The 70,860-nt window shown below is 44.4% G+C and overlaps 4 protein-coding genes across 8 annotated transcripts; 2 read left to right on the top strand and 2 right to left on the bottom strand.

The window, feature by feature from the left end:
- Positions 1-34,741: 34,741 nt before the first annotated feature.
- Positions 34,742-40,680, top strand: LOC124676060 (nucleobase-ascorbate transporter 11-like). The gene is made up of 10 exons (XM_047212140.1): positions 34,742-35,525; positions 37,227-37,324; positions 37,413-37,583; positions 38,511-38,611; positions 38,702-38,837; positions 39,013-39,063; positions 39,184-39,471; positions 39,567-39,801; positions 39,883-40,163; positions 40,261-40,680. The coding sequence occupies exons 1-10, from the start codon at positions 34,742-34,744 to the stop codon at positions 40,480-40,482; spliced, it is 2,367 nt and encodes a 788-aa protein (XP_047068096.1). The 3' UTR covers positions 40,483-40,680.
- Positions 40,681-40,937: 257 nt separating this feature from the next.
- Positions 40,938-43,869, bottom strand: LOC124676061 (ranBP2-type zinc finger protein At1g67325-like). 2 transcript variants are annotated; one of them, XM_047212142.1, is made up of 8 exons: positions 43,747-43,869; positions 43,593-43,638; positions 42,886-43,004; positions 42,250-42,475; positions 42,056-42,165; positions 41,876-41,948; positions 41,437-41,549; positions 40,938-41,319 (listed from the first exon to the last, which is right to left on the bottom strand). In XM_047212142.1, exons 1-8 carry the CDS (start codon positions 43,759-43,761, stop codon positions 41,170-41,172), a joined length of 852 nt encoding a protein of 283 aa, XP_047068098.1. In that variant the 5' UTR covers positions 43,762-43,869; the 3' UTR covers positions 40,938-41,169. The 2 variants fall into 2 exon arrangements, with proteins under 2 accessions (XP_047068098.1, XP_047068097.1); XM_047212141.1 differs by having other exon boundaries at positions 43,593-43,656; positions 43,747-43,863.
- A 1,184-nt stretch (positions 43,870-45,053) lies between these two features.
- Positions 45,054-48,718, top strand: LOC124677395 (vacuolar protein sorting-associated protein 32 homolog 1-like). 2 transcript variants are annotated; one of them, XM_047213383.1, is made up of 3 exons: positions 45,054-45,231; positions 46,697-46,919; positions 48,533-48,718. In XM_047213383.1, the coding sequence occupies exons 1-2, from the start codon at positions 45,169-45,171 to the stop codon at positions 46,916-46,918; spliced, it is 285 nt and encodes a 94-aa protein (XP_047069339.1). In that variant the 5' UTR covers positions 45,054-45,168; the 3' UTR covers position 46,919; positions 48,533-48,718. The 2 variants fall into 2 exon arrangements, with proteins under 2 accessions (XP_047069339.1, XP_047069340.1); XM_047213384.1 differs by lacking the exon at positions 48,533-48,718 and adding an exon at positions 47,961-48,526.
- A 3,656-nt stretch (positions 48,719-52,374) lies between these two features.
- On the bottom strand, positions 52,375-56,634 carry LOC124674051 (COP9 signalosome complex subunit 7-like). Of its 3 annotated transcripts, none has more exons than XM_047210086.1 (9): positions 56,367-56,634; positions 56,150-56,225; positions 55,458-55,546; positions 54,933-55,022; positions 54,138-54,182; positions 53,969-54,039; positions 53,338-53,470; positions 52,960-53,068; positions 52,375-52,662 (listed from the first exon to the last, which is right to left on the bottom strand). In XM_047210086.1, the coding sequence occupies exons 1-8, from the start codon at positions 56,532-56,534 to the stop codon at positions 52,994-52,996; spliced, it is 747 nt and encodes a 248-aa protein (XP_047066042.1). In that variant the 5' UTR covers positions 56,535-56,634; the 3' UTR covers positions 52,375-52,662; positions 52,960-52,993. The 3 variants fall into 3 exon arrangements, with proteins under 3 accessions (XP_047066042.1, XP_047066043.1, XP_047066041.1); XM_047210087.1 differs by having other exon boundaries at positions 52,960-53,065; XM_047210085.1 differs by having other exon boundaries at positions 52,960-53,048.
- Positions 56,635-70,860: the final 14,226 nt, after the last annotated feature.

Here is a 70,860-nt window from a genome sequence, read left to right as displayed (position 1 = left end):
GCGCGCGACCCAAACAGACACGCGGACGCGGGCCGCTGTCCAGATATCCGCGGCCGCCACCCTAACGGTCTAAAACGGACATCCGTTTAGATCGCCACGTTGGAGATACCCTAATGTCTTCAAGGTGCAGGTGTTCACTTTGTACACCGATCGATGTTCAATGTTTTCTTTCTACATGTTCGGTCTCTGCTTGGTCGTGTTCAATTTCCACTAGAGTATGATCAACTTTTAGTGTCCGTGCCATAGGGGCAAACCAGACCAAACGAACATGCTAAATACCGCTACCTCCGTTTTATTTTAATTTACCAGAACGGCTTATATTATGGAACAAAGTGATAATAGTCTTCCGTTTCATTTAGGTGGCAAAGAGCAGAGGATGGGAACATCTAGTGGATGGAAAATACTTCTGATGAGATCTTCATCCCACACACCCGTATGAGGGTCAATTAGCTCCTGTACTTTTGATAATAGGGTAGCTCATATAATATAAAATATATATGCGAAATCCAGGGATAACGTGAGCGGGAGATGAGGGCGATCGGCGATCTCGCAGTGGCCGGCGGCCTGGCCGCCTAGATCCTGCCCCCTTGGCAACGGTGAGCCCCTCTCCTTCTCCTCTAGCTCCATGGAGACTCCTCTTCGGTGGCCTGTGGTTTTTTCGACCCTGCTTTTATCCCGCCCTCTGATCCGCTCCTATGACGGATTCCTCTACCTCCGTCGCAATGCACGTCGTCTTGTGCTGATTGATGGGAAAGGATCGGCTGTGGACACCCGATTTCTGAAGGCTAATGAGATCATCAGATCTGGATCCACCATTTTCATGCCTTGTGATCGCATCTCTGTTGGTGATCGTGACTTGGATTTGCCAGAGTCCTCCAACGTTCGTCAGGCTCAGGTACCGTCCCAACCTGCTCCCAAATTGGATCTTTTCCCGGGATTGGATATTCAGCATAAAAATTGGAGGGAAATTCATTGCCCTATTGCGTTCTCCCCCACGGCCTCCTCCAAGGAATTCTTTCTGGTTGCATCTTTTGGTCGATCTACTCTTCGACTAGATCCTTTTCATGTGAGCCATATGCTTCAAGCTTGCCTTGGTGGCATAGCAGAGGATTTTAATGTGCTCTTTCTGCGAGATAGAACATACAGATTCTCAGTTCATAACCAGCAAGTGGGGTTTTTTTGTTCATAATCTGAGAAATTTTAAGTGTGCTGAGTTTGTAGTCTTTTTTGCTCTCTGGAGAAATGGTGGTCCAAACTTTGTTAGAGAGCTTCGTCGGTGGGAGGTGGAAGAATCCCGAGCATGGTCTGTGGTAGGTCAGAAATCTTATGCTGACATTGTAAGGCAGCCACTTTCGGGAGCAAACCTAGTGCCTCTTGGTCACCACATTTCAGAAAACCCAAGACCTTCGTTGGCGGCTGTGAAGGTCTCTTTCTTGAGTAAACTGTCTAATGAGGCAAAGGATGATCTCGAGGACATCATTGCTGTAGGTCACACCTATTCACAGGTTCTCCAATGCTTCAGATTTGACCATGAAGATCGAGTTGTCACTTCACCGCTGGACTCCCTATCTCCAGCCCACCTCCAGGAATTACGCGATCTCATTGCTTTGCATTTAACAGAGGATCAATTAGCAATTATTTTCAGAGGGAATCCAGAAGGAAATGCTCAACAGACAACTGTTCCGGTTTCTTTGGTGTTCAATAGGGTGACGCAGTCCCTTCCTTCAGCAAGCGGGAATCATGGCGTTCAAATAAATAGCTCGATGCCATCCAGGCCCCGTGTCTCGGCCTTTGACCGCCTTCAAGAGCCTCTGCTAGCCCAGGCCCCTGCTTCGGCCCAACCTCCTGGCCCCCGTGTGTCTGCCTTCCAACGGATCCAGTGGCCGCCAGCTAGGCCGCTCCAAGATGGACATCCTAGGCCCACTAATGGCCCAACTTGCCCACACTGTCTTTTACCAGGGCATATTCGTAGAATTTTTTTAAACAGAATAAAATGTCACACTTGTCGGAAAGAGGGGCATGTGAAGATTGATTGCCATCTTTTCAAGAATTTGTCAGTTAAGCCGCAATGGATTCCTAAGGAAGTTAATATACAGCCAAAGGAAGGAACAGATATGCCTAACCCAAGGGAGCCTAGTAACCATCGAATTGCAACCCCAACGGCTGAGATTGCTTACCCCTTTCTTGATTTGACCCTTGGACCAAAGAATATTCCTCATAAAGACCATGCTCCTTTGGTAAATTTGGAGTTACCTCTTTTACCCTAGCAGGACCCTGTCATTGCCGTTCCGCCTCCCAGTCCATCCCCTCCCCCGAACCCTTGCTTGCACTGTAGCTTTGCCCCAGCATCGGCCTCATCGGAGAGAATCGTTGTCGCGGCCATGGCCAACTTTGTCGTTGACCCCTTGCCGTTCCTCCCTGGTGACTATGAGGTGCTGCATGTCGACGGTCGTCCTCAGCAATGTCGTTACCATGTCGCTGGTGCGATTACGCCGCGGCATGAGGACCTCGCCGTTGCCACGATTGCGCCGGATTTCCAAGGTGATCAACCTTTTGCTCTTACTAGAAACTTTCTGCGGCAGTTTATGGAGGAAGAGACCCCCTTTACGCTGCAAATATCTCAGCGTTGCCCGCTTGGCTCTGCCTATGTTCGTGTGGGGGCAGTGGCAGACAGAGACTGGTTAGTTGCCCATAGTCCTTTTCAGTTTATGGGCCGTCAGATTACTTTTGTTGAGCACAATAGGGGTCGTAATCACCGTGCTTTTTCCTATAACCGTGAATGCTGGTTGATGCTCCTGTCCTTTCCTGCTAATCTTTGGACGGATGAACACATTAGAGGTGCTGTCAAGGATTTTGGAGCTCTGATTACTTGGGATAAGGAATTAAGCTCTTATGCTGCTCTTTTGGTCAAAGTGCGTGTGGTGGATTTACAACACATCCCTCATAGATGTGTTGTTTCTAATGGGACAGATATGTATGCTGAATCCTGGTCAGTCCCCATCTTCATCCTTAGCCAGAGATTATTGGGAGCAGCTCCTGCTGATGAAGATGTGCCCCCAGCTGATGGTTCTACCCCACATCCACTTCCTGTTGCAGCTCCTCACCACCAGCAAGTTCCCCCTCAGGAGAATCAGGGCTGGGCACCATGGCAACATCATGTACCACCTCCTCAGCATCAAGATGTCCAACAGCCTCACCCCCTTGCTGGGCTACCAAATCATATTGGGCAGAATTTGAACTTCATCTTTGGACATGCAGCTGATGGCCTTAATTTGAATGAGCTGCCTGCACCTGGAGTGCCTGACCTAAATGGAATGTGTGACCTCAATGCTCTGCCCCACCATCTGAATCATGTTGATTTCCTTGAACTGAATGATTTTCTTAACCCTGTTCAGCAAGCTGCTGCCAATCTGCAGGATGTTGAGATGCAGGACTTGCAGGAATTGGTCAACCCCATTATCCAAAATGCTCCTATTAATGGCTTGCTGCTTGAGGATCAGGCTGCAGATGACCAAAGTGAACTGACTTTGACTATCAGTTCAAACCCTTCCTCTGCTTCAGGATCAGGTGCTGGTATTGTTAATCAGCCAGTCTATCATCAGAATCTGCATATAGGAATGTTTCTTATCCAAGATCAGATACAGCACAATGCACCCACAGAAATGGAGGGAAGTTTGGATGCTGCTGTGCAAGATTCCTTTCTTTTTTCAAAAGAAGGACCCAATGCTTGGGCCTCATTCTTCAAGCCCACCACTGTGGTGGCCCATAAGATCTCTGTCCCAGCACAGTGGGCTGATTTCTTTACAGCCAAGCTCCTATCACCTGAGGATTTTGATTGGGCCAAGAGTCTCATGCAGTCAAAGATTTGGCAGATCCTAAGTGAATTTGATAATCAACAGGATAATTCTTCTAGGGACTTTGTTCTCCCTCTCCACTGCCCTGCAACTGAACCTCCTCATTGTAGTCTGACCAAGGCTTGTGCAGATGTAACCCAAGGCTTCTCTACACCTCAGACTATCAAGCCTAAACTTCTTCTTGCTCCACCAGCATCCACTTCTGTTATTCATGCTAGGAAAAAGGCCAGAGCTACACCAATGTGTGTCTCAGAAGTGAGGAGGAGCCCCAGGTTATCTGCTTCTTCTAAAGGCTATAAGGCTAAAACCTGTTTTGACAAGAATTGCTTGGCATGTGCCTCTGTTGCCCCTCCCATCAAGAAAGCAGTTGTCAGAAATTTATGCACCAAGTTCAGTATTCCAACTTCAGATTCTGATGATGAATCACCAGCAGAGGGCTCCACTCCTAGGCAGACTAACTCTACCAAGGCAAAGAAGATTTCAACCAAGAATGAAGTCAATGATAAAGCAGGAAAAGGACAAGCAAAGAAGAAGTGAAAGGCTTAGTGCATCTGATGCATTCAGTTTTATACACTGCTTTTTCTCTTACTTCAGCCTTGGAGCTTTTGGCCTTTTGTCAGGAATTATTTCCTGTTATTCTTCTCTAGTATTCAGGAATGTAATATGACTTATTATCCTAGCTTATCCTTATGGACTATGTGCTTTTGGGTGAACTGTAATGTTGTGTTGCCTTGGTGGGTTCAGTCTATGATTGTTTCCCTTGAAGATGTGTGCCTCCCTATTTTATATGGATAAGTTATTTTGGAAAGTACTGAATTGGAATATTAGGGGTACTAATGACCCAGAGAAATGGCCACTCATTATGAACAAAATAAAAGAAAGTGGTTGTCATGTTATTTGTCTCCAGGAATCCAAAAGAGAACATGTGGATTTACCTTTCCTTAGAAACTTTTGCCCAATGAATTTTGATTCTTTTGCTTTTGTCCCCTCAGTGGGGAGATCTGGTGGTATCATTACAATCTGGGATAGCTCTGTTTTCAAAGGGAACTGTGTTTTTCACAATAATTATGCACTTTCTGTTGAATTGCAATCCACAAAATCAGATTTATTCTGGACCCTGACAAATATTTATGCCCCTTGTCAAGACAGCCAACAATTAGAATTTTTGCACTGGCTTAATAATATTACTATTACTGATGAGGAGAACTGGTTGCTTGTGGGTGATTTTAATTTGATCAGATCTCCCCAAGATAGGAACAGAGATGGAGGGAATATCAATGAAATGCTCTTATTCAATGAAGCAATTAGTAATTTGGGGCTGGTGGACATCCCCCCTCAAGGGAAGAAAGTTCACTTGGAGTAATATGCAGGATTCTCCTCTTCTGCAAAGGTTGGATTAGTTTTTTACTTCAGTTGCATGGTCTACAGCTTTCCCAAACACCATGGCACTACCACTTGCTATGACCACCTCAGATCATATACCCTGTGTTATTTCCATCAAGACATCCATCCCAAAATCGGTAATCTTTAGATTTGAGAATAGATGGTTGCAGCACCCAGACTTTATGGCTACTGTTGAGCACACTTGGAATCAGTCTATTTACTATGCTGATGCAGCAAAAAGGATTACTGCAAAGTTCAAGATCCTTAGAAAAGAGCTGAAGAAGTGGTCCATTTCCATCTCATCTATTAACCAGGATATCCAAGATTTAAATAGCCTTATCTCTTTGATGGATGCCATTGAAAATTTTAGAGATCTTTATCCTATGGAGAGAACTTTCAGACAATCTATGAAAATGCACCTAGCTGGTCTCCTCAAGCAATAGTTGGTCTATTGGAAACAGAGAGGAAAGATTAAATGGGTTACTCTGGGGGATGAGAACTCTAGATTTTTTCATGCCATGGCTTCCAACCAGAAAAGGAAGAATCATATTGCCTCTCTCTTAAACACAAATGGAGATACAGTGACTGAGCATTCTGCTAAAGCTAATATTCTACTTCAGTCTTATAAGGAAAGATTGGGTCAGACTGAAGATGTTTCTGGTTTGACAGACATTACCTCCCTGTTAAACAGACATCCAAATTTGGCTTTTCTTGAAGAACCTTTTACCCCCAAAGAAATTGATGATGTTGTGGCTGATTTCCCTCACAATAAATCTCCTGGCCCAGATGGTTTTAATGCTGAATTCCTACAGAAATGCTGGCCCATAGTCAAAAAAGATTTTTATGATCTCTGTAACCAGTTTCACCAAGGTTCCTTATGTCTTGAGAGCATTAATAGTTGTTTCATCACACTTGTGCCAAAAAGAGAAGATGCTTCCACTGTACATGATTTCAGGCCTATATCCCTTCTCAATTGTACTCTTAAGATGCTCACAAAACTCTTGGCAAATAGGCTGCAAACAGTTATTATGCAGCTCATACATGAAAATCAATATGGATTTATCAAATCTAGAACTATTCAAGATTGTCTAGCCTGGTCCTATGAATACATTCATCTTTGTCATAAATCCAAGAAGGAAACAGTTCTGCTTAAGCTTGATTTTGAGAAGGCATTTGAAAAATTGGATCATATATTTATACTTGAGGTTCTCCGAAGAAAGGGTTTTGGAGACAAATGGTGTGCTTGGATTCTGCAGATTCTTTCCTCAGCCACATCATCAGTTCTACTCAATGGAGTTCCAGGGTCTGTTTTTAAATGTAAAAGAGGAGTTAGACAGGGTGATCCTCTCTCTCCTCTTTTATTTGTGCTTGCTGCTGACACTTTGCAAACTTTGGTTAATCATGCTTTGCTTACTGGGCACCTACACAGACCTATTTCTCTAAATTGCTCTCCAGATTACCCAATTGTCCAATATGCAAATGATACTCTTGTCATCATGCCAGCTGATGTCCCACAGTTGATACATCTGAAGGAGTTGTTGCATACTTTTGGAGTAGCTACTGGTCTCAAGGTGAATTATGAGAAATCTAATCTTATTCCAATCAATATCCCAGATGACGCTGTAAGTCAGTACACGGCTGCTCTTAATTGTCAGCTAGGAAACCTACCTCTGCTCTACTTAGGGCTTCCCTTAAGTATTACCAAGCCTAGAAAAGAGTACTTTATGCCTCTTATCATGTGTATACAAAGAAGATTGCCTTCCTGTGCCATGTATCTGAACTATGGAAGCAAACTCAGATTGGTCAATTCAGTTCTCTCATATTTACCCATTTTTGCCATGAGTACTCTGAAATTATACCAATGGGTGTTGAACGAATGTGATAAATACAGAAGGCATTGTTTATGGAGGAATAAGGACTTGGATAGTAAAACGCCACCTCTAGCTTCTTGGGACCTTGTTTGTCGTCCAAAGGATCAGGGAGGGCTAGGAGTCTTGAATCTGTCAGTACAGGATGACTGTCTCTTACTGAAGCATTTACATAAGTTCTATAACAAGGCCACCATTCCTTGGGTGAGCCTTGCTTGGGAAGCTTATTATCAAACAGTTTTGCCACCCCTCCGAGCAAGAGATATATCCTTTTGGTGGCGTGACTGTCTCAAATCTTTGGATACTTACAAGAACTTGGCTTCATGCACTTTACAGAATGGTAGGTCCATTTTATTTTGGACTGATAAATGGGGACAAGTTATATTAGCGCATAAATGGCAGTTTCTTTTCACCTTTGTCAAGAATATTTCTCTTTCAGTCCGGGATGTTATCAATACTCCTCATACTGCTGAGTTATTTCACCTGCCCTTATCAGTACAAGCTATGCATGAATACAATGCTTTACTCCATTTGCTGCACACAACACAACTATCTCAGGACAAAGATAGCTGGCTAGTTGGTGATAGTGGGACCGGCTATAAAGTCTCTTCCACATACAAATCTTTGACTAGGCATGATCCTATTATTCCTGCTATAAAATGGCTATGGAAAAGTTGCTGCCAAGATAAACATAGAGTCTTCTTGTGGTTACTGACTCACAATCGTTTAAACACAAGAGCCCTCTTGCAAAGAAAGAATTTCTTTATGAATGACTACACATGCATCATGTGCAATCAAGCAGTCCTTGAGACTAGAGATCATTTATTTTTCACTTGTTCGTTTGCAATACAATGTTGGAAATACATGTGCCCTCTCTGGAATCTCTCTCAAGTGACTATGCCAAATGATATTCAGAGCTACATACAGAGTGTCAAAGTACATATTCAGCAGCCTTTATTCATGGAAATCATCATTCTTATTTGTTGGTCGATTTGGACGACACGTAATGATTTTATCTTCAAAGGATTGACCCCCCAGCCTATACAGAGCTCGGCGCAAATTGAAGGATGAACTGAGTCTCCTTATTCACAAGGCAAAGAGGAAATCTTATGCGGGCCTGCAGGTTTGGGTAGAAAATTTTGTTTGATTTTGTAGGATCCTTTCTTCTAGTTTCTTCTTTTGTTTTCTTCCCGTGCTTTTCTCTAGCACTGTTTGTACAGTTCTTTATACTTTCTTTTAATAAAATATAAAAATATGCAGTGAGGAAACTGTGGTGACCCTGCATACCACTGCATGTTGTAGTATGCCAGTCGTTGATATAACATTCGCGAAGTACCATTCCGCAAATATTACATCCCTCAGAGTAGTACAACAGAACATAGCAGGGTCCATAACTCATTCACATATTATTACAATCATCATACACAAGTCGTCTCGGAGCTCCTCTTGGGTTCTGAGAGGATAACTCCTGGGTTCGAGGCGAACCCAACTTAACTTACAATACCATTGTCTCATTAAACTAAACATTTATTTAAACGAGCAGCTAAATAGTAAGAGTTCGCGCTGCTCGGCTACTACTACTCCTCCTGATATCCTTAGGCTTGTTCTCCTCCGAAAGCCTCCCCGGATCCATAGACTATGATGTAGTCTACGCCTTCAACACCTCCTGAGAGGTCTGGTTCCTCGTAGCCGATGATCTCGGCTCCATCATTGCTGTCGTAGTCCTCCTCCTCCAGACGGTTCAGACAATCTAAGCATGGGGTTTAAGAGTGGTATGAGTACGAGCGTACTCAACAAGTTCATTATAGATAAGAGGTGTTTTATGCACTAGCTACGATATTAAACCGAGAAAGTCTAATACCAATGCAAATTTTGATAAACATTTCTTCAAGAGATTGCTTTTATTTCAAAGAGCTATGTCCGTCGGCCTTCACCGGTTTACTAGAACTTCATGGAGCTCCTTTCCGGCCGCGTTCGCAGTTCCTCAATCCCGGAACGAGGAGTGACAGGTCACAGTTCTTTACACTCTGCAGAGGTGTGTTGCTTTACCCATAAGAGATCTTAACCTTGGTGCCAACCGGGCAGCTTTCCCGTCCACACTTCCTTAGGTGTGAGGCCCGGTATAAGGTCTAGCCAATCATGTTCCTCCGCTACCTCGAACACCCACCCTTTGTTGCATACCCCGACCCCGGGTCCTCGTCGGTCCTCTTATACCACTTAAGGATGGACCCCGACCACGACAACGGTTTGGGATCGAACCAAACTCCTTCGCCGGTAGCTGCAACCCATCATAGACCGCAATACCGTGGGGACTTTAGGCTTCCCCAGCCCACCGCTTGCACTTCGAGCGACAAGTGTCTACGGACTATGCCGTGGGGACTTAAGGCTTCCCCAGCCCACCGCTTGCCCCGACGGATACAAGTGTCTACGGTAAAGCGCATCCGTTGATGAACGAGAGGTGGAAACACTTTTGACTACTCCGTCCCACTCCGGATCTTATGGTTAACACGGATATTACGGCACAAGAATCACTCGGCGACATTTGTTGTTTAATCCTAGATGGATATAAGCCCGTGCAATGGAACCTCCACCATATCAACACAATCCATGGTTCCATTGCCCACCACATAGTCATATTCATAGTTATGAAAGTAGTGGTTTTGATTTTTGTGCAATAGTGATAACCATAATACTTTGCAAGTAATTTGATAAAAATACTCAAATGACATGAGCAAGTGATGAACTTGCCTGAACACTGCAAAGTTCTGCAGTTGGAAGGTATGGACTGACCCTTGTCCTCTTGTTCTGAAAAATAGCATCATTGTCCGATAAGGGCAATGGTTAAAGAAGCAATTTATGCATGATTCCATTTTTAGGGTTTGTTTCCCCCTTCCGACATCGTTATTAATTAATGTAAGAGGTTGATACTAAGAATGATTTGGGAATACTTGATTTAGGGTAAAATGCAACCTTGAAATGTTGTCAAGGTGTTTTTGAAGTCCAAATGCATTAATGGACTTATTTTCATTATTGAAAATAATATGTGTGATTTAAATTATTATTTAAATCATCAAATTAAGATTCATTCTTAATTGTCTTCAAAAATTCTCTTTGACATTTTATTTAATTAGAGAATTTTATGCTGATCTATTTTCATATTTTTAATTATTTTTTTAGAGTTGTTAATAATTTGTTATGTATTTTCAAAGTTTCTGCCTTAATTGGAATTTGTGAAATTCCCAAAATGTCCCTGGACCCACCTGTCAGGGTGGCCCAGCGGTTTGGCTAAACCGACTCGGGTCCAACCGACCCGAGCGGTCGGTCGCTCACACCCGCTCCTCGCGCCGCTTCTCCAAACCCTAATCCTCTCCCGTGCTCTGGCGACCCGTGGTCGCCGCCGCCGTCGCCGAATTAATCCGGCCTACTCTGGCCACCGCCGGCGGTGAGATGGGTATCAATCGAACCGCCGTTCGACGGCGCTTCGATTGATCCGCGTCGATCTGCTCTTCCCCGCCGCCGCCGTTCTTCCTCAACGCACCGGTGACATGGCCGCGGGCGAATCGCCGCGCTCTCGTCGTTGCCGACGAGCTCGACGCCTTGGCGTGGCCGCGTGCCCCGCCGTGGTGCTGCTGGGGTCCCTGCGCCCCGACGACAGCCTGGCTTGGCCAGGGCCTGGCGCCGTCGTTCGCCCGACGCGTGCCGCCGTGGCCGCCATGGCTGCGCTGCTCTCCTCGACTCCGGTAAGTGCGCCTCCTTTCCTGCTCCCCTCCTGTGCCTGTCCTTCTTCCACCTCTAGACCTGCTGCTGTGGTGTGCTTGCCTACGCAAGCACTGCTGTGTTCTTCTGCAGCGCCATGTTTGCCTGCTCCTGCTATGCTATGCTGCTGCGCTATGCGTGTGCTACTGCGCAAGATTGCTAAGCTATGTGCCTGTGAAAGCTTGCTTCTGTGTTTCCTAGCTCTATCTGTTCATTTCCTTCTCTGGCTGTGGCCCTCCTGTGATTGCTCATGAGCATCCAGTGATGCTCATGGCCTGTTGACATGCTCCTATTCCTTTTTACTGTCACTAGGGCATACTGTATGTGCTTAATACTGTCTCTGACTTGATTGTGATGGTTAATCCTTGTATACTTGCAAGTACCAGTGCCTTTGAGCTAGTTCATTTAGTTCAGATTCATGATTATGCTCCATTGAGCTGTACTGTTAGCTTAGCAGTGTGATTCAGTGATGGATTGACATGTGCTTTTCTTGTATATTGTGATCCTTTGGTTCATCAAGCCTTTGATGTGCTTCTGGATACAATTATAAAGCCTGATGCTCTTATCTGTGATGCAATTGTTCAGTTAATTAATTATCTGTTCATGTGTTAATTGCTTGGAATGGATTCTAGCATGCTTGATCAAGTTCTGATGATCTTATGATCATCAGTTGCTTGGTGGATGGCTGCTGTTTCATTCTTGTGTCAAGCTGATGCCCTCCTGATGTCAGTGTAACACAGTGGCTTATGTTTGTACTCCTTGGTGTTTGCTTAAGCCCCTGCTACTATCTGCAATGATCCATTGGATCATCTCGCATGGCCTGGTGCATAGCTTACTTCTCTGTTTCATTTATCCGTGTAGCTTTGATTCATTAAGTAGATAAATGATGTGAAGCTGCTCTGCAGTGATGATCATATGAATGAATTAGTTAAGCTAGAGGGATGCCAATCATATATTGGGGACCCTAGCTTCATTTGAACCCGTCTGGGTAATGATATATGTGCTGGTTTGATGGTTTGATTGCTTAAGTGGTAGAGGTTGCCTCAACAGCCATTCTTGACTGTTCAGGAAGCTCCCACATCTTGTTGGCTTGCTGTGATTACTAGATGCTTACTGGTTGATCCAGATTTGGACTTCCAGTGGCTCTTTGCTGTTGACAAACTTAAATAGACACATATTGTCTATCAGTCTGATGGAATCAATAGCTATAGGTGTTGAGTATGTGGCCAGGCTAGCTGTGTCTTCATCTGCTGCTGGATTTCTTCAGTTATGCATTAATTTACATGGCTGTTGTTCCCTTTAGATGCTTAACCAGTGGCCTCTCTACTCTTGCTTGCACCATATGGCTTAGTAGCCAAATGATGACACAAACAGGGTACTCACACCCTTTTGCTTCGTGTGTTTGATGCACATGCTTATTTATGAACAAAACCATCTGGTTTGTTCATGTTGAGTTATATACCTCACTCCAGCTCCTAGATTTTGATGTTGGTGTAGAGGTTTTTCTTCAGTGTTGATCTGATGGTTGAGTTGCTTGCCCTGCTCCTCCTGGTGAGCTTGTGAAGCTTGGTTTATTTTCTGGTGATTGGGAATAGATGAAACAGCTCTAGCTGTTCATCTGTTCTTGGTGTTCTTGGCTGTTCTTGATGAACTTACCACTGCTGCTGTCGATGAATGAGCAAATGGCTAGGGTTTGAGCACTGAAAAGGTTATATATGGTGCTGCTAAGCTCTCCCTGGTCGACAGCTTGGGTCTGGTCACTTTGGTGACTCACTGAGGCTGTGTATGTGTTGTGCCACATGCACAACCAGTGCCTGGGTGTTGAGCATGCACACCTGATGTGTGTGCTGCTTGGGTGTCTGTGTGAACCAGATCCTGTGAACTTGGCTTTGGAAAGGATCAGCTCGGCAGACTTGATATTATCCTCTATTTCCATTCTTCTTTTAACCTGCCAAGTGGCTTTGCCACTTGGCATAACTTGTTCTTCTTTGTGATCTTGTGCAGGGATCATCCATTGAGCAAAATGGACAAAGACTTCATCAAATACAAGATCAAATGAGGATGACCTTGTAGAATTTAGACTAGGACTATTAACTTGTAATTTTTCTTTATTTTCCTTTCTTCTATTCTGCCCATTTGTGTAATGTGTTGTATTATTCTTTTATTTCACTTATGAATATTGTAATGACATTGTAATGTGTGTGATGATCAATAAAGCTCAAAGTTTTCTCTAATGAGCTTTACTTTAATGTAATTGTTCATCTTATTTATTATTGATCATTTACTTAATGAATTTCCTCAATTGAATTATTTAAGTAATTATTTAATGTTTGAATTTGAAATTCAAATTCAACCTTGGTTTGAATTCAACCATGTCATATCATTTGGAATTCAATCAAGCAAACTCTCCTCTCTCTTCTCAAAACCCTAACTAGTGAAGTGAGAAACAAGTTTGTCGCACTCTCAAAACCCTAACCCTGTAAGGTGTCGAGAGAGAAACTTGTCCCCTTTCGATGCAGTTTTTGTTTAAAAGCGCGAAATTTCCCCAGAATTTACTATGCAATGCACATCCCTTTCTAAAATCTACCCCTCGATCGTCTCTAAACCCGGGACATTACAGCCTTTCCCCCTTAAAGAAAACTTCGTCCCGAAGTTGTGGTTGTAATACCTGAACAGCTCGGGGTATGTTTTCCTTAGGTCTTCCTCTTTTTCCCAGGTGGCTTCCCTCTCGGGATGATGCTTCCATTGAATCTTGCAATACTTGATTGCCTTGTTTCTGAGTTGTTTCCAGCTCTCCTCGAGAATCTTGACTGGCTTCTCGATGTACGTCAGGTCTGGTTGTAACTCAAGCTCCTCATGTGATATTGGTTCATCTAGGGTCTTCAAACATTTCCGAAGTTGTGACACATGGAATACATTATGAACTTGAGCTAACCTTCCCGGTAGATCCAACTCAAAGGCTAAACCTCGATTCTGACTCAGTATTTTGAAAGGTCCTATAAATCTAGGACTGAGTTTCCCTTTAACTCCAAATCTCTGGAGTCCTTTCATTGGGCTTACCTTAAGATAAACCATGTCTCCAACTTGTGGCTCCCAAGTTCTCCTCTTCTGATCTGCGTAACTCTTTTGTCGGCTTTGGGCTATCTTAAGCCTGTCTCTGATAATGTCAATGATTTGTTGTTTTTCCTTGACATAATCAGGGTTGAACTCTTTGCTTGCTCCGGCTTCATACCAACATATCGGTGATCTACACTTCCTTCCATAGAGAGCTTCGAATGGTGCCATCTTGATGCTGCTTTGATAGCTATTATTGTATGAAAACTCTGCTAGTGGCAAGTGTTCCTCCCATGATCCTCCGAAGTCTAGGGCACATGCCCTAAGCATATCTTCTAAGATTTGATTGGTTCTCTCGGTTTGTCCACCGGTTTGTGGATGATAAGCGGTACTATAATCCAACTTGGATCCCAAAGCTTCGTGAAGTTGCTTCCAAAATGCTGATGTGAACACGGATCCTCGATCCGATACTATCTTCTTAGGCACTCCATGCTTACTCACGATCTCTTTGATGTAAAGATCGATAAGTTTCTCTCCTTTATCCTGCTGGTTTACCGCTAAAAAGTGTGCACTTTTCGTCAACCGGTCCACGATTACCCATATCATGTCCTTCTTTTTATTAGTCATGGGTAGTCCGGTGATGAAATCCATCCCTATCTCTTCCCATTTCCACTCTGGAATAGGTAGAGGTTGTAACTTCCCTGCGGGACTCTGATGTTCAGCCTTCACTCGCTGGCAGGTATGGCATTCTGCCACATATTGTGCTATCTCCCGCTTCATGTTATTCCACCAGAATAATTCCTTTAGATCCATGTACATCTTTGTACTTCCCGGATGTATTGAATATGGTGTTTGATGAGCTTCCCGGAGTATTACTTCCTTGATTTCAGCAATATCCGGAACGCAAATCCTCTTCTGGAACCACAAAGATCCAGATTCTCCACGGTGAAATTCTGATGATCTTCCCTCATCTATTCTCCTCATCTCTTCTACAATGAATGGATCGTCCAACCGACCCATCATTATCTCATTCTTCGGGTTGACATTCAACTCATCGGCTACTTGCAACGCCGATAATCCTTCATGGGCTTCCTTCTCCCAAAGTTGTATTTGGGCTTGGCTTATTTCCTTCCTCAATTCCGGTGATATTTCTTGTTCCACTCCTCCGGTACTCTTCCTACTCAGGGCATCTGCTACTACATTAGCCTTCCCTGGTGTGTAATTGATTGTCAGATCATAATCCTTGATCAATTCTAGCCATCTTTTCTGCCTCATGTTGAGTTCCTTCTGAGTGAAGAAATATTTGAGGCTTTTATGATCTGTATAGAGCTCACACTTAGCTCCATAGAGAAAATGTCTCCATGTTTTGAGTGCAAATACAACTGCTGCTAATTCCAAGTCATGTGTTGGGTAGTTTACTTCATGAGGTCTGAGTTGCCTTGATCCATAGGATATCACTTTCCAATCTTGCATGAGTACGCAACCCAATCCATGTTTGGATGCGTCACAGTACACGGTGTAATCCTTGCCAACTTCAGGAACTGCTAACACCGGTGCTGTGGTGAGTTTCTCTTTCAGAGTTTGAAAACTCTTCTCACACTCCTCTGACCACACGAATGGTGTGTTCTTTCTTAACAACTTTGTCATTGGTCCTGCTATCTTGGAGAATCCTTCAATGAATCTCCGATAATATCCTGCCATTCCTAGGAATCCTCGGATCTCCTTGACAGTCTTGGGTGCTTCCCATTCTAGAACTGCTGCTACCTTGCTCGGGTTGACAGCGATTCCATCTTTACTAATGACATGACCAAGAAATTCCACTTGATCTAGCCAAAATTCACACTTACTGAGTTTTGCATAAAGTTGGTGTTCCCTTAGTGTTTGCAACACTAACCTCAAATGATCGGCATGTTCTGCCTTGTTCTTGGAATATATCAAGATATCATCGATGAATACGATGACAAACTTGTCAAGATATGGCATGAAGATCTTATTCATGAGATTCATGAATATTGCTGGGGCATTGGTTAATCCAAAAGGTACTACAAGGTATTCATGGTGTCCATACCTTGAGACAAAGGCAGTTTTCGGAACGTCCTCCTTCTTGATCTTTATCTGGTGATAACCGGATCTTAGATCAATCTTGGAAAAGACTCCCGCTCCTCTAACCTGATCAAATAGATCTTGTATTCTTGGAAGTGGATACTTGTTCTTGATTGTGACGTTGTTCAGATTCCTGTAGTCTCCGCACATCCTTCTTCCTCCATCCCTTTTATCCACGAAGATCACAGGTGATCCCCATGGTGAAACACTCTCCTGAATGAATCCCTTTTGTTCTAAGTCATCCAATTGCTCCTTCAGTTCCTTCAGTTCCTTTGGCCCCATTTTATATGGTGCTTTGGCAATCGGAGCTGTTCCTGGGATTAGGTCGATAGTGAATTCTATCTCCCTATCTGGTGGCATACCAGGTAATTCCGCAGGAAACACATCCTGGAATTCATTTACTACAGGGATATCTTCTAACTTCACCTCCTTCATGCTATTCAACTGTAGCTCCACTTCAATCTGTGTATGTTTGTCGCCTTGGTAAATCATTCTACTTCCATCGGGACTTTTTAATGACACCGTTTTGGTTACACAGTCGATCAATGCTCCATTAGCTTCTAACCAGTTCATACCAAGAATGACATCAATGTCCTTCATCGGTAAAATGAACAGGTCCGCGTCAAACGCGCACTTATTGATCATAATGACTTGTTTTTGTTTGGCATGGGTTACTACTATCGTTCCCCCCCGCAGAAAGTATGGTTATAGGTGTATCTAACTTTGTGCAACTAATCCCATGTTTGATGATGAATTGTTGAGAAATGAATGATGTAGTTGCACCAGTATCAAAAAGTACTTTGCCGGGATGAGTGAGTATCCGGAGCGTACCTATCACCGCCCGGTCGAATTGACCACCTCCTCCAGACTGGTACAGTTCAGCTTGCCGAAGGGCTTCTTATTCTTCCAATTCCCTCCGGTGTTTCCTCGATTTCCTCCTCCTCCCCTATTCTTCTTGGGGCAGTCCTTCAGCATGTGCCCCTCCTGACGACACCCAAAGCATATGATCTTGGGTTTCCTACAATCCTTCATGACATGTCCTTTTAAACCACAGGAATGGCATATAATCTGATTTGCAGACTGATATCCTTGGTTCCTCCTCTGATTGCTGTTGTTATTGTTGTTGTTGTTGTTATACCGTGGCTTGAAACTCAAGCTGGTATTGGGCTTGTTACTAACAAACCTCTTAGGCTCATACTTGGCCTTCTTCCTCTTCTCTTCTTGCAATTGTTTAAAGTCATCTTCAAGAGTGATGGCTGCATCCACCAACTCTTGGAATTCCGTTGCTCTCATCATCCGTAGTTGCACCTTAAACTGGGGACTTAACCCCCTCAGAAATCTCTTCTTCTTCTTGTCCTCGGTATTGACTTCCTCAACAGCATACCGGGACAGCTTTGAAAACTCCCTGACATAAGTCAGGATTGCCTTATCCTTCTGCTCGAGACTCTCGAACTCTCGACGCTTCAGTTCTACAATACTTTCAGGGACATTGGATTCCCTGAACTTCCTTGCGAACTCCTCCCAGGTAAATACCTTTCCTGCCGGATACACGGCTACAATGTTGTCCCACCATGATGCGGCAGGTCCACATAGCAGATGGGTAGCATATCTAACCTTCTCTTGATCATTGCATCCAACGGTGTTGAGCTTGCGCTCGGTATCCATCAGCCAATCTTCCGCATCCATAGGCTCTGGCGCGTATGCGAAGGATATCGGCTTGGTGTTTTGGAAGTCCGCTAATGAGACTCCCTGGTTCTCGGGTCTCTCCACCCTATTCTGCGCATCGGATCCTGAAGGAATTTGTTCTGCAGCTCCGGTGTTACACGCTGCCTCTCTTCCGCCGGTTGCATGTACTTGGATAAAGTTCTGCTGAGTCATGGGTGGTGGTGGTGGTGGAAACCGATCTCCGGCTGCACCCTCGGCCTCTTCCTTTTCTTTTGCTTCGCGCTCCATGCGGCTGTGCTTCGATCTCGTTTCCTAACGTTCCCGACATAATCCCCCTAGTTCCGCAACACAAGATGATACTCATAATTACTCCATGCGCAAGTTTTACGAGCTCAACATTGTGCACGAGAACTAGTCACGCAATGGAAATCAAGAAGCAAATCCAAATCATACAAAACATATACCCTGTATATACATACATAAGTGGTCTTATTACAATACTCAAGTCGATGTGAGTATGCAAACTCACTTATTAAAGTATATGTACAAATTTATACAAATATTACAAACTATAATACACGTGGTACTTGTGTATTATAGCCACGCCTCCCTTGGTGGTCTTCTAATCGGTCTTCACTCCCGGTACATTCCAGGCTTCCATCCGGTCGAACGTGTCGTCCTCCTGATAGACCCTGGAACATAAGGTCTCCCCGTTGGCTTGTAGTCCGAGTCGGATGATGATCCTAAGGAGAAATCAGTGTTCATAAACCGATCGTTGAGTGCATCATAATCCACCCATCGGGTGTACTCTCCTATAGCCCCACCATAAGGGTTACCAAAACCCATACCCGACTCAACCTGTGTCGGATATCCTCCATCCACTCCTTCATTACTAGGATAGCTCTGGTTCTGGGTTGTTGCATCATCGTTCATCTCTCCATCATAGTACTCGGTAGTACTATGGGTTCCGATATCACTACCCCAACGCCAACCCCTAGAATTCTCGATCGGAGTCTCGGAACGCTGGTTGTTTCCGGATTCCGCTCCGCCTTCGTATCCCCCATAGGAACTATTCGGGTAGTTCCCGGTGTAGCGAGTGTAGGTTCACGTGCAAGTGGATCAAAACTGATGTAGTCACCAGCTGAATAAGCCGGTGTGTGCACTACATTCTCCATAGGTTCTTTCCCCCTACTCTCCTCCTTGGGTTCAGTGAATTCCTCTAGCATCGTATCAATAGCTCCTATCAGATGATGGTTCAGCTGAAAGAGTAATGATATGAAGTTACGGCTGTTATCCATGTATTTGGCTGCTTCGGCTGGTTTACTTTTGGCATATTTGAAATGGTTCAGCATGGGATCATTATCCTCCTCCATATGAGGAATGTGTGTGAATTCGGAACCCATAAGCGCTTTCGTCTTATGTTCCCGTATGTCGGTTATGGCTCTCATAACAGCTATATGGTAGGCTGTGTTGGTTGTCCTAGCTTCTCCAGCTGGCATGACTACGCTCATTCCCAAAGATTCGGGAAGTCGCAGTCCTACTCTGCACTTGGCCAACACCGGTCCATCATAGAACATGTACTTCTTTACTGGAATCTGGGGATCACACCCAAATTCCAGCAACATGGCTCGAAGGATATCACCAAGTCCTCCTTGGTATTCGTTCAGTGTGGAATCCATAACTTTCACGTTTCTTCCCGGTCGTGCACTTGCCATGTTGGCTGTAGAAATAGAAAGATTATAAGATTAGTAATAATGCATCATAATAGAGATAATAAAGAATTATCGCACTAAAAAATATGATTGTTGTATTCTCAATTGAATATACACCATATTTTTAGAGAATTCTTTACTAATCCTATTTGACTCCTAACGTTTGGTCCCATTTACTAGGTTCCAACCTAAGGTCAAAGCTTTTGCTCTGATACCAACCTGTGGTGACCCCGCATACCACTGCATGTTGTAGTATGCCGGTCGTTGATATAACATTCGCGAAGTACCATTCCGCAAATATTACATCCCTCGAGTAGTACAACGGAACATAGCAGGGTCCATAACTCATTCACATATTATTACAATCATCATACACAAGTCGTCTCGGAGCTCCTCTTGGGTTCTGAGAGGATAACTCCTGGGTTCGAGGCGAACCCAACTTAACTTACAATACCATTGTCTCATTAAACTAAACATTTATTTAAACGAGCAGCTAAATAGTAAGAGTTCGCGCTGCTCGGCTACTACTACTCCTCATGATATCCTTAGGCTTGTTCTCCTCCGAAAGCCTCCCCGGATCCATAGACTATGATGTAGTCTACGCCTTCAACACCTCCTGAGAGGTCTGGTTCCTCGTAGCCGATGATCTCGGCTCCATCATTGCTTGTCGTAGTCCTCCTCCTCCAGACGGTTCAGACAATCTAAGCATGGGGTTTAAGAGTGGTATGAGTACGAGCGTACTCAACAAGTTCATTATAGATAAGAGGTGTTTTATGCACTAGCTACGATATTAAACCAGAAAGTCTAATACCAATGCAAATTTTGATAAACATTTCTTCAAGAGATTGCTTTTATTTCAAAGAGCTATGTCCGTCGGCCTTCACCGGTTTACTAGAACTTCATGGAGCTCCTTTCCGGCCGCGTTCGCAGTTCCTCAATCCCGGAACGGGGAGTGACAGGTCACGATTCTTTACACTCTGCGAGGTGTGTTGCTTTACCCATAAGAGATCTTAACCTTGGTGCCAACCGGGCAGCTTTCCCGTCCACACTTCCTTAGGTGTGAGGCCCGGTATAAGGTCTAGCCAATCATGTTCCTCCGCTACCTCGAACACCCACCCTTTGTTGCATACCCCGACCCCGGGTCCTCGTCGGTCCTCTTATACCACTTAAGGATGGACCCCGACCACGACAACGGTTTGGGATCGAACCAAACTCCTTCGCCGGTAGCTGCAACCCATCATAGACCGCAATACCGTGGGGACTTTAGGCTTCCCAGCCCACCGCTTGCACTTCGAGCGACAAGTGTCTACGGACTATGCCGTGGGGACTTAAGGCTTCCCCAGCCCACCGCTTGCCCCGACGGATACAAGTGTCTACGGTAAAGCGCATCCGTTGATGAACGAGAGGTGGAAACACTTTTGACTACTCCGTCCCACTCCGGATCTTATGGTTAACACGGATATTACGGCACAAGAATCACTTGGCGACATTTGTTGTTTAATCCTAGATGGATATAAGCCCGTGCAATGGAACCTCCACCATATCAACACAATCCATGGTTCCATTGCCCACCACATAGTCATATTCATAGTTATGAAAGTAGTGGTTTTGATTTTTGTGCAATAGTGATAACCATAATACTTTGCAAGTAATTTGATAAAAATACTCAAATGACATGAGCAAGTGATGAACTTGCACGAACACTGCAAAGTTCTGCAGTTGGAAGGTATGGACTGACCCTTGTCCTCTTGTTCTGAAAAATAGCATCATTGTCCGATAAGGGCAATGGTTAAAGAAGCAATTTATGCATGATTCCATTTTTAGGGTTTGTTTCCCCCTTCCGACATCGTTATTAATTAATGTAAGAGGTTGATACTAAGAATGATTTGGGAATACTTGATTTAGGGTAAAATGCAACCTTGAAATGTTGTCAAGGTGTTTTTGAAGTCCAAATGCATTAATGGACTTATTTTCATTATTGAAAATAATATGTGTGATTTAAATTATTATTTAAATCATCAAATTAAGATTCATTCTTAATTGTCTTCAAAAATTCTCTTTGACATTTTATTTAATTAGAGAATTTTATGCTGATCTATTTTCATATTTTTAATTATTTTTTTAGAGTTGTTAATAATTTGTTATGTATTTTCAAAGTTTACGCCTTAATTGGAATTTGTGAAATTCCCAAAATGTCCCTGGACCCACCTGTCAGGGTGGCCCAGCGGTTTGGCTAAACCGACTCGGGTCCAACCGACCCGAGCGGTCGGTCGCTCACACCCGCTCCTCGCGCCGCTTCTCCAAACCCTAATCCTCTCCCGTGCTCTGGCGACCCGTGGTCGCCGCCGCCGTCGCCGAATTAATCCGGCCTACTCCGGCCACCGCCGGCGGTGAGATGGGTATCAATCGAACCGCCGTTCGACGGCGCTTCGATTGATCCGCGTCGATCTGCTCTTCCCCGCCGCCGCCGTTCTTCCTCAACGCACCGGTGACATGGCCGCGGGCGAATCGCCGCGCTCTCGTCGTTGCCGACGAGCTTGACGCCTTGGCGTGGCCGCGTGCCCCGCCGTGGTGCTGCTGGGGGTCCCTGCGCCCCGACGACGGCCTCGGCTTGGCCGGGGCTCGGCGCCGTCGTTCGCCCGACGCGTGCCGCCGTGGCCGCCATGGCTGCGCTGCTCTCCTCGACTCTGGTAAGTGCGCCTCCTTTCCTGCTCCCCTCCTGTGCCTGTCCTTCTTCCACCTCTAGACCTGCTTCGCTGTGGTGTGCTTGCCTACGCAAGCACTGCCGTGTTCTTCTGCAGCGCCATGTTTGCCTGCTCCTGCTATGCTATGCTGCTGCGCTATGCGTGTGCTACTGCGCAAGATTGCTAAGCTATGTGCCTGTGAAAGCTTGCTTCTGTGTTTCCTAGCTCTATCTGTTCATTTCCTTCTCTGGCTGTGGCCCTCCTGTGATTGCTCATGAGCATCCAGTGATGCTCATGGCCTGTTGACATGCTCCTATTCCTTTTTACTGTCACTAGGGCATACTGTATGTGCTTAATACTGTCTCTGACTTGATTGTGATGGTTAATCCTTGTATACTTGCAAGTACCAGTGCCTTTGAGCTAGTTCATTTAGTTCAGATTCATGATTATGCTCCATTGAGCTGTACTGTTAGCTTAGCAGTGTGATTCAGTGATGGATTGACATGTGCTTTTCTTGTATATTGTGATCCTTTGGTTCATCAAGCCTTTGATGTGCTTCTGATACAATTATAAAGCTCGATGCTCTTATCCGTGATGCAATTGTTCGGTTAATTAATTATCTGTTCATGTGTTAATTGCTTGGAATGGATTCTAGCATGCTTGATCAAGTTCGATGATCTTATGATCATCAGTTGCTTGGTGGATGGCTGCTGTTTCATTCTTGTGTCAAGCTGATGCCCTCCTGATGTCAGTGTAACACAGTGGCTTATGTTTGTACTCCTTGGTGTTTGCTTAAGCCCCTGCTACTATCTGCAATGATCCATTGGATCATCTGCATGGCCTGGTGCATAGCTTACTTCTCTGTTTCATTTATCTGTGTAGCTTTGATTCATTAAGTAGATAAATGATGTGAACTGCTCTGCAGTGATGATCATATGAATGAATTAGTTAAGCTAGAGGGATGCCAATCATATATTGGGGACCCTAGCTTCATTTGAACCCGTCTGGGTAATGATATATGTGCTGGTTTGATGGTTTGATTGCTTAAGTGGTAGAGGTTGCCTCAACAGCCATTCTTGATCTGTTCGGAAGCTCCCACATCTTGTTGGCTTGCTTGTGATTACTAGATGCTTACTTGGTTGATCCAGATTTGGACTTCCAGTGGCTCTTTGCTTGTTGACAAACTTAAATAGACACATATTGTCTATCGATCCGATGGAATCAATAGCTATAGGTGTTGAGTATGTGGCCAGGCTAGCTTGTGTCTTCATCTGCTGCTGGATTTCTTCGATTATGCATTAATTTACATGGTCTGTTGTTCCCTTTAGATGCTTAACCGAGTGGCCTCTCTACTCTTGCTTGCACCATATGGCTTAGTAGCCAAATGATGACACAAACAGGGTACTCACACCCTTTTGCTTCGTGTGTTTGATGCACATGCTTATTTATGAACAAAACCATCTGGTTTGTTCATGTTGAGTTATATACCTCACTCCAGCTCCTAGATTTTGATGTTGGTGTAGAGGTTTTTCTTCGATGTTGATCCGATGGTTGAGTTGCTTGCCCTGCTCCTCCTGGTGAGCTTGTGAAGCTTGGTTTATTTTCCGGTGATTGGGAATAGATGAAACAGCTCTAGTTGTTCATCTGTTCTTGGTGTTCTTGGCTGTTCTTGATGAACTTACCACTGCTGCTGTCGATGAATGAGCAAATGGCTAGGGTTTGAGCACTGAAAAGGTTATATATGGTGCTGCTAAGCTCTCCCTGGTCGACAGCTTGGGTCTGGTCACTTTGGTGACTCACTGAGGCTGTGTATGTGTTGTGCCACATGCACAACCAGTGCCTGGGTGTTGAGCATGCACACACGATGTGTGTGCTTGCTTGGGTGTCTGTGTGAACCAGATCCTGTGAACTTGGCTTTGGAAAGGATCAGCTCGGCAGACTTGATATTATCCTCTATTTCCATTCTTCTTTTAACCTGCCAAGTGGCTTTGCCACTTGGCATAACTTGTTCTTCTTTGTGATCTTGTGCAGGGATCATCCATTGAGCAAAATGGACAAAGACTTCATCAAATACAAGATCAAATGAGGATGACCTTGTAGAATTTAGACTAGGACTATTAACTTGTAATTTTTCTTTATTTTCCTTTCTTCTATTACTGCCCATTTGTGTAATGTGTTGTATTATTCTTTTATTTCACTTATGAATATTGTAATGACATTGTAATGTGTGTGATGATCAATAAAGCTCAAAGTTTTCTCTAATGAGCTTTACTTTAATGTAATTGTTCATCTTATTTATTATTGATCATTTACTTAATGAATTTCCTCAATTGAATTATTTAAGTAATTATTTAATGTTTGAATTTGAAATTCAAATTCAACCTTGGTTTGAATTCAACCATGTCATATCATTTGGAATTCAATCAAGCAAACTCTCCTCTCTCTTCTCAAAACCCTAACTAGTGAAGTGAGAAGCAAGTTTGTCGCACTCTCGAAACCCTAACCCTGTAAGGTGTCGAGAGAGAAACTTGTCCCCTTTCGATGCAGTTTTTGTTTAAAAGCGCGAAATTTCCCCAGAATTTACTATGCAATGCACATCCCTTTCTAAAATCTACCCCTCGATCGTCTCTAAACCTGGGACATTACAGAAACTCACTGTTCAGCTTCAAAAAAAGAGCAGAGGATGGGGGTCCCTGACGGTTGTGGCGCTTAGGCAATGTCATCTCCCAGATCGCGGTTTGAAGGCTGGACTTGCGGACAGAGCGTAGATCAATTACGGGTGAGTGCGAAGACTTTTCTAGTGTGTTCGCCTCGTTTCGACACCAATGGTGCCGATGACTGCGAGTGTCATTACTCTCTTCGGGGGGGAGGGGGGAGGGGGCGGCGTGTGTACCTTGTTTGCGTTGGGGCTCCGGGTGAAAAACCTTGATCGTCTGTCTCAACGACGATGGCACGGCAAACCATTACCTTCTTTGGGCCGGGTGTCATCCTGGAGCTCTAATTCCATCTATCTCGTTCTTGTTGCCGGTGGCATGTTTTGGTTTTTTGTGGTGACACGGCATACCACTGCATGGTGTAGTATGCAAGTATGATATAAGACCAATGAAACATCGTTCCACTAGTATTATATCGCTCAGAGTGGTACAACCGAAACATATGCGGGTCCAAGGCATGTCTATAGAATTACAACACTGACTCTTTACAAAAGATCCACACAGCCTCCTACTTTACAATAAGGTAAAACTGCAACTAAACTCCAGAAGAACGACTCGTGGTCTAATCTTATCACGAACTCTACTTGTAGAGTATTTAACTAGCTATAGAGGTTATGAATAGATTCTAGCTAAGTAGGAGCTAGGTTTAGGAAGCTAGTTCCCTTCTACTGCTTAATCTAGGTTTTCTTCATGGTGGATATGGTATCTGACTCTTCTGGCAGGTTCCTGTCCCTTGAATTAGTGTTGACTTCTCGGCCTTCGAGTTGTACTGTAGATCCTCCTTCGATGCCTCCATATCTAAGCAGGGGATTTAAGAGTGGTATGAGTACGAGCGTACTCAACAAGTTCATTATAGGAAAGAGGTGTTTAATGCACTAGCTACGATATTAGACCAGAAAGTCTAATACCAATGCAGGTTTTGATAACCATTTCTTAAAAATGTTGCTTTTATTTAGAACAACTATGTCCGTCAGCCTTCACCGGTTTACTAGAACTTCATGGAGTTCCTTTCCGGCAGACGTTCAGTAGTTCCATATCCCGAACAGGGAGTGACAGGTCACGATTCATTACACTCTGCAGAGGTGTGTTGCTTTACCCATAAGAGATCTTAACCTTGGTGCCAACCGAGCACGTTACCCATTCACACTTCCTTTGGTGTGAGGCCCGGTATAAGGTCTATCCAATCATGTTCCCCCGCTACCTCGAACACCCACCCTTTGTTGCAATCTCCGACCCTGGGTCCTCGCCGGTCCTCTTATACCAATTAAGGATGGACCCCGACCACGACGTCAATTCAGGGCTCTACCATAAATTCCTTCGCCGGCAGTTGCAACCCATCATAGACCACATTACCGTGGGGACTTCAACGGGATACCCACCCTGCAGATTGTCTCTCGAGATCAAGTGCCTACGGTAATGCGCATCCGTTGATGAACGAGAGGTGGAAACACTTTTGACTACTCTGTCCCACTCCAGATCTTATGGTTAACACGGTTATTACGGCACAAGAATCATTGGACGACATTTGTTGTTTAATCCTAGATGGATATAAACCCTTGCAATGGAACCTCCACCATTTCAACACAATCCATGGTTCCATTGCCCGCCACTTAGTCATATTCATAGTTATGAAAATAGTGGTTTTGCTTTTTATGCAATAGTGATAAACATAGTACTTTGCAAGTAATTTGGTAAAAATACTCAAATGACATGAGCAAGGGATGAACTTGCCTTTCTTGACTGCAAGATTATGCAGGCAAGGTCTTCGATACGCAATAACTCCAAATTCTGAAATAGCATCATCGTCCGGTAAGGACAATGTTTAAAAGATTGCCAAGGATGCAATAATGCATAAGTATGAGATGCAATCGCTCTAAGCGTAACCTAACCCCGATGATTTAAGATTAGTGAGTTGATATGATTGGTTTTAGGGTGTGTTACACTTTTAGAGTGATTCACAAACAAGGTTCTTATTAAGGTTTTGGTTGTCTTAGTATCATACACAAGTGGCATTACAAAGCATAGTAATCAATTTAGTACACAAGGAAAAGTAGTTGGTATAATGTTAATATGTAGAGAACAATTGTTGGTTTAGATACTATATGATATGGTTAATGATTACTTGTCATATTCTTCAAAAGAATAACTTTTGAAGAACAGGTTCTTTAATAAAGAATAAGTATGATAATTTGGGTTGTGGGGTTTTAGGGTTTACTATGGTTTTCAACTAGTTTCTAGGGTAAGGATTAGATGGATCCCAACAGGGTTGGATTCATCAGCAACTAGGCTTGAGTGGTTTTACTAAAGTATAAGCAACTTAAGCAATTAATTATACATGGTTGCTATTATGGTGGGTTCATCTTGCTGGTGATAGCTAGGTAGGGTTTATAGGTCCTATAAAGTTGGTTTGATGGCTACCCTTATTTACTCCAAAAGAATAACTTTTGAAGAACATACTTCTTAAGGAATAAGAAGTATTATTATTGGAATTGTCTTGGATTATCTATTGGATCTCTAAGTAGAGCATAGTTGGTTCCTAAATAGGATGCTTAATAATTATCTTACACTAATAGGGTTTAGTTGAGTATGGTTAGGTAATGCAAGATAATGGGCATGGTTGCTATTAGGGTTCATCACAATGGTGTGATGCTAAGCATGGTTAATTAAAGTTGATATCTCTAAGGATAGGAGCTAGGGTTTGCATTTGGTTGCCCTTATTTGATCAACTAGGTTGGATTGGTATGTATATATGGACTACTAAATTATTGATAATAGGGCTCCTACAATTTTATGTGGACATAACCAATATCTAGGTTCTATATGGTTCTATGATTTGAAAGAAAGTAGAGTGATCACATGGTATAACCTAGGGTTTAGGTTTAGGACCAATTAGGGTTCATATGGATTAATGGAGCTAGAGTTCCTAATGGTATTAGGGTCTTAGGGTTTCCCATGAAATGATGAGTTCCTAATTTTCTTCCATATGGAACTAGGGTTTTCTAAATACCCTAAAGTTCTTGAATTAATAACTTCATTATAAGGTTGAAGTTATTAGTCACTTTTAAAATAAGCATAGGATTGGACTTGGCATTTTATTATTTTTAAAGATTTTAATAATTCAAGTAATTACTAAACAGGGTTTAAGTCTTTCTAATAAAGATTTAATAGGATAACAAATAAAGAAAATTAGTTTTCATGTTTTCTTTATTTGCTTACTGGTTTTATTTATTTTGGAAATGTTTTCTTAATTTCTGAATTTTAATTGGATTTAAAAATAAAAGAAAATGCTTAAATAACAAGTATTAAATACTTAAATTTTTATTACAAATAAAGATCTCATATTATATTTTTATTGGATAGATTTTTATTTTCTAAGAATTTTGATAACTCATTTGTATTTTTCTGAGTTAGTATGAATTTCCTAAATTAATTCAAAGTTTCTGTAATTATGTGGTTTTAAATTAAAGCAGAGAATGACTAGACACACCTGGGCTAGTCTACACACAGGGACTGACCGGTGGGGCTGTGCCCATGTTGGCAGCCACGTGGTGCCGACGTGGCAACCATGTGCCTCACCGGCGGCCAGTGACGGTGGTCGCCGGCGATACGGTGCTCGCGCGGGCCAACTACCTATAGTACGAGACTCAGCGCGCCAAGGTGATCATGCTGGTACCAACGCCGCCCCTATTTGGTCGCCGGAGCAAGCTCGACGGCGAAGTGCTGCGGCGGTGCTCACGGTTCAACGGCGCGGCGACGATTCGAGACGCAATCGAACAAAGCGTGCATGCTAGGAGGATCAGTGGCTCACCAGGAGCACGCAGGGCTTGACGGCGTGACAAGGGGAGGTCTAGTTCGCCGGATTTCATGGCACCGGCCGCCGGAGTGTTGAGCTTGGCGACGGTGCTACGGGATACTCCGGCTCGATTCCTTTTGCAGGTAGAGCAAGCCAAGCATGGTGGAGACGGTGGTGGTCACGACGAAGCTCAGGGATGCTCCGAACGACGGCGATGGTCGACGTCCGAGCGGCTAGGGTTTCGGTTTGGGGAATTTTGACAGAGACAAGGAAAATCCCGAGCTAGGGTTCTTCGGGGAGCTTTATACGGCGCCAGGAGCGAGCCTCGTCACGTCGTCGATCACGGAGAGGTCGCCAGCGAGAGAGGAGGCAGAGCACGGCTTCGTGCTGGCGTCCATGCGCGCTGGAGAGGATGAGGACGAGCTCCTCATTGATTTTTCAACGAAGATGTACTGGGCTGGGTTGGGCCGATGCTGCTGGGCTGCTGGTGGGCTGCTCGGCCAGGTAAGGGTCCAGGTGAGGCTTTTCTCCCTTTTCTCTTTTATTTATTTTCTGTTTTGTATTTCTATTTTGAATTCATATTTTAACTCTTTTCTATTTTGCAGGTATTTCAATATGTTAATTCTATTAAGAGTTAGTGTAATGATTATTAGACCACTTTCTTATTTGAAGAAAGTATTTCATATTTGATTGAATTTCATACATGTAGAATTACTCAAAATAGCAAATAGGCATGAGTTTATTTGTATCATTGTGGTTTCTCTTTAAATTTTAATTTAGCCATGAATCCATGTGTTCTTTGAAATTCCTTTTTTCTCCTTGGAACACAACTCTCTTTTGAATCATTAAATGTGGATAATTTCTACTCAAAGTATTTTAAGCATTATTATGAGGTCTTAATTAATTATAAGGATAAGTGGTTGATCCCACATATGGTTTTAATCATAGGGTTTAGCACTAGGTTATTCTTAAGTTCAATATTTAAGCATAAGCTTTAACTAGTGAGCAATTCTAGGGTTCTAATCATATTCACCTAATGGCACAAGGTTTGGAACTTAATTGTGTACTAGGTTTATATTTGTGATCACCCAAATGATACATCAACTAGGGTTTAGTCTCCCCTATCCATTATAAGGTGGTTACTTACTCAATAGTTGATGTTCTCCTTTAATTACTAAGGTCTTGAGAATTGGTTTTATCTTCTACCAATTGACTTTTATTACTATCCTAAATTTATCATTAAAGTAACTAATGTGGTTATGGTTCTTTCTATAGTTAACTTCGGTTATATGGATGAATGGTTTCTCACCATATAAAGTATATAGTTTGACTCTAAGGTTTTCTTAAGTTCCTTAATTGGGGAATAAATGAAATATAGATGTGGTAGGATTCTACTTAGGATCACCAAGTGATCCACAAGTTAAGGTTAGGATATAAGCCTAGGGTTGCTTACTAGTGATCTCCCTATAATTTCATGTGGTGAATGATATCTACTTATTATATAGGATTGAACTTATGGCTTATTCTTCTATTTCTCCATAGCATGGTCATGGAATTATCATGAGCCACTTATTCTTAATAGCTCCTTTCTTAAAGTTCTTAGGGTTTATGATTATTACCCAATGGTGATGATCATGCATGGTATGGGCTTCCCTAAGTATCACTAAATGTATTTGGCTAGGGTTATACCATTTACCTCTCTCACTTCCCAAGGTCTTGGCTTATAATCTATGGTTCTACTCAAGGAATGATGATGTGATTGACTAAATATGTGGTTTGCCTAAGAATTCTACCTTGCTATCTTCTGTAGCTTGTTCTTCAGGAATTCTGATAAACCTGCATCTTGTGGCATGCCTCCACCTCCTAGCTGCTTCATCTTGATCCTAACTATTTTGTGGAGTGGCTCAATGTGTTGGTTTTCTTGCATCATGGTGCAAGATGATGAAATGGATGAAGTGTGAGGCTCCTAGGCTTGGGCATGCTCTAGTATCATGACACATAGGTGCATGACTCTTGTTTTAATTTGATGAGTAAGGTGCTTGGTTGTCTTGTTCTCATCCATAGCAATCCTTTAAGCATGAGGTGGCATAGCTTAGGATTCAAGTTATGTAGATATTTTCATCCTATGTGGCATGGGTATTATCCTCTCATGTGATTTGTTTTTGGAGAGCCAAGTGGCTTTTGTTACTAAATGTCTTATGAATGATCTTATGCTTATGGTTGAGTCACTATATCATATGTGATTGTATTTATATTATATTTGGGATCAGAATGTCAAAGACAAGGATTATACCCAAATTTTGAATGGTGATTATTGATTTCAACAAGGCATGATCATATGAGTTTCAAAGTACTCATATTTTATTTTATTCAAATAGTTTGAACTATAATTCGTAATGTAAACGAATTTAGTTTTGTAATATTCCACATATTTAATAAGTTATGATTGCAATAAGAATGTGTGGCTTTTATGCACTTAGGTCCTTGTGTTTTGCTATATTTGGTATTTAGTTTTAAAGTGAATTCAATTGTACCTCAAGGTAGTTGTTTTAACATTTAAGTGTTAATACTTTAGAGTTTTCTTCTTATCTCTTTGATGGTTATATACCTCTCCCATCTCTAGGGTTTAATGATAAGCTTTTGTTGATGTTAAGTTCAAGAGTTTAGTTCAAGAAATACCATGAGGTTCATGGTAGGAATATTTATTTGTTAAATACATGGAAGAGATAAGTCAAGAATGTTTTCTCCATTTTATTGTTACTTGATTTCCAATTGAATAGATGTTCATATGTTATGGCAAGGAATACCATATTATGATCTTAATAAGATCAAGTAGTTGATCCTTGTTTAATATGTTCTTGTGTTGGTTTAATTCCATTTGATCTAACCCCTTAGATCAAATCATCTCTACCTAAAACAAGGTTTTAGAAAAGGTCACATTGAGGTTTATATCACTGAACTTGATGATCTACTTTAATTCCATCAAGGTCAAGTGAAACTTCAGTTACTGTGACTGTTTTACTTTAAAGCGCGAAAATTCCCCGGATTTTCTATGCATCAATGCAATGCACACATATGTTTCCTCTATTTTGTAACCCCAGATCCTGGGATATTACATTTTTCTTGTTCTTTTCATTAAACTTTGATTTGGTGCCTAAGAGGTTCTGCTTATCACCTTGTATCGGTTTGGTTGAATGAAAGCCTCTTTCAAGGATATCGCTTATCCAGTTCATAATTCTTATCACATAGGTTCGGACACGTAACAAAATATACTCCCTCCAATCTGAAAAAAGTGTCGGATGGTTATTACAAATGCATTTTACAATTGAGCCCTTGTAGAATCAGACATTTTTTTCGGATCGGAGGGAGTATATAAATCCATTTGAATTTAGGAGAAAAATAATGGAACGGTTATCGGACTGAACAAATTAGAACCAGAATACTAGACTGATGTAAGCATGAATGAGTGAGAGTGATAGTGTGAGTGTAGAACAAGCTATATGTGCGTGGGCCATGGGGACCTCTCAAGCACTCTGCCTAAGCAGGATAAATTCCGATGCTCCAAGCGAACCTTTTCTTCTCATGATGAGATTGTACGTACAGTATTATGTTCCGGTACAACAAATCTTCTTAAATTAAGATTTTGTCTTTTCGAAACGGGTTAAAGTAAGAATGTGTGCTCTAGCATATAACTTTTGTCAGCACTAGCAACTGCTCCGTTGCCCCGCCTAGTAGTAGTAGTATAATCTTTGATGAAGCCAACTGCGTTTGCGCATCTCCAACTCCATGATCTATTTTTCCGTGAAGCGTCCCCTTGTATCTATGTGGATAGTCGGGCATGTCAAACGAGGCAACCCATTTTATGACATGTCGTATTCTTCGTCTGCGTGAACTCTGTTTTATCCTAAATCTAGTCATGTTTCGCGTCCACGTGGATGAGGATGAACATACACTATGTCCTCCCCAGCTTGTAGCCTACCAACCACACCTGATTCTTTTCAAATGCAGGTTGTCGCCCGGCACCACTGCCTCCTCCCACAACCAACGACACTCAAACCCTAGCCCCCCGCTGCCATGGCTCCGAAGAAGTGGTTCCTAGCCAAAGGGAAGCACGACCACGAGGCCTCGTCCTCTGCATCCTGCCACACTCTTCTGCTCGACCCCAATAGGGATACGCAAGCTTGTGAATGTGTCGATCGAGTCTGCGCGTGTTCTGGGAGGCGGGCTCGCCTATGTCGTGGAGGGATGCCCACCTGTCGACCTGGTGGCACCTGAATCCTAGAAGGGTTCTCGCGGAGAGATATCTACCTTATCTTGCCCTTCTGTTGGCGGAACTGCGCGTCGACGCTGGTTCAAGTGGGAGAGCTACATGCAGTGACAAACCTTCTTTGCATCCACTGTGCCTGCCCCAGTGGAGGAGGAGGACGAGGTTGTGAACTCCACCTGCTCGTGGTGGCCGGTGAAGTAGGTGGAGGCGACATAGGCGATCGCTGACGTAACTGAGAGGGAGATTGCTCTAGAGGCAGAGACGAGGGTCATGGCACCGGCTAGCCCACCGATGGAGTACTCCTTGTGGGTGCAAACGCATTGATCACCATGGAGCAAGAGCACACCCCCGTGACCCCATAGTAGGCACCGACCTTCTCACTAACAACAATGTCTTTGACGCTTGTCATCATCAAGGTTGAAATCGAGGATGACCTCTAGGCCACCCCTAGATTACCTAGGGTTTTTGTGTATATGCAATTATTTTTAATGACTATCTAGTTTAAAGTTCATGTTTATCTAGTTTTTATCTACGTTTGTCTAGTTTAGTTTTATGAATTTCGAAAAAGAAAATGGAATGGATGGTGGCCTTGGATTCACCTACACACTGGAAAGGACCTCTGTCATGTTCGGGTGGCCAACTAAAACGAGGACAATTTGTGTCTGAAATGGTGGCCACCATGGGCAGATCCACCATCCCTCCAGCCCGGGCGGCCGCCCGGGCTTGACGGCGGCGGCACGCCTAGTATCATATGATGTTCTATAGCATTTTGTCCCAAAAAATGGCATGGTAGGCATGTTTGCCCAGGTTTCTAGAAACTTCTAGGTCCGCCCATGGTGGCCACGTTTGGAGATGGCCGTGCATCTGAAATTTTAGAGCAATCGTAACCAGATAGATTAATGAACAGCAAGAGGAACCGGAGATGCACCAACTCCAGCCGCTCCGGGTGAGAATGCAGATCCATCCATGGATCGCTGTACCCGCAAAATGGTACTCCCTCCGTCCCAAAATGTAAGGCGTCTAAGGATTAGTCAAAAGTCAACGTTTTTTTAAGTTTGACCAAATTTATACATAAAAATATAAACATTTACAAATCAACATGAATATATTCACCACAAAACATATTTTCTTAATATGTCCATTCAATATTGTAGATGTAAATATATTTTTCTAAATATTTAGTCAAAGTTAGTAAAATTTGACTTTTGACCAGTCCTTAGACGCCTTACATTTTGAGACGGAGGGAGTAGTATGCGACGCGACGTCGCAAACAAGGCAGCACCCACCCGTCTGAGCCCAACCGACAGCTGTTGACGCTGCAGCGCGTGCGTACGTACGTGCAGACAACGACAATGTCCACCACACTCTCCCTAGACTAGATCACCACCCATTTCGCTCACCAGTCACCACCAAACCTCACTACTAATCTAAATTTCGGATAGACGATTACAGCTGCTAATCATCATCAGTGGAGTACAGACGCATCTCGATGCCTTTTTGACCTAGATCATCATTTTATATAAACGAAATATCTTTGTGATTTCTTGCAACGTCTCTCTCTTGGTTCTTGCAACCTGTATCCCTTTCTCCCTCGGCGACGACTAGACACCCCACGATCCCCCGCGCACGCCCGCGCCAACTACCGCCACGCCACTGCCCTGCGGGTCCCACCAACCGTCGTCCCCGGTGGACCAGCCCCTGTCAGAGACACAACTAACGTTCTACTTTACCTTTCCCCGACGACGGCTGCGTTTTAAAGCGACGTGATACCCGTCCCTCTCTCTCCTCTCTCCTCACTCCTCACTCGCTGTGCTACTGCTAGCTAGCGGCCACTTCGCTTCGCTTCCACACTACTCGACCTCGAGCTAGGCCGTCGCGCGCGGCGGCGATGCCTAGCTCCCGGCGAACCACCGGCCGCGGCGCGGCGCCCCCCGCGCCCGGAGGCGGCGGGGACGACGACCCGCGGGTGCCGCCCTTCACGGGGAACAACACCGACCACAACCCGCGGGAGCTGCGCTCCTGGGCGCGCCGCACCGGCTTCCACCCCTCCGCCTTCTTCTCCGGCGAGTCCGCCGTCTCCAACTCCTCCACCGCCACCGCGCACCCCCCGCCACCCCCTCCTCCCCCGGCCGCCTCCCGCCGCCCGCCGCGCCCGCCGGAGCGGGACCCGGAGCCCGAGTTTGACCCCGATCCGGCGCCGCCAGTCGACCTCGACCGCGCCCGCAACGCCCGCCCCCGACGCCGCATCGACCTCCGCGGCGAGCTCGAGATCCCCCCTGCCGCCGCCGCCGCCGGTGCTCCCGTCGAGCTGTCCGCCGAGCCCGAAGCGCCAAGGGGAGGAGGGCGCGGGAGGAGGAACGGCGCCGACCGCCAGCTCGGCGAAACGGAGCCGCTCAATGCGGGCAGGAACGCCAACGGCGGCGTCCGCGCAGACGCGGATGCCAGGAAGAAGGCCGAGGAGGCCGACGCGAAGCGCAAGGCGGAGGAGGCCGAGGCCAGGAGGAAGAAGAAGGAGGACGAGGAGAGGGACGCCGAGCTCGCAGCATACTACCAGGAGCAGTGGGCCAACGAGGAGGAGGAGGGTGTTGCCAACGGTGCCCAAGAAGGAGAGGCCGCGCCTCTTAGTCGGGCGTCGGGGCTCCGCTGCGCCGTCGCCGAGAACCCGGGCTGGGGTGAGTTTCCCCGTTCTTCAGCTACCCAACTAGTATTCCCTGTGACGCAGCGATTGATGACGAACACAGAGCTAGTAACACCGACACTCTAGGCTTTAGTCTTTCTGATTGTGATAGTGATGTTCGAGCTCGAGTAGCCAGGAATAATCACACTGATAATGATTGTGGCCATAACGTCTTCAAGTCGTATAATTGTTATTTATTTATTATGAGCGCCTACCACTAAGTATATACTCTTAAAATACACCGAATACATTGCTGGAGTTGATCCTTCACCTCTGTCTATGCAACTTGCCAAGCTCGATTAGACAATATATATGTGGGATTTATTGGAACCCCTTGCTCTACACATTCCAGTTGGTTCTAGTAGTGGCTAATTCTGATCATTGTGTTCTGGAGCTTCAAACTATTCCCTGTGATACAATGATTTGATGGCCAACATATAGGAGAGGTACATTTCGCACGAACGCTCTAGACTTTCTAATTGTGATAGTGATGTTCGAGGCCGAGTAGCCAGGAATAATCATACTGATAATGATGGTGGTCGTACTGTCTTCATGTGTATAATTGTTATTATTATGACTACCTACCACTTTGATCCTTCACATCAGGAATGTGGGATTAATTTGAGCCCCCTTGCTTCTACACATTCCACTAATTTGGATGCTTACTTTTCTGTAGTTGTGACTTGAATGTGATTTGATGTACTAATTTGAATGCTTGCATGATGCATGATTTTATATATGAACCAAACTAAAATAATTCATTATGTTTGCTTTTGGTACCTACATTGCCTTTTTAGCCAGCTTTAAATTTTCAACACCAAAAGTATGAAAAGGATGCCAAAAACAAGTCAGCCCTCCCAATGTGTATGTGCAGGTGCGGTACTTGCCTTCTGTGCTTCCCTGATTCCCTCCCAAGTGGCGCAGATGGTCATAAAAATATCTGTAGTCTCATATTGTTGGCTACATTGTGATATCCTGTAAAAAACAACTGAAAATATGACTTGTACCAGTCGAATTTACCTTTTTTGTTTTCCCATGCATAGATAGAATCAACTATTAACAATTACAATGTTGTGCATGGTAAGTTATTTTTTCATGATGCTACTGTACGGGTCATTTTTATAACCATTTGCGTCATACTTTAAGAGACAAGCACCAGAAATATGAAAGTACTGCATGTGTCCTTTGTCATACGTACCTTATGTTAAAAGAACGTTAAGGTTATTCTGCCTAGCCTGCATCTAATAATAGTGTTACCTGGTACTCTTATTGGCTCAGTTATCTCTAAATAATCGAAGCATAGCGACTACTGATTACTTTGGCTTTATTGATGTCTCCCCTTGATATCCTAGTAGTAGTAAATGAACTGCTTTGGGCATTGGCTTACGTCTTGGGCTTCTTCTGTGGGTTCATACTTGCTTCAACTTTGAAGGGGCATTCCAGTATTTAAAACATACTTTTTGGCTAGCTGTCAGCCTGATTTTACCTTACGATTTCTAAGGATGAAACGGGTTCAGTATATTGTAGGGCACACCTCTTTCAACTTCATTTTTTATTAGATAGCACGATTTAAAACCTTGTGCTGTAATGCACTACACATTTGACCTGCCATTCTCTTACTTTTTGATGCATTTGATGTCAATCTGATAGAAACTGCAGGGGCAGTCATTCACTAAATTTTATCTTCCAATTGCAGGACTCCTCGTATTTTATGGCATACAACATTACTTGTCAATAGCCGGTTCACTTGTTTTTATTCCTTTGATAATGGTACCAACCATGGGCGGATCTGATGTATGACCTTCCCTTCCTTTCTTAATTACCCTTATTTGCATTTAGCTGGAGAACTGCGTTCAAATAATAAGCTCCTTTTGTGTGGCAGGTGGACACAGCAACAGTCATATCCACCATGTTATTAGTATCTGGTCTTACGACAATACTCCATACTTTTCTTGGTTCTCGCCTTCCATTGATTCAAGGAAGTTCATTTGTTTATTTGGCTCCTGCATTGGTGATCGCGAACTCTGAAGAATTCAGAAATCTAAGTGAAGATGTATGCTTGAATTCTAGATCCCCATTTTATGTTTTTCTACTTTTTCTCAAACGTTAATGATAGATAATGCAATGGACACATTGATTCGAATCTCAGAAACTTAAATGGGACAATATCATAGCGTGAAAGCTCACCTGTTGTTGTATCATCAGGTTTTTATAATAGTACAATATTGAATTATACAACCTGTGCTGATAAAGTGATAGAGAAGCAGGCATTCGGATACTGAATTGTTTGTGTGAGGGAGGTAAATAATAGAATTATTTCACGAAATCTGGTGTATAAACTTGACTGGTAAATATGCATTTAAGTGGGAGTGGTAAATATTGTTTCCTGGAAGTGCAAAATAATTTTCTTAGAAACGTAAATCTGAAGAATGAAACTTTGAGTACCATGGGTATTTTGGTACTTCGTGATATAAAAGCATATGAAATAGCTATCACCGTAAAAATAGGATAATAATGATAATGTCTAGTAGCAAAGACATTCTGCATACATTCACATCATCAAAAAATCTAAAATAACCACTTTCGAGCTACATTCTTCTCTTTTAAGGGTGTGGTTCTATGTTCCCTTGTTTAGGATATGTAGCTTGTGGCGATAAAATGTCTTAAGTGGACTGTGCTTGTACTATGTAGTTTCATATTTAGTGGCAAATGACATTCCACACCAAAATTTTCTGTGCTGGATTGAAGTTTTCACCTTAGTGAGGATTTAGCATTGTACTACTCCCGATCCATATTAGTTGCCACTAATATAGATGTATCTAAACATATCTTAGTTCTAGGTACATCCGTACTAATGGCAAGTAATATGAATCGGAGGGAGTATTACAAAACGAAATTTCACCATTTTAATCTTCAGACCAAGAGCCTTTCATTATGCACCATATCTCTTGATTTAGCATTCATTCTTTATTACTTGCAGAAATTCAAGCACATAATGAGGGAATTACAGGGGGCTATACTTGTTGGTTCAGTTTTCCAAATAATCTTGGGGTACAGTGGTCTTATGTCACTGCTTCTGAGGTATGTGAAGAAAGTCGTCATATGACATTACCATCCTAGGACACACACAATGAATATAAAGTATGTTTGCGTCTAATTGCGGCATTACAGGTTGATAAACCCAGTCGTCGTGGCACCAACGATTGCTGCAGTGGGTTTGGCGTTTTTCAGTTATGGCTTCCCTCAGGCTGGTAGTTGTGTAGAAATCAGCATGCCCCTCATTGTATTGCTTCTTCTGTGCACCCTGGTATGCCTTAGAGATCCTCTTCTTTTTAACAACTGACAATGCTGGCTGTCTCATTTTATTTTCCTTGCATCTGTATTTTAATGCGTGAAGTGTTATTGTTGCCACCGCAGGTGGTTTTTTCTTTCACTTGTATCGCTCCCAACATCATACTGATCACTGCACTTCTGCCTTGCAGTACCTGAGAAAAATATCTCTGTTTGGAAACCGTATCTTCCTCATCTACGCGGTACTTCTCTAATCCTCTATCCATGTAGATTGGTTGTTGTCTAGATGGTTTACTAACATCAACTCCTATGAACCAGTATTTTTTATCCCTTCTAACTGAAGTGGGATCTGTTGTTGGCAGGTGCCACTAAGTGTTGGCATTATATGGGCGTATGCATTCTTCCTAACTGCTGGTGGAGCATATAACTTCAAGGGCTGTAGTTCAAGTGTACCCAGTTCGAATATATTATTGGATTCATGCAGAAGACATGCAGATATCATGAGGCGTTGTCGAACTGATGTTTCTGATGCTTGGAAAACTGCTGCGTGGGTGAGGGTTCCCTATCCATTCCAGTGGGGCCCTCCTACATTTCATTTCAAAACAGCTATCATTATGATGATAGTTTCAGTAGTTGCATCAGTTGATTCGGTAAGTAGTTTCTGACAGCGCTCTATCAAAGCAGATATCCTTTGTCTCAAATAAATATTCACAACAACGAACTAAACTCACTATTACTTCTGCAGCTTTCATCATATCATGCTGCTTCGTTGCTAGTCAATTTAAGCCCTCCAACACGTGGAGTTGTTAGCAGAGGGATTGGCCTCGAGGGGATTTCTACTTTTATTGCCGGACTGTGGGGTACAGGAACAGGATCGACAACATTAACAGAGAACATCCATACCCTTGACACGACCAAAATGGCCAGCCGGAGAGCTTTGCAGCTTGGGGCAGCCTTGCTGGTCATTTTTTCATTCTTTGGTATGGTCTAATATTTGTGCATGATTGATTTTGGCGTTCACTAGTTAAAGATTGCTCACGTCTGAATTCCTTTGGCTGCAGGAAAAATTGGAGCCCTCCTTGCTTCTATCCCTGTTGCTTTGGCCGCCTCTGTTCTTTGCTTCACATGGGCGCTTATTGTCGCTCTTGGCCTGTCCACACTGCGTTATACTGAAGCCGTAAGCTCAAGAAACATGATAATCGTTGGGTTTACCCTGTTCATCTCCCTGTCCGTCCCCGCATACTTTCAGCAATATGAACCCAGCTCTAATCTCATTCTACCGGGTTATCTCCTTCCGTACGCTGCAGCATCGAGTGGGCCAGTTCGTACGGCTAGCAATGGGGTAAGTTTTTTCTCTCTGAACTGAACTGTGCTGCAAGGTTAATCAAGTCCAGCGGTTCTGAAACTTGAAGTGGACTAATCCTCGTATCATTCTCCAGCTTAATTATGCAGTGAATGCTCTTCTATCCATCAACGTGGTGGTTGCTCTTGTTGTCGCGTTGATCCTTGATAATACGGTGCCGGGGAGCAAGCAAGAACGAGGGGTGTACATCTGGTCAGATCCTAAATCCCTGGAGATGGATCCTGCATCATTGGATCCTTACCGCTTGCCCAAGAAGATTTCGTGCTGGTTCAGATGGGCAAAGTGCGTCGGCATCTAACTAGTGAGAATAGTGCTGATGAGAGGTGAAGATTATATTTGTTCTATTGCAATGTTGTAGGCATATATGTATACCGATGCTATTCAGATAGGGCCTTCTGCTCTTAGTTCTGAGGTTGTAAATTTGAATCAGATTAGGGGCAGTTACATATGTATTTACAAGTTGGCAGAAATGGTAAGATTACTACTCGTACATGCATTCAAGCCTCTGGAGAGAAATGTAAATGTAGCTCGATGATGGCCAAACAGTGGTGCGTTTGGTTTAGTGGCTGGTCTGGGTCGGCACGGATTAGTGGTGGGAGAATGGTGAGGCTGGCTTCAAAAGAAACAGTGACCAGTCCATCAGATTTGGACGTATTCCTCAGATCTATCCGAGGTGGGCTGCAGAGCAGGAGTCACGTCAACTGGTTCCAGGAAACCAGGGGAGGGCATTCACTCTACATTACGAGGTCAATATCAACAAGACAACAGTTCATGGACCATTATATGTAATTGATCTGAATGTTATATCTGTGAATCTCTGTGGCAAGTATAAAGGCTGGTTCACTGTCAATGGAAATTGGGAAGATACAATCGAACACAATAGATCTTTGTCTACATGGAACACATTTGTGCAGTTTACATTAAACCTGTATGACTAGGAATACAACAATGTTTTGACAATGGTTGTCATCAAGGTTGCAGTGTACTAGTTGTTTGACGAGGTTGGCTTATCGCTTGAGCATCCTTTCCGATTGCACACCGTGCGGAAGGGGTAATTCAGGTTATTACATTCAGGACAGGTCCAGCTCCCTTCTGGAGCATCCTTATCTTTGCGAGCTGAGCTCGAGTTAGCTCCCTGTCAGAGAGGAAAACCATAATTACATGCAAGAATACACACGTGGTCCCAGACTTTTTGTCTGACAAGTTAACCTGGTATTTTCTATCTATTCAAGAAAAAGGGTATGATGCTTACAGAGGTCGGTCTTGGAGCTCCACATTTCTTCATGTTGCAAGTGTTTCTGAAGGCAAAATTGACATTTTTACATGTTGGGCATTCCCAGTCACCCTCAGACAGTCCATCTGGGCCTATAAATGAGAACTTACATAAGAAAGAACTCAATAGACGGGTAAATGAACTGTCAATTTCTTGCTGCAGTCCATGTGGCACAATGGCAGTGTTACAGAATATTGCCAATGGCAAAGAAAACAATTCAGGGCCTAGTAGGACCTATTGCCACTTCATGTTTAAGTAAATAATAACGTAACAAGAGCAAAAGTTCATTATCTTGTTTAAACATTTGTTGCATCACTTAATGTTGATATCTTAGGAATGCACCATGAAACAATAAAAAACAAACATATGGAGGCTTTAGTGCAAGAAAAGGAATACAAAAGAAGATAACATAGCTTACCTCCCCGACGCTTTCGTGAAGCAGTGGTGTCATTATTTTCCACTAATGCTCCACCAGACCATGGGCTAGAAACCTTCACACACAAATAAGAAGGTCAAATATTCCACCAGAAGAAAAGACCAATACAAAAAAAAAAAAAAAAAAAAAACATAACAAGTATGGCTAATAGTGAATACAAACCGGCATTGGGGATCCTCTAAATCCATAGTTGTATCGACCCAAGTCAGGGCCGTATCGACCCAATTCAGGGCCATATCGACCCAACTCAGGTCCATGTGCATAACCCATCCCTACAACAATTAGAAAGGGGATTCATAAGCCATTCCGAGTCGACGGTGAAATGAGCAAAACTCTGATTTGAGAAAGAGACACACCACCCATTGGACCTCCCATTGGTCCAGGTTGACCATAAGAAGAAATGAGACCATATGAGCCAGGAGGTCCTACTGGTGGACCATAACCATATCGCAATCCAATTTGTGGATATGGAGAACCATAGCTAGCAGATCCATTAGGCATGTGAGGCGGCGGGGCACCAGCACTACCGTAAAATAGAGGCGACCGATCATATCCACCACCAGCAGGAGCTGGCATCATTCTCTGCAAATTAAACAAACTTTTACTCAATATTGCAGAAATGGCAGCATTACGTTGTCCACCTTCATGTGATTTTGACAGCAATCCTTACTTTTACGAGGTTAACTGAAAAAAGGTTAATGCTGTAACGGAACCTATATAATACGCATATGCCTGCTAGGTTAGGTCAACTGTTTGCCTTATAACAACGACGGAAAAGTTCATCTTAACTTTGCTATTTGTACATACACCCAAAAAAGTCTGGACAATTGTTTGTACATACAGAATTAGTGATTACAGAAGTAGTGAAGCTACAAACGATGACCAAAGTCAATATACAAATGTCTAACCAAGAAAAAAGGAAACAAAAGAAGCTCTAATGTTTTTCCACCAGACACCACATACCAGTACTTGGGGAATCTACAACAACTTACTGGGCTTGGACTCGGTGACGGACGGGGTGCACCACATGATCCACGGTTGCAAGCATTTCTAAAACTGAAGTTGACATTACCACACTGATGACAACTCCAGTCCCCCTCCCTGACAGACACTGAAAACAGTAGGACTTTCTTTTAACCAAAAAGCACTCATGTAAAAACAAGACAGTACAACGAGTTTCCTCTCTTCGAAAGAGAGAAAACTGCAAGACGGTAAAATATACATACGAAACTTGAAGACGGTATACAAAAACAAAGAACATTTAACTCTATAAGACAATTCGTAGCAATGAAACCACAGTTCAAGCCACGTGAGCGACTGTTTTCCTATGTTACATGGCTTTACATTTTTCTTTTGGGTAAGAACATAGTTACAATCTTCCAGGGACTAGTTTAAAGAGGTGCAACCTTAACCACGCAAGGGATGCACATACAAGATTACACTAATAGATAACCCTACATTACATTCATTCATGTACTCTGCCCCCCTTTTTCTCACACGATCCAAGCTCGGAATTCCATACCACCCACAGACACCTCATACTCTATAAACCATTCTACGCACGTCTCATGATGAATCCCTCCTCCATCAAACCCTACCCGAGAAGATCCCCAACTCAGCCCAATACCCAACCCTAGCAAGACGGGCAACAGTAGCAAGCAGCAACAGATCAGAGGAGGGTGGTTGCGTCGAATCTCACCGTCATTGCGCGACCTCTTCGTTCCGAACGCGCCGCGGTTCTCCATCTGCGAAGCAGCACCAAACTACTCACGAATCAATCAAACCCTAGCGTCGAACAGACGCCAGAACCGCGAAGCGGAAGTGGGACCGAGTGCAACCGAAGCAGCGCGTACCTGGGCAGACGCCATCGGAGGGGGGAGGAGAACACGCAGCGGCAGCGGCCGGCGGAGGGAGGGTGAGAGAGATGAGCCGCGGCGAGCGAGCAGAGCGGAGGGGAGAGAGAAGAGAGAAGACGGGGAGCGTGATTATTTATTTATGGAATATTTATTTACTTTTGGCCGGCGTGGATTTATGAGCTGTGGATTTGCTGGGTAGCGTGGTGCGGCGCCTTTTGGTGCTGCCACCTGCGGCCAGTGGGCCTGATGTGAGAGGTGGGAGTTGGCTTAGATTTGTCGCCAGTGTAGTTGAGTAGATTTTTAGGTTTTCATCTTCATTTTTGGCTTGATGATGCATGTGTTTGGGTGTTTGCCTCGTAGTGAAGACGGTGGCTCGGATCTCCGTCGTTGAATCCAAACCGTCGTAGGGTTGCTTCTTGCCTCGCCTCTACTCCTATGGGTGAAAAGAGGTCGTGGTGACGGTGGTGTCGTCTTCCTCAATAACTTGGTGGCCACTGGTTGTGTTTCTCCCCAATGTTGCTACGAAGAAGAAGCTCTCCTAGCCAGCCGTGGTGGCGAGGAGGAGGGCCAAATCGGACCAGTGAGGTGCCCTGCTGCTTCTCTCATGGCCGGCCTTGGTGGCGAGGGGGGAGACGAGGCGAGGTGCACTGGTTTTGGATCTGGGAGGCAGATCATGTCCTCTTCGTCGGTGCTACTCGAGGTGGAGAGCTCGGCTGAAACTTCCCCTGGCATGCCGTGGTGGCGAGGAGAGAAGCAGCAACGGAGCGGCTACTCCTCAAGCTCTACATTGACGATTGCCTTCGAGGTGCTATGGAGCTGCTCTTACAGGGCTCCTTTGAGCGGAACACGGAGCGTCTTCTATTGACACTCTAACCTTGGCCAACATGGCGGCTCCTACTCTACCTCTAGGATGGAGGCCCTTCTTCGCATCCTTCGTCGGAGCTCGACGCTCCTCCACCGACCACCGCCAAGTGGTTTGTCCTCGGAGGAGGAGGAGGAGGAGGAGGAGGAGGAGGAGGAGCGGCCGGCGTATGCGTTGCATCGCCGGAAGTATGTTGCCGAGCGGTTAGCATCGGATCTTGATGGGCACGTCTTGAGATCGCCGGCGGGAAAAAGGGAGTTTGTCATCTTCTTTTTTTTGCGAAATTTGTCATCATTTGTTAATCTTTTCCTTTTTCGTGGGAAAAGAAGGCTCGGAGGCTCACACAGAGGCCCACTAAGTCCAAACTCCCTTTTCCTTCTCCATTACCACCGCCGCTTTCCATTTGTTTTTTCCTTCTCTTTTCTCATTTCCGGAAGGTTTTTTCCCTTTCCTTCTTGGCCGTTGCGGCTGCCTTCTTCTCCTCTCTCTCCCCTCCCTTCTCTTCTCCGGGTAGCCGCTGCCGCCGTCGCTGACAGAGTTGAACCTCCGGGTCCCCGATGTTCTCCTGGATCCTCCGCGGCTGCCGCGATGAGTGCTCCGCCACCGACCAGCTCAAGCAGGTTTGACCTCTAAATCCTCTTCCTTTTCCCAGCAATTCGAGATTAGCAGGGAAACATGGGCTGAATAAAAGAGGGAACAGTCCCTTCCCCCAAGATAGACTGTTTCGTGCAGGTTAGCCAAAACGCATCAATCGGTGCTTTGTTTTTCCTGGGCGAAGGGTGTTAAGAGTGTGGGGGGTGGGGAGGTGTTAAGAGTGTTGGCCGCGATGAGTGTTTCTCCTGTAGATTGGTACCCCTAGTTTCCCTTACCCTGTATGGACAGAGAATTTCTGCTTGCTGATCTTTCGCAAGTGTGTTGAATATGGAGCAAACCATGTAAACCAAAACCAGCCGTGTCTTTGGATTTGTGGTGGTTCTCATCTTAGACTCATTGCCAGATTTGTGGTGGTGTGTCTAATCTTAGACTGTTGCGGGATAGACATATGAATCTGGGGAAGCTCTAGATTTGCAAACTTGGAGGATTCAAGAACGTTGCAGGCGATTTGCATTAGCCTGGGTGGGAATCTAGTCCACTCGCTGACTCGGTCCCGTCCCACCCTGAGAGGCCTCTCTGATGTCATTAGCTGCTGTCGTTTCGTTCTTTGGTTGATCAATGTGTGGATTTTCCTCCTGCCTGATTTACTTTTTTAAGTATAAAAGCTTGTCATGTTTGATTCAGCACCATGTTTAGAGGGTGTGAAGGTTGGCTAAATTACTACCTTGTGCAAAACCAGTGAGACATCAGTGTCATAGCATATCCTGATACTGACTGAGAGAACTGGTGGCGTATCATGGCGATCCTATTTGTAACACTCTGTGGATGGACTTTGGAAATAAAAATAACGGATTTTGGGGTGCTTTGGCGGTGACATGAAAGTGCGAATGTGATGAAAATAATAGAGTAAAAGTGACATGTTGCCAGTACAAATCAAGTACTCCCTCTGATCCAAATTACATGTCGCAGGTTCAATGAACCTAGACAAATTTAGGCAACATTTTTCCTAAATCTGCTACAATTAATTTGGATCAGAGGGAGTAAAAAAACTTACATAGTATTCAAGTAAAAGCATTGAGAAAAAGTACACTGGGTTATTCTGGGGTATATATACTGTGTATCAGACAAGCATCTCAACACAGCTTGTTGGGAGAAGGCTTGTTGCAAATTGTTCTCTTTTCTCTTTTGAGCTCTAAAAATATGTTTCCTCTTATGAGTTATATATACAGCTTGTTTTCCTTTTCTCTCTCAAGTTCTATGAATTGGGAAAAATTAAGTTATACCAAAGTGCTGAACTTGTGGTTGTTTGCTCGGAAAGTGGAATACGCCAGTTTTGAGTTTCTCCGAGCTATTTTCCTTTTCTTTTTCTCCTGAGCTAATCATAAATCTGACAGTGTTTAACTGGATAAAAGGATTGTACAGTATGCAGGACTATTCCTAATCCAATCAGTTCATCCTATTTCTTACCTACTAACTTGACTATCTCTCTAGGCTCGTGATGTCTTTGTGGCTAAAGAGGTGGTCTTGCAAAAGAAGATATCACAAGAGATGGAACGTGCCAAGGAGTTCACAAAATCAGGAAACAAGCAAGCAGCAATGCAGTGTTTAAAGAGGAAAAAGTACTATGAGAGCCAAATGAACCAGGTTGGAAGTGTCCGGTTGCGCATCAATACCAAGGAGAAGATGATCGCGGATAACATGGGGAACAAATAAGGCAAGTGTGATCCTAGTTCTGCAGCTATATATCCTTTCTTAACTCGTCTTTCCCTTGCTCAGATATGTAATCTTGGTAAAAGAAGGTTTTCTTGATGTGATCGGGGTAACATTATTATTCTCTTACTGCACAATATATTTAACAGAAACATGCCATTTTTTGGTGCAAGAGAGTATCTGAATTAGATCTTTGCAAAGTGTGCGATTGTCAAAAAATTGGATAAGACCTACTTTATTTGTTTACAATAAGACCTACTTATTTCCTACTCAAAACTTGCCTTTGTCAAAAGTTCCTATTTCTTGAACAGTCCTTGTCAATCATAAATAAAGTTTAAAATAGCGAGCTATGCTTCTTAGGCTGTATTTTCCAGACGCTAAGATAGCTATGGCGAAGCTAAGCTATTCTGTGTTTTTCCAAAAATAAAAGCAGGGAAACTTTCGGAAAACTTAGGCATCATATATTCATATTATCCAAGGAATATGACCAGAAATTCAATGGTTTAGTTATACAAGCGTGTACCGGACAACCATGATGATTGTAGCTATAAAAGAAGCGCATAAGTGCATATTGCATAAGTAGGTCCAACTTTGAAATTCAAATCTTGAATTTTTTTGGCCTAGCGGGAGAAATAGCGCTATTTTCTGGCCCAATTTAGCGCTTTAGCGGGCTATTAGCATGAGTTTCTATTTAGTGTTAAAAGTGCATAGCGTTAGCGAGAGTGTTCTGAATCTGCTATACCGACGCTATAGCCCGAGATAGCGCACTATTTAAAACTTTAATAATCCTCGTTAGTTTCAGCTATGTGTTTGTTTCTTCTTGCAGTTTAAGGGAAAGTTTTCCCATTTCAAAATAGAGCTTTATCTGATAGTTAGTATATATGGTGTGATCCATAATCATTAAATTTATCACCCATCCTCTTAACAGATTCGACCTGGTAAAGAAATAACTTGATGTTCTAGTTTTGTTCACTTCCTGCACTGTTCTCCAATTGCAATTTTTTTTTGTCTTGAATCTGAACTGCATTTATCTTCTTTGGGGCAGTCTCTCGGCGACACCAGTTGTGTTTATCATTACTTCACTAGCATGAGCTATTTCTTCTCGTAACCAATCAGCCATAGGCGGAGGGAGATCAGTACATTGGTGTACAAATGTACACCCATTAGTTTTGGCATAAGCTTGTATATTAGTGTCTAGTTCACATGTAGAGCAATAAACATCAAGCAAATTAGGAGAAATATGAGTAAAACCATGACTTTGTACACCCATTATTCATAAGCTGACTCCGCCATTGCGATCAGGAGTATGTTTTAATGCCCTAGAATGGACCGGTTGCACCCTAAAGTTTTGGTTCTTTCTTTCTCCTGTGTTTGTTATTCCTGTTTCTGAAGCATATAACTCACACTGTCGTGTAACTTGTGTAATGAGGTCTTGGTATCCGCTTTTACAAGCGAATAATCATGTGTTCTATTTTGATACTACGTGACTGCGTATAACAAATAGTCTATGTTGCATCTTGCATTATCCATTTATCTTTTTATTTGCATGTGCTTTCCAAACTTTGCTGTTTTACTCTCTTTTCTAGAATCATATTTTCGATTTTATCTTATTTGCAGAGCATCTGACAGATATTTGAACCTGAGTAGCCTACCTTAACATCTGTAGCAGGCTAGCAGCAAGCAAGAATGGTGGCGAGTTTAAGATATCTGCCGTGTGTATATATAGTGATAGCCTTTTTCTTTGATATGAAAATCTCTGTAATGACCATGTCAACTTTCCTGTCTCCAATCTTTTGTGAACTATTGGACTTGTGTTTGAGTTGGCAATCTAGCATTATGTCACACCTTTGGATATAAAAATTAACCTCCTTACACTTGTTTGTATCCCCCAAAATAGGAAACACAATTTGCAGCTAAAAGTAAACAGACCAATATATGGATCTCGGAGGGAGTGTCACTACTTTTATCTTGTCCCACGAAAATCACACAATTGCAGCTAAAAGAAATGGCACCATTGGATTGTTGATGAGGACATCCCTGCTATCGATATAGTATCAAGCATTATTGGGCCACAAGAAACTACAGCAAACGAATTGATGGTATGGTTATGCTTCATCTTCTTTTGGGTGGAATATAAAATTGGGTGCCATGCCGATAGAGGCCAATAAACTTTGATCTTATGAAGAAACAAAGCCAAAGAAACACGTTCTGAGTGAATTTGATGCTTTCAATACTTGCCTTTGATATTTTGTTGTGTCACCACCATCCTAAATGAGCAGCATGACAATGTTGCATATCATTAGAAACTCCTTCAAAGTTACTTCCCAACCCAACAAGCTTGCATCATCTGTAGCTAAAGTAGGGAGCAATTTAGTGTGAGCTGTCCAGTTCGTTGAGCCAAGTTGAACCCTTTTCACAGCTAGGTATGGGTATAGGCGCAGCCATTTTTAAAATAAAATAAAAAAATACATTTAAAAGTTTTCAAAAACTTCAAAATAAAATTATGTGTGTACATATTATCTTGATACTTACTCATGTCAATTCTTAAGTGAAAATACGACCATATGTGGCCTACACAAAAACGAGAAAAATTAAAATTTGTTTTCTTTGAACAACAAATCTTATCATTAGATTGTCATTTGCACATTTTATCACTTTTATGTAGGCCACATAGAATCGTATTTTTCCTTGAGAATTAACACGATAAATATAAGATAACATGTACATGCAAAAATTATTTTGATTTTCTGGACCTTTTAAATGGCTTTTCTTTTAAGTTTTGAATAAACAGGTGCGCCTACACCCATGTTCCCGAGGTTGTCTCTAGTTAAAAAACCAGATATATTATCCCGTTAGAAACATAAGTCAACTCATTCAGAGCATCTCCAGCCGTGTCCCCCAAAGCGACCCCTAAACGATGTCGGTCGAGCGTTTGGGGGACGTGTTTTGTTCATACCGCGTTTGGCGGACGTCGCTCCTCAGCCGCGTCCCTATACGCGGTCCTCAAACACAAATTAAGATAGTTCACATTCAAAAGAGATCGTTCTCGTCGAAGTCGTCGCAATCAAAGTAGCCGCGATCAAAGTACTGAATGCCCGATCATATTACAGTTTCAGTGGTGCAATCTAAACATAAATTAGAAGAAGGGGTTCAGCGACGCTGACGGCGCATCCTGAGTCGAGGTAGGCCCATCGATCACGGTGACCTCGTCGTGCTCTGCCCGGTGTGCCTGCTCCGTCACCGACGCCGAGGCTGACGTCGTTTCAGATGTCGGTGTCGATGACGCATGTGTACTAGCAGACGTTGTCGCAGACGCGCCTGCTGGTGTCAGCTCTTGCTCTAGGGGTGGGGTTGCTATCGCTGCCATGGCCGCCGCCATTTTGGCTTCGATGTCGTCGAGGATCATGCCTTTGTAGAAGTTGTGCGCCGCCCGCGTTCGGGGAAACATTCCAGTTGTCGACGTGGTCAGCGGGGACATGTCCTCCTTGCGTTTCTTGAGCTCCATCTTCTCCTCTTGCCTCTTGAGCAGCGTCGCCCACCTTTCGTCGGCCCTTTTGTCTCGGGAGAGCAGGGTCGAGGAGACCTCGGCGAGGCAATGTGTGATCGACGCATGCGTCTTCTCAATCACCGTTGCGTCGGCCAAGGCGGCCTTGGCAGCCTTGTTGCCGATAGGGTGCCCTACCGATGTTTCGAGCGGTGCATCCAGATCAATGACATCTTTCCCCTTCGACAACAAAAGATGCGTCAACCGCCATTTCTCGTTCGTTTTGAGCTTGCTATAGCAATGCATCAGCACGAAAGACTTAAACCCTTCTGAGTTCTTCCGGTACATCGCCATGACGCGGTCGAACTAATCAAATGAAGCGCAATCAGATCGTGATTAAACTAGGCGCTAAAACTTTTCGTGGAAAGAGGCGTACCACATCGCCGAGGTTCGTGCCGTTGTCACCTCTGTTCTCGACCTCGTTATGGAACCCATGGAACATGTTCACCGACACCTGGATGATGGCCCAGCGCGTCATCCTCTTCGTCACCGCCCTCTTCGTCATCCTCGTCGTCGTCCTCCACCCCCTCGTCTTCCCCCTCCTCCTCCTCACCACCGGCGCCCTTGGATTCGAGCGGACCCCTGCGCCCAGTGAACGGGGCACCGTCCGCACCGGGGCCTGGCTGGCGCTGGGGCGCTTGGTCGTACGCCGGGGAGTAGAACACGGCGTTGGGATTGAAGCCGCCATGCGGCAGCGCATTCTCGTACCGCGGCGACAAGTTTGGTGTCACGCACCCGGGAGTGGCATAAGGGCCGTCGTTGAAGAAGCCGGATGTCGACGGGGACACCACTCCCGAAATGTACGCTGGCCCCGACGTACTCCATAGGCTCGTGTTGGTAGCAGCGATACACGCGGCCAACGCCTTCTAGTGCGCACACGCCACCTCCGACTTCTTCTCATGTTGCACCACCCGTCGTCCCTCCGCTCCACCGTCGATATCTTGCGCCGCAGGCAGTCTTGCTCCCACCTTTCGTCTGTCCAGCTTTCCGGCTTCTTCCTCACAGCCGGCGCCTTCCGCGGCTTCGCGAGCGGCGCCTTCGGCCCTTTCAACTCATTGCCCGACGGCTTGGTGGCCACTTTCTTGGCCATTTTTTTGGGGCCTGTCGGCGGTGCCATGGATGGGAGAGGGTAGCGGCGGCGGGAGGGAGAGAGTAGCGATGGCGAGAGGGAGAAATGAATCGGCGGAAGGGGCGGTGAAATCTATTGGGAGAGCAGAAATGCGCGGTGGGAGAGGCGCGATGTGGCGGAAGAGGGGTTCGAATGTTTATGTCTCGTTGACGCGTCGATCTCGCGTCTCCTCGCCTCGCTTTTCGTTGTGTCTGGCGCATCCCCTGTGGACCGGAGACGGGACACCGTATTTGGCCGCACCGGGCGGAACGAGACTTTGGGACGCGCGGCTGGGAGCGAAAATTTGCCCGACGCAAGCTTACCGGCAGGACTACAGTTCAAATCGCGACACCATGACGGTCGACAGGCTGTTGCGGTGTTTCCAGCTAATTAACCGGCCATATATCTTCTTAATTGATAAAAAAGGAAGTCTTGTTTCAAAGAAGTGAAGACTACAGGAGATTCATACCACCAACATGAGTTCATTCGTGTGTAAGAGAAGTGTTACCTATTGATTGTACTCCCTGCTATACCCTGCAATTGCTGTGAGCCCCTTCTCAAACTTTTTACTTAAAACAGTCAGGCAGCTGAGGTGACAGCACGGCCAAAACGTTTGCATGCAAGGTCATTATCAAATATAGTTTGACGCTAGGCGACTGCTGGAGAATGGCTAAAACACGGGCCGCACTGCTCGAAAAAAGCTAAAACCCAGCGCATTAAACAAAACCTTCAATAGCACAAAGGCACAGTTGAGGAGGCTACGATGCATAACACCTCACGAGTCGGGGACCAAACTCGATGAGAAACTGAGCGAGTAAGTCACCAAATAATAATTTTAAGGATCATAATCTTTACAGTGTTAAGTCACCCACCTGCCTTTTGTGCTACTAAATAAATGTGGCGGTAAATCATCTCCTTGTAACATCTCATACCAAAAACGAGCGTTTTCTCAACAGAGACTCGCTTCAAGGGAAGCACCCTAATTGACGCTCCTAAACTCCGGTGACAAAATGTCTCAAAGAACAGCATCCGCACTTCTGCAAGCAGGGACATGGGTGAAAACTTCAGTGAAACTATGCCATTGGTTGTCGCCTCCTGAAATACAAGATTATATACCAACATAATCAATTTTTGACAGTGGTATGCAATTCTAATAAGATGGAAAAGTGTAGGCGATACAAGATAACCGACTGGAGCAAAACTACGGTCAGTTATCCACAGATTTCACTAAAAATACTATTCCATATAACTTAGCTGTTGTTGGCAGCTTGTGCAGAGACAGTATACAATGCCCCATGTCTTATAAATAGTAGTATAATCCAATTGCTACAGTAGCCAAAATAGCAAGAAAATACAGGACTGATGCAACTATACTAAGCGACCATATAATACCTTTTTGGTCGGATGCGGTCCTCTTCAAAATCCATCATTCCTCCAGATTCTGAGAGAAAGTCGTCATGCCCCCGTAAGTCAATGTCTGCCTGCTTACATTGTTCAACTTCTGCCATCAAGTAAGAAACATGGTCCGGCAATCCACTATTTAATAAGATTAGTTGCTACCATATGAACATTCAAGAGTTGGTAACTAAAATCAGAACCGGAAATGATCAGGTAAAAGGACACAGAACAATGCATATAACCCACAATTATTATCCTAAAAATATATGTAAAGGGCTCTATCCTAACTACAAGTGTGAATATTTGTTCATTTTTAATTCAATGTCTAACTTAACTAAAAAGAGTGCGAACTTTCAATTTCATCCAACTGACCTTGATTGACTTTTTGGCTTCTTCCACTCTGTCTTCAAATTCTTTCTGGTGTTTCTTGTTCAATTCACTCGTTGTGTCAGCCCACTTGATTTTCTCCTGAATTTGGTGTAGTAAACTATCTGATGTTCCCAACCTGTGAGTATAAACATTTGCGTCACAATTGGTAGATAATAATATACTTCTGTCTACCCCCTTGAGCTAGTCACCTCATAATGAGCAATGGTGACAATTAACATATTTCTAGTTGCTAGATGAGAAGTGCAAAGCAAATAGTCAGCACCAAAACATATACTGATTCAGCAAGCAGCACTTGCATATAAGCAAGACCAAACGCCATGTAAAAACAAAAATGCACATGCATCCAGTCAGAAAGTAAAGCAATGAATTATATAACACATAAAAGTTTGACTTTTCAGTTTGTTAATCAAATCAGCTTGCAGAAAGCATGCCACATTTTCTCAATTTCTAAAGAATAGTCCCATGACTAGATATATATGCTACTACAGCTTCAGAATTTAAATTGGCAATTACAATCTATACAAAAGGTTACTCAAAATAATATGAAAAGATCCACATTTATTGGGACAGATGGAGATGAAAGTGTAGAAACATTTGTTGAATAGATCCAGACCAGTCCGACAAGGTTTCTATCATGTTGTTTAGCTGACCAGGTGTAAGGTCCCTTCCAGCTGCAAATTGCACCTGAAATGCATAAAAACAATAAAGAAAGGAAAGATCACTTGCAAGATGAAGAATGAATTCATGAATGATTGCGCTGTATCTAGGCTCCATATTCTTACCTCAAAGCACCGCCGCAGCTGATCCAATTTGCCTTTGACAATACCCTTAGGAAACATTCAAAGCATTACAAATTGAAGCCAAGAAACCAAAAAAAAATTTGGAAACAAGATAGACACAAATGTTCCTAAAGTAAAGAGTTAGGACTAAGGCTATGTTAGGCTTGAGCCCAAGCTTGCTCTACAAAAAAAATGGCAAACCAAAATGTGGATCAATGTTTTGTTGCCCAATGAGTTGGTCAAAGTTGGCAAGAAAAATGAACTAGACTTCGCAAGTATTTGTTGACAACCGTACAAGCAAATACCAAATTTTGCATAGGGTGGAATGTTGGTCACCCGTCAGACATACCCTAAACAACACCACCACATACCTTACAAATATTACAGCCCTAATCTCCCAAATTTAATAAATACCAGGTAAATGGTAAATGAAAATTTCAAATGAGGCATTTCTTGCTAATGAATACTCCCTCTGGTCCTAAATATAAGCCATATAGTTTCTGGCACGGAAATTAAAGAATGCGATTTTCGGAAAAAATACACCATGTTTGGGCGGGATTAACCCTAGGTAATTAACACGAGCTAATATAAATCTTTGCATAAGATAAGAAAACGTAATGAAATTTCTAAAAATATTTTCAATACAAGTGGTGCAATGCAATAGACCTTATATTCTGGACTTTTTCTCAAAAAACTATATGGCTTATATATAGGAACGGAGGGAGTACAAAGTATGGGAGTATATAGACATTTATAACTTTATAAGTGGATAATGTGAAAGGTAGGACAAGAACTCACCGAGTACATGCATTCATTGATGAGGAAATCTTCAAGTTCTCTTACATTGGAAACGTCCAACTCTTGCATGAGCTGATCATATGGTAGTACCTAAAGAAAGAAATGACAAATAAACAAAGTGACTATGTTTAGGATTATCTATGCAGAGACACGGAAACATAGGACAGACTATAAGGTACATAATTAATACATAATACACTGAATCACACGAAAAGAATATAATCCATAAAATTTGTAACCTTGATTAAATGAACATTGATCGTCAAATATCGAAGAAAAATGACCATTAAACTTTACTAGACTTGGGCTCTCCAACAAAATTATACACACTATTTACAACTATAACTAAGACACGCTAGAAGATTCAAGCAACAAACATGTCATCCTAATGACAGTACGGCACTGTAACTAACTAACTGCTCACATGATTACAAGCAAGTTTTTCAACCTTCAGTTTTTTAACAACGAAAGGGGAGCTACACGGAAACGCTGTGCATATCAGACAAGATTGGCCAAAATGTGTACCTTGGTTGACTCGGCCAAGGTTAGCACACTGAGTTGCTTCAGCTTCCTGGCTTGCTCAGGCAACAATGCAGGGAGGGTGGTAGAATTACCTGCAATTACATTAAAAATAATCGCTCAGGCAATACATTTTCATATCTCACGGTTATCAGTAAGACACCAGTACCACAAAATACAAAGCATAAGAATAGCAATGATGGATGAAACAAAGTTGTATAGTAACCAAAAGCAAAACTAAACTAGGTCAGAAGCCAACCTCACAAGGCCAGGCACACTGATCATACAGATGCATAAAAAGGTAAACTGATTACCCCAACCGAAGTATAACTTTTAAGCATTGGAGTGTGCGTGTTTTCCGAAGTTACGAATTACAAGATTTGGAAAATCATCTGCAAAGGCCACTACACCCAAACATGTGCCTATTTATATCAAAATTCAATTGAGCAGCAAAGCATTAACGTCATCGACTAAATGAGTACAATTCGCTGGATCCAAAGTTCCCCCAGAAAAGATGTCCTATCATTGTTCACTAGGGTTCAGGGCAAATGCCTAAATTCGTAGGTGTGTACTAAACACATGCCAGATCAGGCAATGGGCCACAAAGCACAGATAGGCATACACAAACGACACGTTACGCTAATCCGAACGGCAATGTATCATGTAGGCACGAAAATACAGAGGGGTGTGTGCCTTACTCTTGTAGTCCTTGAGGGTGCCATAGGCGAAGAGGCGGAGCAGGTCGAGAGAAGAGGCGTACTGCGTGCCAGCGAGCTGAAACGACGAACGAGAAACAGACACAGCACGACACATTAGATCGAAATCAGAAAACCCCGTCGGTAAAACCCTAACTCCAAACTCCCGCCGCGGCGGCGGCGGCGGCGGCGCGGGAAGCACCGGCAAAGCGGCGGTTACCTTGGAGAGGGCGGGGAGGGTGAGGAGCTCGGAGAAGGCGAAGAGCGCCGGGTGGGAGGTGGCCTCGAGCACGAGCGCCGCCAGCTGCGGGGCCGAGGAGAGCGCCGCCGCCTGCGCGGAGAACTGCCCGATCAGCTCCGCCTGCCGCCGCTCCGCGTCCATCGCCATCGCAGCCGGCGACGGGAGGGGCTAGTAGGGTTAGGGTTCCGGGGATCTCCGTCTGTCTGTCCTGCGGTTGGTTTCGCTTCGCCTCCCTGCTGTTGTATTGTTCTCGTCTGGCTTTTGGGCTTTGGGTCTCGGTGGGGTTTTGGTTGGATTTTTGTTTCCGGGGTGGATTTGGTGTCCGCCAGGTTGCTTGCGCCGCGATTATGCTGCCGTGGCGAACTTTCCTTTTTATAATTTTCCGAAAATGCTCGCTCCTAAGTTTTTTCTCTGAAAAAGTCACCAATCTAGAAGCTCTGAAAGTAATAAAAATTATAAATAAATCTTTGGATAACCTAGCAAAGACTACAGGCACTAAAGCGAGCCAAAGATGTCGCACCCCTTGTCCCTCCAAGAACCATAGACCGAAAAGAAAAAACTTGCAACCACACCAATAAGATCTCAGAAGATATGTCATAAAGACAACCCCGCACGCCCTCCGGTGGTACTAGGCGCATCGCGAAACAGGGATAGGTTAGGGAGGACCTTATTCTGACTTCACACTACTAGAAAAAAGGTTATCCGTGGCGCAACACTTTTTGCTCGCCGCATTATATTTTTGAAAATTGGCACAATTTTTTCGCGATTTTTTTTGAATAATTTTTGATTTTGGTGTTTTGGCAGCTGCTCTGCATCTTGGTGTCTTGGCGTATAGGAAGAGGCGGATGATGTCGGCATAACCCTTCGGGTACTCGACATTGTCATACCCGGTGCAAATTATGAAGCTGGACCAGTACAAGGACTTAATAAGCTAGACTTACAGGGAAAATCAACTTGAATTACAAGAAAGAAGACTCCAACACGAATCCTACTAGGACTCTTGTAAACCCTAACTTAGCTGATATATAAAGCCATGCAGGGGCACCCCTTAGGGACATATATTTAGAAACATAAATCATAGAGGCGACACGCCTAGACATCGCAACCCGCAGATTAGAACTAAACTAGATACAACAACTTCGCCTATGGCGGCTGATAACCCACAAGTATAGGGGATCGTAACAGTCTTCGAGGGAAGTAAAACCCAAATTTATTGATTCGACACAAGGGGAGACAAAGATTACTTATAAGCCTAACAACTGAGTTGTCAATTCAGCTGCACCTGGAAAAGCACTAGTAACAGGGGTGATGTGAAAGTAGTGGTAATATGAGAGCAATAATAACAGTAACACAGAGGCAATGGCACCAAAAAATAGTTGATACTACTTCTAATGGCATATAGGACCGAGTGAGTATTTAATGATGAAAGATGGACCGGGGTTCCCAGCTATCTACACTAGTGGTAACTCTCCAATAACAAGTGTTGGGTGAACAAATTACAGTTGGGCAATTGATAGGATTGAAACAGCATCAAGACAGAACATCAAGTTTATTAATCATGTAGGCATGTTTTCCATATATAGTTATACGTGCTCGCAATGAGAAACTTGCATAACATCTTTTGTCCTACCAGCCGGTGGCAGCCGGGCCTCAAGGGAATCTATCGGTAATTAAGGTACTCCTTTTAATAGAGCACCGGAGCAAAGCATTAACACTTGGTGAAAACATGTGATCCTCATATCTAAGCCTTCCCCTCCAGTTATCCCAGTTGTTGTCACTCTGGGGCCTCGGGTTCCGGACAGAGACATGTGCAAACAACTTGTAGATACAATTGATACGTCCCAAACGTAACTATAATTTCTTATGTTCCATGCTACTTTTACAATGATACTCACATGTTTTATACACATTATATGTCATTATTATGCGTTTTCTGGAACTAACCTATTGACGAGATGCCGAAGGTCCAGTTGCTGTTTTCTGCTGTTTTTGGTTTCAGAAATCCTAGTAAGGAAATATTCTCGGAATCGGACGAAATCAACGCCCGAGCATCTTAGAATTCCACGGAGCTTCCGGAACACCCGAGAGCGACCGGAGGAGAGCCCCGGGGGACCCACACATGTGGGCGGCGCGGCCAGGGGGTAGGGCGCGCCCCCTAGTGTGTGGTCCCACCAGGACTCCACCGACCTTGCCCTTCCGCCTACTTAAAGCCTCCGTCGCGAAAACCCTATACGGAAAAGCCACGGTACGAGAAACCTTCCAGAGCCGCCGCCATCGCGAAGCCAAGATCTGGGGGACAGGAGTCTCTGTTCCGGCGCGCCGCCGGGACGGGGAAGTGCCCCCGGAAGGCATCTCCATCGACACCACCGCCATCTTCATCAACGCTTCTGTCTCCCATGAGGAGGGAGTAGTTCTCCTTCGAGGCTAAGGGCTGTACCGGTAGCTATGTGGTTAATCTCTCTCCTATGTACTTCAATACAATGATCTCATGAGTTGCCTTACATGATTGAGATTCATATGAGTTTTGTATCGCTATTCATCTATGTGTTACTCTGGTGATGTTATTAAAGTAGTCTATTCCTCCTCCATGGTGTAATGGTGACAGTGTGTGCATCATGTAGTACTTGGCGTAGGTTATGATTGTAATCTCTTGTAGATTATGAAGTTAATTATTGCTATGATAGTATTGATGTGATCTATTCCTCCTTCATAGTGTGATGGTGACAGTGTGCATGCTATGTTAGTACTTGGTGTAATTGCAATGATCTATCATGCACTTGTTATCACCAGGATTTAACCGCGATCAGGAGGTGGGCCGCGATCAAGATGGGCTTGGAAGATTACATATGGAAGATCTATGAAGCGGCCTCGCACGGAGAATTTGGGCTAGTTAGCCCGTGTATCTGTAACATATTAGATCGTATCTTAGTTTAGAGATAGAATCTTATTCGTGCACGGTTTGGTGCACGCCCGCATTAGAGAGTCCGCCGGACTATAAATATGTACCTAGGGTTTATGGAATAAACAACAACTCACGTTCAACCCCAAAACAAACCAATCTCGGCGCATCGCCAACTCCTTCGTCTCGAGGGTTTCTATCAGGTAAGCGACATGCTGCCTAGATCGCATCTTGCGATCTAGGCAGCACAAGCCCCACGTTGTTCATGCGTTGCTCGTATCGAAGCGTTTTTGATGGCGAGCAACGTAGTTATCATTAGATGTGTTAGGGTTAGCATTGTTCTTCGTTTAAGCATGCTTACGTAGTGCAACCCTTGCATATCTAGCCGCCCTCACGCCTATCTCGGGTGTGGGGCGGCACCCGCTTGATCATCATTTAGTAGATCTGATCCGTTACGATTGCTCCTTGTTCTAGAAGGATTAGTTTAATATCCGCAATAGTTAGGCCTTACAAAGGGGGAGGATCCAGAGTGGCACGTAGGGTGGCGTTCGCAAGTCCTAAACGGGATGTTCCTAGGATCAACTTCATGTTGGTTTTTTGGCCTTGTTTAGGATCGGCTTACGAGCACCGTGCGTGGCCGCAAGGCCCAACCTGGAGTAGGATGATCCGATTATGCGGTGAAAACCCTAAATCGTCGTAGATCTCATTAGCTTCATCTTGATCAAGCAGGACCACCAAGTATTCGTGCACCCCGTACGGATCATGGGTGGATCGGCTCTTTGAGCCGATTCACGAGATTACCCGAGAGCCGATCGAGGCTCGTATTTAACGTTTACATGTATGCCCCGCGGAAACTAAGCGAGGCATCCTCATCACCTTCCCGACCGGGTATAGGTCAGGTGGCACGCCCTTGCACTTCGCAACGCCGCGTGTGACCGGAAGAGCATTGCGGGCCGTCGCTCGGAGGGGTCTCGGCCAGCCGCAGCTCTAGGCTCTTCCCGGCTCTACGGTGTTGACAAGGCCGCTGCCCGCCGGTGGGTTTTGGCGGTCAACACATTCCGGCACGCCCGGTGGGACTATCGTCTACATCAACCACATCGCCATCTACATCCGAGATGGCGGACGGCACGCCGGTCACTTACGGGGATCCGCCCGACGACCTCAAGAAGCAATACAACGAGATCAAGGCTACCCTCGAAGCCGACCTCATCGGCTCTTTTCAGAGAACCCGTTCCGGTGGCATCAGATGGAAGGGGTTCTCACCGCAAGGTGCGCTCGATGGGATAGACCTCTCAACCCCGTCGGAGGAACGCACCGAGGGTCCGCGGCGAGGAGATCAACTACCCGGTGGCTCACTCGCTACACCGCCACTCGAGAACTTGGTCAACGTGTTGGAGCGTGTCGCTCGCGCGTGATCCGAGAGATCATGAGCCACCGGTACTCGCCGTCGGGACCAGCTCTCGGGACTCATCAAGGAGAGTTGCCATTCCGAGTCCCGTCCACCGCTGCCATATGCGTTGGCGGCGCTCGCTGAAGTGCCGACTACACCGGCATTCCTCGTCTACGGGATTGGTGGCGACCCTAGTGACTACCGAGTTCTTAATGGAGGCGCCTAAGGAGATCCCTCATGGATGCGCGTGCATGTATGTGCCGGATTGTGGGGACTGGGCACTCACAAACCAGGCCACAACATCGGGGACTCCGGCGAAGACAGGAGGAAAGTCGGCGACAGAGCAGACGTGGCTAACCAAATACGCCACGCCGACGAAACTCCCGAGCCCAGCTCCTGCAGATGGCTCAGAGCTGGAAAAGCAAACATGGCAGGCCAAGTACGCCACCCCGGCGAATCTTCGAGTGCAACTCCTACGGCCAGCACGACGGATCAGATCGGTACCATACCGAGAGACCAGTTCGGCATGATGCCGAAAAGAAGGGCGATCGGCTATTCCAAGCCGTACCACGACGATTACGAGATGATCCCGCTGCCACCTAAATATCGGCTCCCCGACTTCTCCAAATTCGGTGGATCAGATGGCTCCAGCTCCATCGAGCACATCAGCCGATATTTGGCTCAACTAGGACCGGCTTCAGTGTCGGATCAGCTACGCGTGAGGCTCTTTTCACAGTCCCTCACGGGATCGGCTTTTGGATGGTACACCTCCTTGCCAACAAACTCCATCCAAACTTGGAAGCAATTGGAAGAACGAGTTCCATATGCAATACCATTCGAAGCTTCCGAGTCCGGCATTGCCGATCTAGCACAACTACGTCGAAGCGCGGGAAACGGTGACGAGAATACATCCGACGCTTCGAGAATCTTAGGAACCGATGTTATTCGGTTCGTATAACCGAAAAAGAAGCGATCGAGTTGGCGATAGCAGGCCTTGCAACACAGCTCAAGGACATGGCCTCCCAAGCAGATTATCCCTCGCCGGCGCACATGGTTCGAAACTATCAGCATATGAACAGCCGCCACCCCGACCCGTACCAAGACAAGTTCAAGCGTGCGATAGTTATGGTCGATACGAGAGGAAGATGAAGTGCTCGCGGGAGGCCAAGAGATAGCGATGGCTGAGTGGATTCGGGGGGAACCCCTGTGGCCCGCAAATGGGTAAAGCCACCAGGGGCCGCCCGGGGATTTGATTTTGACGTAACCAAGACCGAACAGATCTTCGACCTCCTGCTCAAGGAGAAACGAGTTGACGGTTCCTGAAGGTCTCAAGTTCCCCACGGCAAAAGAGCTAAACGGAAAGCCATACCGCAAATTCCACAACTCGCTTTCCCATGCCACCAACGACCGCCGGGTGTGGCGTCGGCACATCCAAGCGGCGATAGAGAAGGGGCGGCTAATTTTTAACCGAGTACGCCATGAAGGTCGACACCCAACCCTTCCCCGCCGTTAACATGGTGGAAATCACTTACCCTGAAGGTTGCCGGCCAGGTCCCTCGTTCAGCATCAACATGGTAGGACCTGGAAACCACTCTGGCAAAGATGGAGATGAGGGCAGCTGCTCTCATAGCAAGGACACAAAGGAGGCCGCTCCACGCGATCGGCTCCGTCATGATGGCAAGCGCTATGTCACAGAGGGAGAGGTGAAGAATATAAGATATCAGCGACCCCTCTCTGATCACCTCCTCGACAAATATGTTAGTCAGTATGACCAACGCCGACGGTCCAATTACGATGATAGAGAAGATCGTTTGGCTAGAGAAGCCGAAGACATCGTCGGCAGAATCGCGATGAGGAGGAGCACGAGCGCTATGCCACGGAAGCATCAAGGGAGCAAGACGACAACGCCGGGCATTGGGACTGCCCTTTCTTCGGTACATCGCTGGGATTCGGGAATGAGCCGATTGCCCACAATCGGCAATTGCCCGAATGCAATCGAAAAAGAAGGAGGCAGCCAACGTGTCCGTGTTCGAGCGCCTAGGGCCTCTCCCGCCACAAAGCAAACGCGCCGAGTCACCTCGTTGGGCAGATCTTGAAGATTCGGAAGACGAGGGAGAAGTGGAAGAAGATAGGTACCACCGGCCAAGGTGGTGCCCCGACGGACTCGGCCGTTCCCGAAGCGCGGGGTTCAGCGATTGCGCGGCCCGGAGGAAGCCGAAAGGTTGTACCCGCATACGCTAAGGAAGGCACGGCCTGATCCGGCTGCAAAGGTTCGAGCGAACCCTGGATGAAGAGGGTCGTCCACGGAAAATGGAGTGGCGCCCTAAACGAGAGAAAGCCGATGATGAGACATCGGCTGGCACAAACATGGTACTCGTCTTGCCGACGGAGCGTAGCGCTCCACGACTCTACGGAGCACTCAAGGTGGACGACAGGCAAGCGCATCAAGTCGAGAGGTCGGGTTGATTTTATCCAGCTCGACCAAGTAGCAAGATCAAACCAATGAGCAAACCAGGAGAGGCTGATCCTTGTGATCGGCCCCAAAAAAAAAAACTTATGAAGGGAACTTACAAAACCTTCAACGAGCAAGCAACGTGGAGGCCGATTCCAGAGAATCGGCCAAAATTATCCTCACCTACCTTTCGCTCGGGTTCAACATGTTATCCAACGGAGCCGATACCATCAATTTTCTTGACAGAATCGGCTCGGGGGGCACCTGGGTATATGAAAATACGAGGACATGCAACGTAAGCATCTCATCTTTTGTTGATGGGTATTGGAATATGGGGGCCGATGCACAGTGTCGGCCGTAAAAATAAAAAGTGAAAATTCGAAATTTTCGAGCACGACCGATGCGACGGACATCGACTTCAGAATCAAGAAACAGCCGATGCGTAGCCATCGACTCTAGTTGTGCGATGATTATCAAGCCTTCACCAAATCCAGGATTTCCAATCGTGGGGCTAGTGCAACTGAAACGGAAGATTATCGTACTGTCGGAGGAAGAAAGAGGATCGGCTGTGGCACATTCTCTCCGACATTCTCGCCTCGAGTAAGAACTCGGGGGGCAGCTCACCTTGAAGGCTTTCCGCTCAGAGAAGCCGATTTGTGTTCAAATCGGCTGACGCTGCCTAAGGAACTTCCCCACACACGATCAAGCCCAGGTCTATGCGCGTTCATTCGCGTATCCTCGTCTCGTTTTGCCTTGGCTGAGACTCGGGGGGCAACAGGCCTGGTAGATTGCTCTATTAAAGGACCGATGCGTTGTTATCGGCTCATTACACATTGGCAAAGGGGACGGATCGGCAAGGTCAGTAGGAGAGGTAAATCGGCTCAATCAAATTCAGAGGAAATCGGCAAAATCAAATTGGGGAACAATTCTTCATTGATAGGCGAGATTTCTTACATAAAAGAGCTAATTGCTCTCAAAAGGAAACACTAGGGGATACATTGCCCCATCTGCTACTACTGACCCTATGCTAGGGGTCCTATCTACGGCCGTCATCGCCCTCGCCGTCATCGTAGCTCTCATCGGCACCGCCGCCGATGGGCTCCTCGTCGCTACTCCCGTAGCCCTCCACGGGGGCTTCGTCCCCGTCTTCGTCGTCACTACTGTCATCGTCCCACCACATGCGAAGGCGCTTCGCTGGTGGGTAGCCCTCGAGGGAGTCGTCGTCGTCGTCGTCCTCCTCCTCCTCTTCTTCCTCCACCACCCCCTCGGAGGAGGTGAAGTCGTCCCAGGAGAAGCGATCGTCATCGCTCTCCTCCTCCGGTTCCCGTCGGCGAGGAAACGGAGGTCGCTCCCCCGTCCGTCGAGGACTGGTCGTCCTCGGACCAGATGGAGAAGTCATGGTCTGACTCCTCCCCGGCCGCAATGGCGCGGCGGGTGTTGGCCGCATGGGCCGCCGCCGGGTTGTGCTCCGGCGTCGGCTCGCGGGACATGGAGGACTGGCTGGAGGGGTCCGATAGGGCAGAGGAGGAAGAAGACATGATGGTGCAGGAGGACTTTTGGACTGCTAATGCTGCAGAGCAGAACTGTTCATAGCGGTTAAATAAAAGGGGATATGGTGAAAATTCAATGCCACAGCAGTTTCCGAGGAAGTGGTGTTTGAAAGAAAGAGAAAAGACTGCCAAGTCACGCGGAGAAGTTGAGAAGGCAAGTCATCATGGCGACGGATACTGCGACGGTTCTGCCACGACATGACCCGACGGAAGCGTAATGATTTTGGAAATACCATTTCCAAAACCCGGGGGGCATGTGTTATCACCAGGATTTAACCGCGATCAGGAGGTGGGCCGCGATCAAGATGGGCTTGGAAGATTACATATGGAAGATCTATGAAGCGGCCTCGCACGGAGAATTTGGGCTAGTTAGCCCGTGTATCTGTATCATATTAGATCGTATCTTAGTTTAGAGATAGAATCTTATTCGTGCACGGTTTGGTGCACGCCCGCATTAGAGAGTCCGTTGGACTATAAATATGTACCTAGGGTTTATGGAATAAACAACAACTCACGTTCAACCCCAAAACAAACCAATCTCGGCGCATCGCCAACTCCTTCGTCTCGAGGGTTTCTATCGGGTAGCGACATGTCGCCTAGATCGCATCTTGCGATCTAGGCAGCACAAGCCCCACGTTGTTCATGCGTTGCTCGTATCGAAGCGTTTTTGATGGCGAGCAACGTAGTTATCATTAGATGTGTTAGGGTTAGCATTGTTCTTCGTTTAAGCATGCTTACGTAGTGCAACCCTTGCATATCTAGCCGCCCTCACGCCTATCTCAGGTGTGGGGGCGGCACCTCGCTTGATCATCATTTAGTAGATCTGATCCGTTACGATTGCTCCTTGTTCTACAAGGATTAGTTTAATATCTGCAATAGTTAGGCCTTACAAAGGGGGAGGATCCAGGTGGCACGTAGGGTGGCGTTCGCAAGTCCTAAACGGGATGTTCCTAGGATCAACTTCATGTTGGTTTTTTGGCCTTGTTTAGGATCGGCTTACGAGCACCGTGCGTGGCCGCAAGGCCCAACCTCGGAGTAGGATGATCCGATTATGCGGTGAAAACCCTAAATCGTCGTAGATCTCATTAGCTTCATCTTGATCAAGCAGGACCACCAAGTATTCGTGCACCCCGTACGGATCATGGGTGGATCGGCTCTTGAGCCGATTCACAGGATTACCCGAGAGCCGATCGAGGCTCGTATTTAACGTTTACATGTATGCCCCGCAGAAACTAAGCGAGGCATCCTCATCACCTTCCCGACCGGGTATAGGTCAGTGTGGCACGCCCTGCACTTCGCAACGCCGCGTGTGACCAGAAGAGCATTGCGGGCCGTCGCTCGGAGGGGTCTCAGCCAGCCGCAGCTCTAGGCTCTTCCCGGCTCTACAGTGTTGACAAGGCCGCTGCCCGCCGGTGGGTTTTGGCAGTCAACAGCACTCTAAGGTTATTTAAATATGAATATCGAATGTTGTGGAGCTTGTTAACTCCGGCATTGAGGTGCTCTTGTAGCCCTACACAATTAGTGGTGTTCATCATCCAACAAGAGAGTGTAGAGTGGTTTTATTATGTGATCAAAGTTGAGAGTGTCCACTAGTGAAAGTATGATCCCTCTACCTTGTTTCCAAACATCGAATCTCCGTTTATTTACTGTTCTGTTGCATGTTTACTCGCTGCCATATTTTATTCAGATTGTTATTACCACTCATATCCATCCATATTACTTGTATTTCACTATCTCTTCGTCGAACTAGTGCACCTATACATCCGACAAGTGTATTAGGTGTGTTGGGGACACAAGAGACTTCTTGTATCGTGATTGCAGTGGTTGCTTGAGAGGGATATCTTTGACCTCTTCCTCCCTGAGTTCGATAAACCTTGGGTGATCCACTTAAGGAAAACTTGCTGATGTTCTACAAACCTCTGCTCTTGGAGGCCCAACACTGTCTACAAGAATAGAAGCACCCGTAGACATCAAGCACTTTTCTGGCGCCGTTGCCGGGGAGGTAAGGTAAAAGGTATTCACATCCTCCGACTACTAAGCTATCTCCTAGTCTTGTTGCCGGTGTGTGAGTGCTTGAAGCTATTTCCTTTAGATCCTGCAATTGCATCTTTTTGTTTCTTGTTTACACTAGTAAGGCATAATGGACAACAATGAGCTTTTTGTTCTATTTCCTGAGTTAAGACATGGATTGTTTGATGCGAAAATTAAAAAACCTATGGAACCTTATTTGCATGCTAGTAGTAATATTAGTATGACGCTTTGAACACCATTGTTGACAATGATATAGAAAGTTCTAAGCTTGGGGAAGCTGGTTTTGATGAGCATGATATTTTTAGTCCCCCAAGCATGGAGGAGAACATTTTCTTTGATGATACTTTGCCTCCTATTTATGATGATTATAATGATATTGGTCTTTTGGTGCCGCCTACTATGGAGAGTGAATTTTATTATGATTATACTATGCCTCCTACACTTGATGAGAATAATAATGATAGCTACTTTGTTGAATTTGCTCCCACTACAACTAATAAAATTGATTATGCTTATGTGGAGAGTAATGATACTTTTATGCATGTGAATAAAAATGCTTTATGTGATAATTATATTGTTGAGTTTGTTCATGATGCCACTGAAAAATATTATGAGAGAGGGAAACATGGCTATATGCATCTTAATAATATTAAGTTTCCCCTCTTTATGTTGAGAATCTTCAAGTTACTCTTGTTTTATCTTCCTATGCTTGTCACTTTGCTCCTCATGAATTTATTTGTGTACAAGATTCCTTTTCATAGGAAGTGGGTTAGGCTTAAATTTGTTTCATACTTACCTTTTGATGCTCTCTTTTGTTTCAACTACTATTTCTTGCGAGTGCATCATTAAAACTGCTGAGCCCATCTTAATGGCTATAAAGAAAGCACTTCTTGGGAGATAACCCATGTCTTTATTTTACTACAGCAATTTTGTTTTATATTTGAGTCTTGGAAGTTGTTACTACTGTAGCAACCTCTCCTTATCTTTATTTTATTGCATTTGTTGTGCCAAGTAAAGTCTTTGATAGTAAAGTCAATACTAGATTTGGACTGCTGCGCAGAAACAGATTTCTTGCTGTCACGAATTTCAATATGCCTCTTTGTAGGTAACTCAGAAAAATCTGCCAATTTACGTGCGTGATCCTCAGATATGTACGCAACTTTCATTCAATTTGGGCATTTTCATCTGAGCAAGTCTGGTGCCTCAAAAAAATTCGTCTTTACCGACTGTTCTGTTTTGACAGATTCTGCCTTTTATTTCGCATTGCCTCTTTTGCTGTGTTGGATGGATTTCTTTGTTCCATTAACTTCCAGTAGCTTTGAGCAATGTCCAGAAGTGTTAAGAATGATTGTGTCACCTCTGAACATGTGAATTTTTGATTATGCACTAACCCTCTAATGAGTTTGTTTTAAGTTTGGTGTGGAGGAAGTTTTCAAGGGTCAAGAGAGGAGGATGATATACTATGATCAAGAAGAGTGAAGAGTCTAAGCTTGGGGATGCCCCCGTGGTTCATCCCTGCATATTTCAAGAAGACTCAAGCATCTAAGCTTGGGGATGCCCAAGGCATCCCCTTCTTCATCGACAACTTATCGAGTCATTTCTCTTGAAACTATATTTTTATTCAGTCACATCTTATGTGCTTTACTTGGAGCGTCTGTCTGTTTTTGTTTTTGTTTTTGTTTGAATAAAATATGATCCATCATGCTTGTGTGGGAGAGAGACACGCTCCGCTGTTGCTTATGAACACATGTGTTCTTAGCTTTATCTTTAATGTTCATGGCGAAGGTTGAAACTGCTTCGTTCATTGTTATATGGTTGGAGACGGAAAATGCTGCATGTGGTAAATGGTATAATGTCTTGAATAATTTGATACTTGGAAATTGTTGTGCTCATATAGATCATGTTTAAGTTCTTGCATCATGTACCTTGTACCCATTAATGAATAACTACATAGAGCTTGTTAAAATTTGGTTTGCGTGATTGATCTCTAGAGTCTAGATATTTTCTGGTTAAGGTGTTTGAACAACAAGGAGACAATGTAAAGTCTTATAATACTTACAATATGTTCATATGTGAGCTTTGCTGCACCGTTTTATACTTGAGTTTGCTTCAAACAACCTTGCTAGCCTAAGCCTTGTATTGAGAGGAATTCTTCTCGTGCATCCAAATTCTTGAGCCAACAACCATGCCATTTGTGTCCACCATACCTACCTACCACATGGTATTTCTTTGCCATTCCAAAGTACATTACTTGTGTGCTACCTTTAAAATTTCTATCCTTTGTCTTTGCAATATATAGCTCATGGGAAAAATAGCTTCAAAACTATTGTGGTGAAGAATATGTAGCTATGTATCTTATTTCTTATAAGTTGCTTGTTGAGCGGTAACTATGTTTCTGGGGACGCCATCGACTATTACACCTTTGTTGAACATCATGTGAGTTGCTATGCATGTTCGTCTTGTCTGAAGTAAGGGAGATTTTCATGATCAAATGGTTTGAGTATGCATACTGTTAGAGAAGAACATTGGGCCGCTAACTAAAGCCATGATTCATGGTGGAAGTTTCTGTGTGGACAACTAATCCTCAATCTCTTATGAGAATATTAACTGTTGTTGAATGCTTATGCATTAAAGAGGAGTCCATTATCTGTTGTCTATGTTGTCCCGGTATGGATGTCTAAGTTGAGAATAATCAAAAGCGAGAAATCCAATGCGAGCTTTCTCCTTAGACCTTTGTACAGGCGGCATAGAGGTACCCCTTTGTGACACTTGGTTGAAACATATGCTATGCAATGATAATCCGTGTTAATCCAAGCTAATTAGGACAAGGTGTGAACACTATTAGTATACTATCCATGAGGCTTGCAACTTATAAGATGACTTATACATAACACATATGCTTTATTACTACCGTTGACAAAATTGTTTCTTGTTTTCAAAATGAAAAGCTCTAGCACAAATATAGTAATCAATGCTTCCCTCTGCGAAGGGCCTATCTTCTACTTTATTGTTGAGTCAGTTTGCCAATTCTTTCTATCCCTGAAGCAAACACTTGTATCAACTGTGTGCATTGATTCTTACATGTTTACCTATTGCACTTGTTATATTGCTTTGTGTTGACAATTATCCATGAGATATACATGTTGAAGTTGAAAGCAACCGCTGAAACTTATATCTTCCTTTGTGTTGCTTCAATGCCTTTACTTTGAATCTATTGCTTTATGAGTAACTCTTATGCAAGTCTTATTGATGCTTGTCTTGAAAGTATTATTCGAAGCAAAAGAGAGCATCAAGAGGCAAATCCAAAACACATTTAAGTCTAACATGCTTCCTATGCAAAGGAATCTTGTACACAAATAAATTCATGAAGAACAAAGTGACAAGCATAAGAAGATAAAACAAGAATAACTTCAAAAATTTCAGCATATAGAGAGGTGTATTAGTACCATAAAAATTTCTACAACCATATTTTCCTCTCTCATAATAATTTTCAGTAGCTTCATGAACAAACTCAACAATATAGCTATCACATGCAGCATACTTTTCATGATTTCCAAACATATAATTTTTATCAAGTTCAAGAATAGTGGAATTAAAACTTTCAAACTTACTTTTATTAATAATATAACAAGGTAGTTGATCAATCTCAATAGATATGGGACTCATAGAATAAGTCAAGAACTCTCCAATCCCATTTTCATTAGTAGTACAATTAATATTATCAAGTAACATAGGACCATCATCTAGAGCTTTATCATAGACATCTGCCAAACAAAATTCTTTAGTCCCATGCATTTCGACATCAGGCACAAACAAAGCATTATCATAAGATTTATCAAAATAGCATGGATTATCATAAATAACAGTAGCATAATCATTCTCACAAGTATTACTCATAGGTACTATTTCAAGAGAATTCACAGGAACATAACATTCAACTTCTTCCGGTAAGCATGGAGGACAATCAAATAGTGTAAGAGATAAAGAGTTACTCTCATTAGAAGGTTGGCATGGGTAGCTAATCCGTTCTTCCTCCTTTTGTTCGTCGCTCTCCTCTTCTTTTTCATCCAATGAGCTTTCAGGTTCATCAATTTCTTCTTCCACCGGTTCCTGCAAATTGTGAGTGCATTCTTGTGCATTAATGTGTCTCT

Source organism: Lolium rigidum, chromosome 7 (genome assembly GCF_022539505.1).
Source record: "Lolium rigidum isolate FL_2022 chromosome 7, APGP_CSIRO_Lrig_0.1, whole genome shotgun sequence".
Classification (NCBI taxonomy): domain Eukaryota; kingdom Viridiplantae; phylum Streptophyta; class Magnoliopsida; order Poales; family Poaceae; genus Lolium; species Lolium rigidum.
Note: the sequence above shows the minus strand (reverse complement) of the source record. Positions and strands in the feature narration are given on the sequence as shown.

Excerpts from the sequence above, each read along its gene's own strand:
- LOC124676060 (XM_047212140.1), top strand. The coding sequence starts at position 34,742 with ATGCCTAGCTCCCGGCGAACCACCGGCCGCGGCGCGGCGCCCCCCGCG. Across the intron at positions 35,526-37,226 it reads CGCCGAGAACCCGGGCTGGG|GACTCCTCGTATTTTATGGC; the intron begins GTGAGTTTCCCC and ends TTCCAATTGCAG. Across the intron at positions 39,064-39,183 it reads GTATCTTCCTCATCTACGCG|GTGCCACTAAGTGTTGGCAT; the intron begins GTACTTCTCTAA and ends TGTTGTTGGCAG.
- LOC124676061 (XM_047212141.1), bottom strand. Across the intron at positions 42,476-42,885 it reads CGTCACCGAGTCCAAGCCCA|AGAATGATGCCAGCTCCTGC; the intron begins GTAAGTTGTTGT and ends TTTAATTTGCAG. Across the intron at positions 41,320-41,436 it reads GAGCTCCAAGACCGACCTCT|GGAGCTAACTCGAGCTCAGC; the intron begins GTAAGCATCATA and ends CCTCTCTGACAG.
- LOC124677395 (XM_047213383.1), top strand. The coding sequence starts at position 45,169 with ATGTTCTCCTGGATCCTCCGCGGCTGCCGCGATGAGTGCTCCGCCACC. Across the intron at positions 45,232-46,696 it reads CCACCGACCAGCTCAAGCAG|GCTCGTGATGTCTTTGTGGC; the intron begins GTTTGACCTCTA and ends CTATCTCTCTAG.
- LOC124674051 (XM_047210085.1), bottom strand. The coding sequence starts at position 56,534 with ATGGCGATGGACGCGGAGCGGCGGCAGGCGGAGCTGATCGGGCAGTTC. Across the intron at positions 55,547-56,149 it reads CACCCTCAAGGACTACAAGA|GTAATTCTACCACCCTCCCT; the intron begins GTAAGGCACACA and ends ATGTAATTGCAG. Across the intron at positions 53,049-53,337 it reads AAGCCAAAAAGTCAATCAAG|GCAGACATTGACTTACGGGG; the intron begins GTCAGTTGGATG and ends CAATGTAAGCAG.